Genomic DNA, 72,089 nt, shown 5'->3' with positions numbered 1-72,089 from the left:
ATTTCAAATCTTTATAATTTATCTTATTATGTCTTTGTCTCCCCATGAACCGTGGACCTTGTCATTGGTGGGGAGGCTTGCATGCCTCAGCGATACAGATAGCTGTATCGTAGGTACAACCACAACGGAGGGGTATCTGTTGAGAGGCCAGACAAACATGTGGTTCCTGAAGAGGGGCAGCAGCCTTTTCAGTAGTTGCAAGGGCAAAAGTCTGGATGATTGACTGATCTGGCCTTGTAACAATAACTAAAACGGCCTTACTGTACTGGTACTGTGAATGGATGAAATCAAGGGGAAACTACAGCCGTAATTTTTCCCGAGGGCATGCAGCTTTACTGTATGATTAAATGATGATGGCATCCTCTTGGGTAAAATATTCCAGAGGTAAAATAGTCCCCCATTCGGATCTCCAGGTGGGGACTACTCAAGAGGATGCCATTATCAGGAGAAAGAAAACTGGCGTTCTACGGGTTGGAGCGTGGAATGTTAGATCCCTTAATCGGGCAGGTAGGTTAGAAAATTTAAAAAGGGAAATGGATAGGTTAAAGTTAGATATAGTGGGAATTAGTGAAGTTCAGTGGCAGGAGGAACAAGACTTCTGCTAAGGTGACTACAGGGTTATAAACACAAAATCAAATAGGGGTAATGCAGGAGTAGGTATAATAATGAATAGGAAAATAGGAATGCAGGTAAGCTACCACAAACAGCATAGTGAACGCATTATTGTGGCCAAGATAGATATGAAGCCCACACCTAGTACAGTAGTACAAGTTTATATGCCAACTAGCTCTGAAGATGATGAAGAAATTGAAGAAATGTATGATGAAATAAAAGAAATTATTCAGATAGTGAAGGGAGATGAAAATTTAATTGTCATGGGTGACTGGAATTCGAGTGTAGGAAAAGGGAGAGAAGGAAATGTAGTAGGTGAATATCGATTGGGGCTAAGAAATGAAAGAGGAAGCCGCCTGGTAGAATTTTGCACAGAGCACAACTTAATCATAGCTAACACTTGGTTTCAGACTCATGAAAGGAGGTTGTATACATGGAAGAACCCTGGAGATACTAAAAGGTATCGGATAGATTATATAATGGTAAGACAGAGATTTAGGAACCAGGTTTTAATTTGTAAGACATTTCCAGGGGCAGATGTGGACTCTGACCACAATCTATTGGTTATGACCTGTAGATTAAAACTGAAGACACTCCAAAAATGTGGGAAATTAAGGAGATGGGACCTGGATAAACTGAAAGAACCAGAGGTTGTACAGAGTTTCAGGGAGAGCATAAGGGGACAATTGACAGGAATAGGGGAAAGAAATACCGTAGAAGAAGAATGGGTAGCTCTGAGGAATGAAGTAGTGAAGGCAGCAGAGGATAAAGTAGGTAAAAAGACGAGGACTGCTAGAAATCCTTGGGTAACAGAAGAAATATTGAATTTAATTGATGAAAGGAGAAAATATAAAAATTCAGTAAATGAAGCAGGCAAAAAGGAATACAAACGTCTCAAAAATAAGATCGACAGGAAGTGCAAAATGGCTAAGCAGGCATGGGTAGAGGACAAATGTAAGGATGTAGAGGCTTATCTCACTAGGACAGATACTGCCTACAGGAAAATTAAAGAGACCTTTGGAGATAAGAGAACCACTTCTATGAATATCAAGAGCTCAGATGGAAACCCAGTTCTAAGCAAAGAAGGGAAAACAGAAAGGTGGAAGGAGTATATAGAGGGTCTATACAAGGGCGATGTACTTGAGGACAATATTATGGAAATGGAAGAGGATGTAGATGAAGATGAAATGGGACATACGTTAATGCGTGATAAGTTTGGCAGAGCACTGAAAGACCTGAGTCGAAACAAGGCCCCTGGAGTAGACAACATTCCATTGGAACTACTGACGGCCTTGGGAGAACCAGTCCTGATGAAACTGTACCATCTGGTGAGCAAGATGTATGAAACAGGCAAAATACCCTCAGACTTCAAGAAGAATATAATAATTCCAATCCCAAAGAAATCAGGTGTTGACAAATGTGAAAATTACTGAACAATGAGTTTAATAAGCCACAGCTGCAAAATACTAACACGAATTCTTTACAGACAAATGGAAAAACTAGTAGAAGCCAACCTCAGGGAAGATCAGTTTGGATTCCGTAGAAATACTGGAACATGTGAGGCAATACTGACCTTACGACCTATCTTAGAAGAAAGGTTAAGGAAAGGCAAACCTACGTTTCTAGCATTTGTAGACTTAGAGAAAGCTTTTGACATTGTTGACTGGAATACTCTCTTTCAAATTCTAAAGGTGGCAGGGGTAAAATACACGGAGCCAAAGGCTATTTACAATTTGTACAGAAACCAGATGGCAGTTATAAGAGTCGAGGGACATGAAAGGGAAGCAGTAGTTGGGAAGGGAGTAAGACAGGGTTGTAGTCTCTTTCCGATGTTATTCAGTCTGTATATTGAGCAAGCAGTAAAGGAAACAAGAGAATAGTTTGGAGTAGGTATTAAAATCCATGGAGAAGAAATAAAAACTTTGAGGATCGCCGATGACATTGTAATTGTGTCAGAGACAGCAAAGGACTTTGAAGAACAGTCGAACGGAATGGACAGTGTCTCGAAAGGAGGATATAAGATGATCATCAACAAAAGCAAAATGAGAATAATGGAATGTAGTCGAATTAAGTTGGGTGATGCTGAGGGAATTAGATTAGGAAATGAGACACTTAAGTAGTAAAGAAGTTTTGCTATTTGGGGAGCAAAATAACTAATGATGGTCGAAGTAGAGAGGATATAAAAGTAGACTGGCAATAGCAAGCGTTTCTGAAGAAGAGGAATTTTTTAACATCAAGTATAGATTTAAGAGTCAGGAAGTCATTTCTGAAAGTATTTGTATGAAGTGTAGCCATGTATGGAAGTGAAACATGGACGTTAAATATTTTGGACAAGAAGAGAATAGAAGCTTTCAAAATGTGGTGCTACAGAAGAATGTTGAATATTAGGTGGGTAGATCTCGTAACTAATGAGGAAGTACTGAATAGCATTGGGGAGAAGAGAAGTTTGTGGCACAACTTGACCAGAAGAAGGGATCGGTTGGTAGGACATGTTCTGAGGCATCAAGGGATCACCAGTTTAGTATTGGAGGGCAGCGTGGAGGGTAAAAATCGTAGAGGGAGACCAAGAGATGAATACACTAAACAGATTCAGAAGGATGTAGGTTGCAGTAGGTACTGGGAGATGAAGAAGCTTGCACAGGATAGAGTAGCATGGAGAGCTGCATCAAACCAGTCTCAGGACTGAAGACAACAACAACACGTGTTTGTATCTGAAGTCCAGCTGTTTCCCCACAGAAAACATTTCTAATTTATGAATGTTGTGTATGATCTTCCATAGATTCATGCAATATCACCAATATAATGCTTCTTCAACTTTTGTGATTATTGCTGAATTAATTTTCAGTGTTGGAAATGTCATCATTTGATGTGGAGCTTCCAACTTTTTCTTCATTACTGATTCGTAGTCTATCCCATTTACTGTACTTGTAACATGCAATCTCAGAGGGTACTATCAGAGCAATTGAATTTAAATTAAGATTAAATACAAATAATTAATACTTCTTAGTGTTAATAATTATTATGGCTACCACAATATTATTTAAATTGTAGACTATGAAAATTATTTGCAACAAAATTATTAAGACAGTATTTCATGAATTTTTTGATATATGATTAGACTGTTATACTTAAATCTTTAAATTTCATTTGATATAAAGGACTGAAATCATTTACTTTATACATGTGTAACAGTGTAATCAAATACCATGAAGTTTTTGAAGTGTTTGAAAGCTCTCAAATGCCACCTACACAAAATTTTATTAATATAATGTGCAGTAAGTTAAAAAAATACAAACCAATAGACATTGTAACTTTAATTTAAATTACTTTATTCATTTGGAAAAGATTTGAAACAATACTTTTACAAACTCTATCAGTGCACAGTAAAACTTCAGTTTGCCAATTGTACTGCCTACAGGAGAGACTTAGTGACCAACTAAAGTTAATGTTATCTGGATTACTCATTCAGTAGAAAGTGAGGCACCTGCTAAACAACTCATGTTCAGATCATATTACTTTTTTAAAAATGCTGGACATTTCTTATCAAATAGTGAGCCTTCACAACAATGTCCAGAATTCCAAAATTATATTGTTTTGATGTGTAGAGAAATTCTTGAGAACATACAAACCAAATACAGAGACATGTTATTACAGCCTTTACTGGCAAGTGGGGATGTGTGCCCTTTAGAAAACTGAGAAATAGGTAAATTCTGGAATTCAAATGGAAATGTAACAATTCCATGAATTCATTCTTAAAGGTGGCGATGACTTCGCAGTTTGGTCCCCTCCCACCAACCAACCAACCAACCAACATACTTACAGAGAACTACTAAGAGAAGATTAGGTTAACTTTTTAGGTCAGGTTGACTGGTCCTTGATTTGAAATTCTAGCAGAAGTTTTTCCTGTGTTCTCTGGCAAACAGCTCAAGAAACTTCTCAAATTAATCAACTTAAGTTATCAGAAGCAGTTGAAAAGCAACATGTTACTGCTTTGAGTAAAATTGTTTTACTTCCTGAGGCCATAAGATTTTTCTTCTCATATTTTTTTTATTGTTCATTTATTATTTAAAGTAGTCTTGGAGAAGCTGCTGTTGTGCACCCTCCATAAAGCACTGACAACCTACCATCTGTGAGCCGCAGAAATTACCGCCTGTGATTCTGCACTATCAGCAGCCAACCTTCAGACCTTAATAAGAAGTCAGCTGCTGGGCTGTCAGAGGGTGATACTAGTGGCCGCCAGAGACTACCAATCAACACATACAACTGCAGCAATATGCACTACTACACTACATTAAGTGTCCATAAAAAAAATACTATGGGATTTAACATCTGAGGTCATCCGTCCCCTAAAACTTAGAACTATTTAAACCTAAGGACATCACACACATCCATGCCCAAGCAGGATTCGAACCTGCAACCATAGCAGTAGTGCGGTTCCGGACTGAAGCACCTAGAACTGCTCAGCCACTGCGGCCGGCAAGTGTCCATCAACAAGGGAACTAGCCAATAAGGAAGCTGTAGCCATCCCTGTGGCCATGATTAAAGACTGTGAAATGGCCACAACTAGTAGTTCATCCTCTACTGAAGACTTGTTTGTCTCTAAAGTTGCTGCCATACCTGCTGCTCTGGCCAGTGCTTGCCATTGTCATATGCCTCTGATGTTGCACTTCTGGGGATGGGTCCTACAAAGCATGACATTTTCAGACATGGAGATGTTTTCAGTGGTGACTATTGAACCTAGACACATTTTCATAATCCATGCTGAACACTAACATTAGCTCAGAAACAAGGCAGGGTAGAGACTTTACCCATTTCTTTGTTCTAAGTGTTGTTAGAGTTTCCTGCTAGGAACTGAGCAACTTTGTTCTTTGGACCTGCACACTTCAAGAAGAGGTTAACCTTTTTTTAATATTCAGGAAAATTTTGTCTCCTTTTTTTCATTCATAAGTTTTTTTAAGTCTTTCCAAATTGTGTATTAATTAAAATGTTAAATGGCAGTGCTTCCTGTTCTCAATTTTTTGAAGACTTAACTGGTGACAAGGTAAGACTGTGACACATGTGTCTTGTCTCAGTGAGTGCTCATTTGGTGCTGTTTTCCTTAGCAACTGCAACACGAACTGTGGACTTCATGCACACAGTGATCTTTCTACAGCAGATACAGTAAACCAATGAGACATTGGTGGTGCAGCTGGAGGCCCCTCTGATCTTGGGCCAGATAACACAGAGTGACTGGTTGGTGTACAATATCTGGCATTTGCTACTGCCCTTCAACTGGAAGGAGAAGCCCTGGATCTGGTACAGCACCCAGCTTGAATAACATTTCTGCATCTGTAAGACAACAGATGATATGCAGCACCATGCCTTTCTGTTAGATAATGCTGGCCCATCAGTGTTTCAACTCATCAAGCAGCTTCATCCCAATGCTGACCACAGGTCCTCTCATACAGCACCACTAAGGCTAACCTCGACAAATATTTCCGATCCCAGATCCACATCACTGCAGCCCATAATAAGTTCTTTACTTGGCAGAAGCTATCCTGAGAGACCCACTGTGAATGTGTTGCCCATCTTCAAGGCCTCTCCATAGAGTGCAGCATCTCCTGTTCCAGTAGTTAGTGTCATCAGTTGTATGCCTTCTCTCTGGTACTGGACATCATGGTAGTGCATTCGTCCAATGAAGCTCTCTGCCAAGACCTTCTCAAACTTAAGGACTCTTTGCTGGATGCATGCCTTTCCATTATCAGAGCCTATGAACTATCTTTCTGTTCCTCAGTGGCTATGCAAGATCCAGCTTTGTTGCTCATCTTTCTCACAAATAGTATAAGGAACCCCCCCTCCCTGGTTGTCCCTCCAGTGCAAGGTGCTTTGTTCACCATTCCTGCCAGCAGTGTCTCTCCCATGTCTGGCATGTGTATAGTCCACTGACAGTCAGTGTGAACAGGAGCTACACCAGGTCAATCTTGACAATATGGATGCTGTGTATATTCACTCCGTCTTCCCATATTCCACCATGAAATATGGCTGAATATAGAGCTCAGCAGGGGTCATGTCACTTTTGCAGATTCGCACAGGTTCAGCAAACACCATTATCCACTGGGAGAAATATGAGTGGGCAGGGGTGCTCCCTCCCCCCTGGTGCTCCCCCTCCCTCCCTGCCACTCCCACATCATTTCCCCTAAGAGTTTTAACAATGTTGTGATATCCATACTTGGGGTCTTTCATGAATTTCTACAGTGTTGTGTTGCATTGTATAACAGCAACTGTTATACTATCACTGTTAATGACAAGTGAGTAGAAGGTGGCCAGTGGATCTGTCCCTATAGGAACCTGGACACGCATGCAAAAGGTTAGTTGACACAAATTCAGTTTGAATAAATATAATGGTACCCAACTTATTCTGAAGAACTTCTATATTGTTAACAATTTGTTACAGCCATGGCTAGCAATAAGCAGAGACCTGACACAGGCATATATCTGTGGACACTTAATGTTTGCTGGTAGAGCTATCAACAACTTGGAGTAATGTTTGGCACCAACTGGCAACACAGAATTCCCAGTAGCAGCACAGAAGTAGAAGTAAAAGTAAAAGACTTGTTTCCAACTGGCCACTAGTTATAGCACCATCCTGGTGGGCTTCAGTGGTTAGCAGCCTGGAGGTTCCTAATTGACAGTGATGTTCAAAGTGCCATTGTGGTGCCTGCAGTTACCTTGAAGGCACCGCCTCTGGCAATATCAATAATCTATGTAACTACACTTCCCCCACCAAACCACCTCACCATCATGCCCTGGAATACATCTTGTGTCCATCTTGGAACATCAGCCAAGAAACAAGACAGAGGATGCGCATCTGCATCTAGAGATGGTGTAATGTCGTCTGGTGGTGGAATTGCAATGGTATCTTGAAGTGCTGTGGCTGCCATCTGGCCAGCCATGGAATGGAGAGAAGCACTGCCTGGGATGTCTGCTGTTCAGTAGGAGATGGATGAGGTGTACGGTCCAGTTCCCTTGGTCCAGGGCCAGGTGCTGGCAATGTAGATCCCCAAGTAGCCAGAGGGGATGCAGGCTGCATCATCTGGGCAGGCCATCACTCTAGGAAGAAAGAGTCAGCAGTAGAGGCACACAATTTACAGATGACACCACTGCAATCTTCCTGGACCATGTATCAAAAACACGCAATTTCCAAGCAACTTCATGACAATGGTCCATTCTCAGCTCTTCTTATCACTTTATTACCTGAAAGATAAAAAATCTGAGTCATTAGGTTTGTTCATTGCCTGAGGGGTGGAGTAGGTGCTAGCCACTACATTAGGTGTAGCAACTGGAGTAAGGTATGGTGGTGTCAACTCCATGAGTGATGGGCCATTGCTAAGCTGGGAGTATTAGAATGATAAGAGAAGCAAAGCTTGGTCCCTGTTGTGATGGGTGCATAATTTACTCATCTGCTGCTTAAAAGTGTGAACAAAGCAATCTGCTTCTCTGTTGGAATATGGATGAAACAGTGTGCTTCTGATCTAACAAATTCTGTTGTTTGGACAATGTCAGCAAGCTAATTGTTTGGTGTGGACCATGTCCCAGTGACCCTGATGAAGCAAAGTAAGAACATGCCTCAGGAGTTACTACATGCAACTGTTCAGATGCAGTACAAGCAGTAAGACACCCTGTAGCACTGACAACTCATGCCAACATGCAAAGTATTGCTGAACCACCAGGCTAACAGTATGTTTAACAATGCAAGGCCAACCAGTGTGGATGTAGTGCAACAGAATATGCAAATCCAGCCATTGCCTGGGTGATCTTCTGGTGATCTAATGGAAACTGGTCCAGCACTTCTGAGTCCTGTGCATCATTGTGGCAACAAGATGCTTTAGATGCATCAATGTGTGCCTCTGATCCCTAGGGAAGATGTGAAACTGTGTCCACATTATCGTGCTTTGCTGTGGGTCTGTACATTATCTTGTATTGGAAGTGCGGTAAGATGAGAGTGCAGCATTGTCATTTCTGTGCAGTGTGATTCAGAAGGGGCTTTGATGGGTTGAAAAGTGACTGCAAAGGCTTGTGATCAGTGACCAAATAGAACTTGCTTCCATTCAGATACTGATGAAATTTAGTCACTCCATTGATTACGGCAAGAGCCTCCTTCTCTATCTGAACAGCTGCTCTGAGCTTCGTTAAGCAGTTTGGAGGCAAAGGCTGTTGGTCTGTCAGCAGAACCAATCATCTGCATGAGTACAGCACCAGTGCCATATGAAAAAGTATTCACTGTCAAGACTACATGTTTGGAACGTTCAGAATTAAAGAGGCAATGATCACTGACCACAGTGTCTGAGTTGTCAAAGGCAATGTGACATTCCTGGAAGCATGCAAAAGGTGCGGTCTTGTGACAAAGGCAGTGCAATGGTGATAAAATCTGAGCTGCAGTCAGTATGAAGTGAATGTAATATATCAGCCTCCCTAACACTGTCCAATTCAGTAACATTCTTTGGAAATTGGAGGTTATGAGTGACCTGCAAGTGTGACACTCTAGATGAACATCCTGAAAATTAATTACACACCTCAATTATGCAGTCTCAGTTTGAAAACATATGCACTTGTGTCTGATGCACTTAATCCTTGCCTCAGATAACACATGGAACAAGGTGCACAAATTATTAAGGTGCTCATCTGCTATGTTGATACTACTATGCACCTAAATAATTTGTACTCAGATACACAGGTGCTGCTAATTTTTCCATATATCACTGCAATATTGCTGGTGCAGACACACTACTGAAAGGCGTGTGAAGAAGTTTGAAGAGACCTCTGTGTATGTTAATAATATACACTTTCTGTGACTGTTCATCTAAAGGGATCTGGTGGCAGGCATCATGTAAATCAGTCTTAGAGAAGTAGTGACCAGTTCCCAAACAGTCATTAAATTCATCAGGCTGAGGCAAAGGAAATGGACCAGTCCCTATTTGCTATTTTAGGGTTCAGCATTGCCAAAAGTTCTCCACAAATAAGCAGTCTGCCTGGAGGCTTCTTGATGAGTACTAATGGAGATGTCCACTGACTGGCTGTGATGGGTGCAGTAACATTGCTGTCCTGCCACTGTGAAAATTCCTGGGCAGCCTGTTCACAGAGTGCATGTGTACAGTGCGAGCCCTGAAAGAGTGAGGCTGTGCATTGACTTTCATTGACACAATCATAAAAAAAATTACAAGCTTTGCCCAGCCAACAGCAAACAAGTCTTTGAATTCAGCTCACAAATGACCAATACCATCATTTGAATTAAAAGTAGTAACTGACAACACACTGTCTACCTCATGCAACCCAAACATGTCAAGGCCAAAAATGTCAAATATCAGTCTTCTGCAAATTCTGGTATATGACAGGAAGGCTGTATGAACCTAGCACTGGCATGTATTGTCTGTTATATGCTGTAAGCTTAGTGTGTGATGTCTGCAGCTTGGGCTTGCCAAGAAATTCGTAAGTATTGTGGGAGTGCAAAGAAACCAAGGTACACATATCTAATTGTAACTGAATAGTTTGACTAGTTATCGCAGGGTCGACAAAAAATTCTTTCCAGAGGCACTGCACCAAAGAAGATCTAGTGATTGTTGAATTGTCAACTACTGCACATCTGATCAACACTAGAAGCTGTGTTTAGGTCAGAGTGCACCATATGTACAGTGAAGTTTGATTTCTGTGTGTGCATATTAGGAGAGGGAACCTTCTTCTCCTGTAAGCATACCACTAGTACATCTCTGGTCTTTTCACATGAAGAACAAGTTGTGTTTCATAATGGGCGTAAGTGACACTTTTACACTGAGAAACAGGACTTCACACTAGTGCCTTGATGGCCTGGCTGTTTACATGGCTAGCTACAATGAGCTGGAGTGGATCACTAACAACTCAAATTGTAAGTGGCTTGTTTATGCCCTCACTCAGTGTTATTGCTAGGCACTGCAGCACAAATGTTGATGACTAAAAACTGTCTACAGCACTGTCATAGGCATATTGATAGTCAATAATCTGCAGAACTTGCTGCAAGGAAGGGTCGGGATATTTGAGAATCTGTTCCCATATTCTATTATCAGCCATGTCCTGCACAATGGTGTCACATATCATGAGATCACTATAAGACTTGCCACACGCACATTTGAGCTTACACTGCCTAGTAAGTGCTTGCAAATCTGTCACCCACCATCTATAAATTTTTCCTGACTGTTTCCTTAGTCTGAAAAATATAAACCTGGTGTCTACCATGTGAAAGTTCTTGTGATGATATCTATTCACAGCCTGGACTAATTTGTTATAGGTAACAAGTTCGGGAATAGTTCAGAGCGTAGACTGACACATTGGCCATTGATAAGAAAAACATTGTTTTACTGTAGCTGGTGCTTTGTGTGCAGATAAATGAACTTCAAACTGAGTCAAGTACTCAACCCAGTCATCTCTGTCATCTTCCAGTCGGTGAAACAGGGGCACTAATGAGACTGCATAAATTGTGGCACGGTCATATTTCATGCATATGATGGCAAGTGTCACTGGCTACCATCTGCATTTGAATGAACTGCTCATCTCAGTAAGCTGTGTCATTCATTGCATCTATAATGGAAGAGACTGTGTAACATCAAATGTTGGTGCCAAAGGTAATTGCAATTTTGATGATGATAATAGCAATGCAGGCATGTGTGTGGAGTTGGGGAGGTGTTCAGCCACAGTGAAGCAAAAAATATTAACCCTAAATCAATATGTGGCAGCACAAACAAGTAAAGTGGAAAGCATGGGTCTAAAACAGAAACTTCCACAATCACAAGTGGTGCATACACAAACAAAAATGTCTGGAAAGCTATAAAAAGTAGGTGGCAAAGGAAGAAAATTATGTGACATCTTAGGTTCAACAGGGTTTGTCGCTAAATGTGTTGCACAATGGCAACTTTTATTCCCTCAATGCTAATGACAAATGAGTGGAAGGTGGACAAATGATCTGTCACCATAGGCTTCTGGATTTGCAACCATAAGATTACTCAACACAAATGCTGTTTGAATCAATATAATGGTACTCAACGTAGTCTGAAGGACTGATACACTGTTGACAACTTGTTACAGCCCTGCAAGCAATAAACAGAGGCCTGACAAAGGCATGCATCAATATACATTGAATGTTTGCCACTGGAGCTAACTGTAAAAGACTTTGAGAAACGTTTCGCACCAATTAGCAACACAGAAATCTCATTAGAAACATGTAACTACAAGTAGAAGTAACGTTACAAGACTGGTACCCAAGTGGCTGCCATTTCTAACTCCTTCATGGTGGTCCTCGTTCATCAGCAAGCTGGGGATTCTTCATTGGTGGTGATGTTTCAAGCACCACCTGTGATGTCCCATGTCACCATGCTCCCTCACACAGTTTGTAAGTTCTGCAAAATCCAGTCTACACTTTTTGCCCTCTGGGACAGGCCCCTGAGGAACTCCAATGCTGGCATCTGTTCTGAACAGTAGATGAACAACACTCCTTGTCCAGGTGAAAAAACTAAAATGAGTGCACTGCATTTTTGGCAATTTTGAGGCTACCATCAATTCTGTGATGGTTGTGGACTTGTACCCCCTACAAAAGTCAGAGGATATTATGGCACACCTTGCAGGAGGGCAAGGTGTTTGTGAAGGCTGACCTTAAAGATGATCTGTCTAAGGAACTGTTGATGATTAACATCCCATTCAGCTTTTTTAATTAAAATTGATCACCATGTGGCATTGCAAGTGCACCAGATATTTTTCCGCAATAACTAGACTAGCCCAATACCCAGCATGTTTAATTATGGCAATGACATCTTGTTCACAGAGAAAATTGCTATGGATCTGCCGAAATTTAGAGGCCTTGTTTTCAATGTTCAAGAAGGTAAACTTCCACTGCAACCATGATAAATGTGAATTCTATGTCAAGGAAGTTGAATACTTAGTCCATGTCTTTAACACTTTGGGCATCTGTCCCATGTCCACCAATGTCAAAGCAGTACAGAAGTTGCCAGTTCCCTGGCATTTCATGGAACTGATGTCAGTTTTATGGTAGATCAGTTACCATCGCAATTTTATGCCTCACGCAGTAGTAGTGGCAGAACCCATACACTGACTAGTCAGGAAGAATGTCCCATGAAAGTGGTCAGATAAGTGCAATAGGGCTTTCCAGACCTGGAAGCAGGGCCTCCTGAAGGTAATGTGTCTTTTTGCCTATGATCCTCCCAAGCCAGGGTGGGGGTAGTGCTGTCACATATCATTAACACCATAGAACACCCTATTGATTCGTATTAGGTTGCTCAACCATGCCCAGAAAAACTGTAACCAAACTGAGAAAGAAGCCCTGGTGATAATTTTTTGCACCCAGCAGTTTCACAACTATGTGTATGCCTGTCAGTTTTCTCTACCCAAATACCTCTTCCCTCTTTTTCAGATTTCAATGGCAGTGCCTATGGCAACAGCTTTTCACCTGCAGCAATGGGCCCTCTTCTTTTCCAGTTATTCCTATTACATGATTCAGACTGTTAGCTCAACATGCTAATGTGGTTTATTTCCCTGTCACCTCCTAGTTGCAGATACTGCATTGGAAATTGATCCTGACTTCACTTTTCACCTGAATGCAGTAGTAGAAAAGGCTCTCAATACCTTACCCTTTGATTCCACCCATGCTGCACATGGCTGAGGATGCAGTCTTCAATAAAGTCTTGAAGTGCGTTATTTACAGGTGGCCAGTAAATCAGAAGCAGATGGAGATGGTTGACCACCAAAGCTTCTGGAGTAGATGCCTTGAGCTCTTCGGTCTCCAAGGGGTCCTGCTGCTCTAAAAGGATAATGGTTGCATGTGGGTGGTCATCCCTGGCTATCTCCAGCAGAGAGCCATCAACCTTCTACACCAGAACCATTGCGGGCTGTCCTTACCAAGTAGCTGCCCCCATCATCATCTGTATTCAAGGGGGATGCAAGCAGCCATATCTACCATGGGCTTGGTGTGCTCAACCTGACAAAGTCTCCCCAGCACACAGATATTTCCCTTGGCCTATCCCCTCCACCTCATGGTCCAGGATACACCTCAATTTTGGTGGGCCCTTCATGGAGTCGTCCTAATTTATAGTGGTCAACATCTGGTCTGGTTTCCCTTTGGTTTCCCACATATCACCTCCACTATCCAAGTATTGGCACACATTTCTTCATTAGAAGGGCTCCCCAAAACCCTGATAACAGCCCACAGCTTACCTCTGTATAGTTCAAAGAGTTTTGTATAGCTAAAAGAATCTCCTTGGTACAAACAGCTCCTTAAATCAGGCATTTAATGGCCTTGGCAAAGGATCGTTCAGCCTTTTTAAATCGAGATGGCTTATCACCCTACCAGTGCCAACCCCATGAAACGTTGTATCCCACAAAATGCCAACATGCTCTCCCTTTCAATCCCAGTTGTCTGTATACATCCCACACTTCCAACAACTCCCTGCTCTCACACTTGGTGCCACTGTTACACTATCCTGTCTGGGCGAATGTGATCCCTGGTACTATTCAATGTATCAATGGGTCCAGGCACTGGTAACACACTAACCTGCTTCATTAGAGAAGAAGTGCTGCACCCTCAAATAATATTCTATGTCCATAATGTGTTTCAGAGTTCCTCACCACCTGTGTCTAGTGACCCTGCACCATCCTGAAAGGTGACACACCAGTGCATCCTGGAGCATCAACAAGCTTGTTGGATGATGATTGTCAAACCACAGCTGACATCTGCCTTCATGGGTTTGGATTATATGGATGCTGTCAAGGACTGGCATCTGCCTCTTCCCTGACACACTGTCCTGGGGGGGGGGGGGGGGGGGGGTAGCTTCTGGGGCATGCCCTCCATAAAAGTGCGGTAAAGTGCCGACAGCAGACCATCTGAGAGCTGCACCATTTAAAAGACCATGACCAATCACTGCACACTACTAGCTGTGAAACTACAGACCACAACAAGAAATTAACCAGCAGGCTGTCAGGAAGCAATTCTAGCAGCCACATCAAGCCAGCAACTGATGAAAGCACGTCAACAGCACATACCATTTAGACAACATTATCCATGCACCAACAAGGCAATCAGCCAGTAAGAAAGTTAGAGTCATCCATGTGACCAGTTTTTAAGAGTGTGCTGTGGCCACAACCAGCAGTTAATCCACTTGCTGAAGTCTGATGGTCATCTACAAAGTTATTGCCACTGCTGCTGCCCTGTTCACCACTTACACTGTCTCTGTCTGCATTTGGCATTGCCCTTCTACAAGTAGGTACAGCATGGCACTTTTGGACATGGAGACATTTTCAGTGATGAGTATTAAACTTGGACAGTTTCTCATATTCCATGCCAGGCATGGACTTTAGCTCTGAACAGAGACAGTATGCATTACCCACCAGGGTGGTGGCATTGCCTTTTGAGTTTGCAGCTAGGAACTGATAAACTTTGTTCTTTGGACCTGCACACTCCAAGGAGGAGTTAACCTTTTGTTTAATATTCAGAATTTTGTTGCTCTTTTCAGTTCAAGCATGAGGATAATTTTGTTCAAAATACTTTCAACATGTGTGTTAATAAACATGTTAAATGACTGTGCTTCCTGTTAATTATTGAGAGACTTTTCAGAAGCCAAATAATCCATGACATTTGTAAGTATTTACTCTGTAAAGCAGTTTGTTTTGTTTTTTATTAATCCTAGTTTAGCAATTGTTTTAGTGACCCAGAAAGAAAAAAAGGTTTGTTTAGGTTTAATTAAACTAATGCAGTTCAATTATGTCATCTAGTCCAATAAAACACTTTAGAATTACTCCTGTAATGCAGATCTTTCCAACAGCAGAACTGTTTTACTACATACTAAGGCAAAAAAATGAAACATTTGGTGAAGAATATTTGCTGTGACTGAGCCATCTGAGAATGAAAGACTTGTTTCAGAAAATAATGTTCCTTGTGAAGTTTCAGGTAACATTCATAAATTTTGTCCTGTGCCCTCTACTGATTCTGTCGCTTTAACTAGTGTCTAGTATGTCTGCATTCCTTCATGTCCTCATGAGCTATATCTCCAGATTGAGCTATTTGTGCCTCTGAAGCCTTGCTTCCATTCTCTTCGTGTGGTAAATAAAAAAGAATTACTCACGACCAAAGAAAGGAGAATCTCTTATTCCTACAGTTTCACTTGTGAATGCTTTCCTGTAAAACTTCTGCCAGGAAATAAAACAAACAAATAAAAAGAAGAAACCTGCTCAACATGAACTGGATTCATCATCACATAAAAGTGCTAACTTGGTATTAGAAGAATCTGACAGTTTTTGGAATAAATCACTTGAAGATGAGGAGTTTTCAGAAATTCAGTTCAGTGACTTCATAATTGTTGAAGTGTATGGTATTGAGAAGGAATCAAGAAGCAGTTTTATAGCTGTTGTGAAGGAGTCATTTTATAGTGGCATTCAGGAGACGTTCTGGAAATGGCATATACACTTCAATAGACTCTCCATGGCAAATGGAAGAAACTGTGTTGCTGCTGTTAAAATTAATAAAAAAAATTTTCATGCCCATAAAGATGTACATCAAAGATTTGAAGAAAGGGTTTATATCAATAATGATTTTTTTGAATACAGCCTTCCCTAAAACAGATTTTAGTTAGAATTTAATTCATATTTAGCTTATTAACAACTAACAAATAAATGATATTGCAATCCACTTTTACGATGTTTTGAAGATAAAACCAGATTTCCAGAATGAGATTTTCACTCTGCAGTGGAGTGTGCACTGATATGAAACTTCCAGGCAGATTAAAACTGTGTGCCCGACTGAGACTCGAACTTGGGACCTTTGCCCTTCATGGGCAAGGAGGAGATGAGATACAGGCAGAAATAAAGCTGTGAGGACCGAGCGTGAGACGTGCTTCGATAGCTCAGATAATAGAGCACTTGCCCGTGAAAGTCAAAGGTCCAGAGTTCGAGTCTCAGTCGGGCACACAGTTTTAATCTGCCAGGAAGTTTCAAAACCAGATTTATTTAGTGCATTTCCACTGATCTCAATAGATGGTCCAGTTAACCTCCTGATTAGGTTAACTGCTTCCTTTCCAAATGAGTTAATTAGTTCGGATTTCACAATAACTAAAAGTAATATGGATCCCTTGAACACCTCATTATAAAAAAATGTGAATCCAGACTTCTCGATCATTTAATGCAGGAAAGTTATATATATATTGGTTCTGACCATTTTCAAGAAATGAGGCCCAGTATCCTAACTATCCAGTAAATAAAAGAAGACTAAGTAAATATTCCTGAACCCCAGTCAAAAACAACTGTGGTGATGAGAAACACAGAAGTAGATATCCATGGTGTAGCAAGGCAGCTTAAATCACTTAATGAGGGCAAGGCCTGTGGTCCAGATTTTATACCAGTCAGGTTCCTTTCAGAGTCTGTTGATACAATAGCTCCATATTTAACGATTATATACAAACACTCTAACTGCTCAAGTCACACCAATACCCAAAAAGGGAAGTAGGAGTAATCCACTAATTACATCTACATCTATGTCTACGTTTACACTCCACAAGCCACCAAACGGTGTGTGGCAGAGGGCACTTTACGTGCCACTGTCATTACCTCCCTTTCCTATTCCATTCGCGTATGGTTCGTGGGAAGAACTACTGTCTGAAAGCCTCCGTGCACGCTCTAATCTCTCTAATTTTACATTCATGATCTCCATGGGAGGTATAAGTAGGGGGAAGCAATATATTCGATACCTCATCCAGAAACACACCCTTTCGAAACCTGGCGAGCAAGTTACACCGCGATGCAGAGCGCCTCTCTTGCAGAGTCTGCCACTTGAGTTTGTTAAACATCTCTGTAACGCTATCATGGTTACCAAATAACTCTGTGATGAAACGTGCCACTCTTCCTTGGGTCTTCTCTATCTCCTCAGTCAACCCGATCTGGTACGGATCCCACACTGTTGAGCAATACTCAAGTATAGGTCGAACGAGTGTTTTGTAAGCCACCTCCTTTGCTGATGAACTACATTTTCTAAGGACTCTCCCAATGAATCTCAACCTGGTAGCCGCCTTACCAACAATTAATTTTATATGATCATTCCACTTCAAATCGTTCCGCACGCATACTCCCAGATATTTTACAGAAGTAACTGCTACCAGTGTTTGTTCCACTATCAAATAATCATACAATAAAGGATCCTTCTTTCTATGTATTCACAATATATTACATTTGTCTATGTTAAGGGTCAGTTGCCACTCCCTGCATCAAGTGCCTATCCGCTGCAGATCTTCCTGAATTCGCTACAATTTTCAAATGCTGCAACTTCTCTGTATCATACAGCATCATCCGCGAAAATCTGTATGGAACTTCTGACACTATCTACTAGGTCATTTATATATATTGTGAATAGCAATGGTCCCGTAACACTCCCCTGTGGCACACAGAGGTTACTTTAACGTCTGTAGACGTTGACAACAACATGGTGTGTTCTGTTTGCTAAAAACTCTTCAATCCAGCCACACAGCTGGTCTGATATTCTGTAGGCTCTTACTTTGTTTATCAGGCAACAGTGTGGAACTGTATCGAACGCCTTCTGGAAGTCAAGAAAAATAGCATCTACCTGGGAGCCTGTATCTAATATTTTCTGTGTCTCATGAACAAATAAAGGGAGTTGGGTCTCACACGATCACTGTTTCCAGAATCCACATTGATTCCTACAGAGTAGATTCTGGGTTTTCAAAAACAACATGATACTTGAGCAAAAAACATCATCTAAAATTGTACAACAGATCGACATCAGAGATATAGGTCTATAGTTTTGCACATCTGCTTGATGACCCTTCTTGAAGACTGGGACTACCTGTGATCTTTTCCAATCATTTGGAACCTTCCATACCTCTAGAGACTTGCAGTACACTGCTGCTAGAAGGGGGGCAAGTTCTTTCAGCCATATCACTAACATCGAATTGCAGTTGGGTTTTGGAACATATACTGTGTTACAACATTATGAATTTCCTAAAAGAAAATGATTTATTGACACACAGTCAGCACTGATTAAGAAAATATCATTCTTGTGAAACACAGCTAGCTCTTTATACTCAAGAAGTAATGAGGTCCATTGACAAGGGATGTCAAAATGATTCCATACTTTTAGAATTCGCAAGGCTCTCAACACCATTCCTCACAAGTGTCTTCTATCCAACTTGGATGCCTATGAAATATCGACTGGATTCGTGGTTTCCTACCAGAAAGGTCACAGTTCATAGTAATAGATGGAAAGACATTGTGTAAAACAGAAGTAATATCCAGCGTTCCTCAAGGAAGTGTTACCAGCTCTCGTTTGTTCCTGATGACATAGGAGACAATCTGAGTAGCTGTCTTAGATTGTTTACAGATGATGCTGTCATTTACCATCTTGTAAAGTCATCAGATGACAAAAAAATGCAACATTATTTACATAAGATACCTGTATGGTGCAAAAAGGGGCAATTCACCCTGAATAAAGAAAAGTTTGAAGTTATTCACATGAGTACTAAAAGAAATCCACTAAATTTTGATGATGCAATAAGTCACACAAATCTGAAGATTGTAAATTCAACTAAATAATTAGGGATTACAATTACAAATAACCTAAATTGAAATGATCACATACATAATGTGGCGGGTAGAGCAAACCAAAGACTGCAATTCATTGGCAGAACACCTAGAAGGTGCTACAGGTCTACTAAAGAGACTGCATACACAACGCCCTTCTGCCTTATTCTGGAGTACAGCTGTGTGGCGTGGGATCCACAACAGGTGGGGCTGATGGATGACATTGAGAAAGTACAGAGAAGGGGAACTCATTTTGTATTATAATGAAACAGGGGAGATAGTGCCACAGACATGATACGTGGAATGGAAGAGCCATCATTAAAACAAAGGCAATGGGATCATCTCATGAAATTTCAGTCACCAGTTACCTCCTCTGATTGTGAAAACATTCTGTTAGAACCCACAAACATTTGGAGACATGATCATCATGATAAAATAAGAGAAATCAGGGTTCAGCAGAAAAATTTATTTGCTCGTTTTACCCACATGCGGTTCAAGAGTGGAAGGGTGGAGAGACAGTTTGAAGGTGGTTCATTGAACCCTCTGCCAGCCACTTTATTGTGAATTGGAGAGTAACCATATAGATTTAGATGTAGAAGCTTTCATGAAGATAAATGTTCATCTACAATAATGTGCTGAGTTGTTGTTGTTGTGGTCTTCAGTCCTGAGACTGGTTTGATGCAGTTCTCCATGCTACTCTATCCTGTGCAAGCTTCTTCATCTCCCAGTACCTACTGCAGCCTACATCCTTCTGAATCTGCTTATGTATCCATCTCTTGGTCTCCTATGATTTTTATCCTCCACACTGCCTTCCAGTACTAAATTGGTGATCCCCTGATGCCTCAGAACATGTCGTACCAACCAATCCCTTCTTCTAGTCAAGTTGTGCCACAAACTCCTCTTCTCCCCAATTCTGTTCAATACCTCCTCATTAGTTATATGATCTACCTATCTAAGATTCAGCATTCTTCTGTAGCACCACATTTTGAAAGCTTCTATTCTCTTCTTGTCCAAACTGTTTATCGTCCATGTTTCACTTCCATACATGTGTACACTGTATACGAAAACTTTCAGAAATGGCTTCCTGACTCTTAAATCGATACTTGATGTTAAAAAATTCCTCTTCTTCAGAAACGCTAGCCATTGCCAGTCTATATTTTATATCCTCTCTACTTCGACCATCATCAGTTATTTTGCTCCCCAAATACCAAAACTCCTTTACTACTTTAAGTGTCTCATTTCCTAATCTAATTCCCTCAGCATCACCCAACTTAATTCGACTACATTCCATTATCCTCATTTTGCTTTTGTTGATGTTCATCTTATACCCTCCTTCCAAGACACTGTACATTCCGTTCAACTGCTCTTCAAAGTCCTTTGCTGTCTCTGACAGAATTACAATGTCATCAGTGAACCTCAATGTTTTTATTTCTTCTCCATGGATTTTAATACCTACTCCGAACTTTTCTTTTGTTTCCTTTACTGCTTGCTCAATATACAGATTTAATAGCATCAGGGAGAGGCTACAACCCTGTCGTACTCCCTTCCCAACCACTGCTTCTCTTTCATGTCCCTCGACTCTTGTAACTGCCATCTGGTTTCTGTACAAATTGTATATAGCCTTTCGCTCCCTGTATTTTACCCCGACCACCTTTAGAATTTGAAAGAGAGCATTCCAGTCAACATTGTCAAAAGCTTTTTCCAAGTCTACAAATGTTAGTAACATAGGTTTGTCTTTTCTTAGTCTAGCTTCTAAGGTAAGTTGTAGGGTCAGTATTGCCCCACGTGTCCCCATATTTCTACGGAATCCAAAGTAATCTTCCCTGAGGTCAGCTTCTACCAGTTTTTCCATTTGTCTGTAAAGAATTCACATTAGTATTTTGCAGCCATGAGTTATTAAACTGATAGTTTGGTAATTTTCACATCTGTCAACACCTGCTTTCTTTGGGATTGGAATTTTTATATTCTTCTTGAAGTCTGAGGGTATTTCGCCTGTTTCATACATCTTGCTCACCAGATGGTACAGTTTTGTCAGGACTTCTTCTCCCAAGGCCGTCAGTAGTTCCAATGGAATGTTGTCTACTCCAGGGGCCTTGTTTCGAATCAGGTCTTTCAGTGCTCTGCCAAACTTATCACACAGTATCGTATCTCCCATTTCATCTTCATCTACATCCTCTTCCATTTCCATAATATTGTCCTCAAGTACATCGCTCTTGTATAGACCCTCTATATACTCCTTCCACCTTTCTGCTTTCCATTCTTTGCTTAGAACTGGGTTTCCATCTGAGTTCTTGATGTTCATCTATGTGGTTCTCTCATCTCCAAAGGTCTCTTTAATTTTCCTGTAGGCAGTATCTGTCTTGCCCCTAGTGAGATAAGCCTCTACATCCTTACCTTTGTCCTCTACCCATGCCTGCTTAGCCATTTTGCACTTCCTGTCGCTCTCATTTTCGAGACGTTTGTATTCCTTTTTGCCTGCTTCATTCACTGCATTTTTATTTTTTCTCCTTTCATCAATTAAATTCAATATTTCATCTGTCACCCAAAGATTTCTACCAGTCCTCGTGATTTTACCTATTTAATCCTCTGCTGCCTTCACCATTTCATCTCTCAAAGCTACCCATTCTTCTTCTCCAGTATTTCTTTCCCCCCATTCTTGTCAATCATTCCCCAATGCTCCCCTGAAACTCTCTACAACCTCTGGTTCTTCCAGTTTATCCAGGTCCCATCTCCTTAAATTCCCACCTTTTTGCAGTTTCTTCAGTTTTAATCTACATTTCATAACCAATAGAATGTGGTCAGAGTCCACATCTGCCACTGGAAATGTCCAATTTAAAACCTGGTTCCTAAATCTCTATCTTATCATCAGATAATCTATCTGAAACCTGTCGGTATCTCCAGGCTTCTTCCATGTATACAACCTTCTTTCATGATTCTTGAACCAAGTGTTAGCTATGATTAAGTTATGCTTTGTGCAAAATTCTTCCTTTTTCATTTCTTCCCCCCAATCCATATTCACCTACTACGTTTCCTTCTCTCCCTTTTCCTACACTCGAATTCCAGACACCCATGACTATTAAATTTTTGTCTCCCTTCACTACCTGAATAATTTCTTTTATCTCATCATACATTTCTTCAATTTCTTCATCATCTGCACAGCTAGTTGGCATATAGACTTGCACTACTGTGATAGGCATGGGCTTCGTGTCTATCTTGGCCACAATAATGTGTTCACTATGTTGTTTGTAGTAGCTTACCCGAACTCCTATTTTTTTATTCATTATTAAACCTACTCCCGCATTACCCCTATTTGATTTTGTATTTATAAACCTGTATTCACCTGATCAAAGTCTTGTTCCTCCTGCCACTGAACTTCACTAATTCCCACTATATCTAACTTTAACCTATCCATTTCCCTATTTAAATTTTCTAATCTACCTGCCTGATTAAGGGATCTGACATTCCACACTCCGATCCATAGGATGCCAGTTTTCTTTCTTTCTCCTGATAATGTGCTGAGTATGGATTACTTTTCTTTTTAATTTTTCTCTTTAACTATATACACATCTAAACAAATCTTTGAATGCTTTTAGAATTTTCTCTTGGTTTAGTGTGCCATCAGTTAGATCATACTCATGATCAGGGGGGGGGGGGGGGGGGTAACTTATATTAGTTTTATAGACTGGAGGAATCTAAGAATTTCTTGCAAAATAGTAATGAAAATTCTTGATCGAATATATTAGGTATCTATTCCTTACAATGTTCTTAACTAAGAAAGTATGGTCTTTGAAAAATTTGTACATATATTATTGTAACTTTTTATATTAAAATAATTGTATCATTATGGAAACAGTGTGTCTACTTCCTAAACCAAAAATGTGACTTAACAATTTAATAGTTCATACCAGCTATTGTTCATTTCTTTCATATAAACCAGCTACAGCTTTTTATCTCCTGAAGCTGTCATCTTTTTTATTTTATTACATAATCAGTACATTTAATTCATACAGAAACAGCAGTCTAATGAAAGTCATATGCTTGTTTACAAATGAGTACACATACATTGCTGTTTTTTTAATGTGTGAATTATATACTTGGCACTGTAGAAAATAAATACTTGATCACACTAAATGTATGACTCCCACAAATATAACAGAACCTTCCTACTTGCATAAAGGAAGGAAGTAAAGGAGGCACAAGGTAATGAGGCTTAATCCTGATAAAGTCATCTTAGTACAATGTATATTGCAAATTAGCTTTGATACACTATATATCCACTCAATATCTGACAGTGCTTCAATATGCTAGTGTGTGTCACTCATCACAACTCTAAGTAGATTTTATAATGCAACAACTGACACCAGTGTGTACATTATGAACATCTCTTTAAAGAGAGCATTTGTCACTCTAACTCATTCTCAACAATATGTTCTGTAACATTTCTGACAGTTATCTTTTTAAACATGACAAAATATAGCAATTCAAACGCTTCCAGTGAGATAAACTGAAAGAAGTATAGAAAAGGACAACTGAGTTCTCTGAATGCAGTGGTCATTTTGGAAGCAGCAACGTTTTTTTTAATTGTACCACTTTAAATCCAAGGTTCATGAATGATTGTACATAGAAAATATAGTAGTAAAAATTTAATTTTATTATAATTTGAAATAACACAAAATTTATGTCATCAAAAAAGTGAAAGAAATTTATTTTAAAATTTATGTAGCACAAAGGATAAGTCTTCAAAAGAAACACTTCACCAGAAACTTCTTGTCAGATTAACATCGTGAACAGGATGAAAGATTCATTCTGCAAAGTAGTTCACAAACAGTATCAATAGCTTTCCAAAATCAGAACAGTTTGGTGCTGGTATAGAACTATGTTTCTTAAAGATTTATAGAAACAGTGGTTACTTACTGGGTCAAGACATGGCACAAGTATTTGAGGGAATGGCTGACATCTTTCACTGACTGGTTGATTTGGGAGAGGGGTCCAAACAGTGAGGTCATAGGTCCCATCAGATTAGGGACCAATGGGGAAGGAAATCACCCATGCCATTTCAAAGGAACCATCCTGGCATTTGCCTGTAGCGATTTAGAAAACTCACAGAAAAACTAAATCAAGATGGCAGGACATGGGTCTGAACCATTGTCCTCCCGAATGCAAGTCCAGTCTTTTGCTGATGACACACAATCTGCAACACCACATTGCATTTACCCAGTAAATGCCCTTGTTATACAACGCTGACAGCGATTGTTGCAGAAGAGTTCATGCTATCATTAAGGACAGACTAAAAATTTGCAAAGTGTACATCCAGTTGTTGCCTTACCATCTTTGATGAACAGAGGAAGCATGTGACATGGGACTCTCATGAACACATGCAGCTCTAGGTCAAGGAAGGGAGCAAACTCTTGTCATGAATACTGTCTAAAGACAATATATGTTGTCACTGTGCATCTGAGTCAAAATGGAAATCTCCAGTGGAAGCACCCAGCTTTGCTGCAACCCAAAAAATCCCTTGCCATCCACACAAGGGTGGGAAAGTTGTGTTTATCTTCATCTTTGGCCAATAGTGTCTTCTCCTTATTGATTTCTTACAGCATCGGACAATGTTAAATGTGCAGTGATACAAACCTTTACCACTTTTCCAAAGGGATCACAACAAAAGACCACAGCAGCTCACCCATGGGATCATTCTGGTCTGTGATAATGCAACACACCATGCAGCAAATGCAGTCAAAGAGCTCTTGCAGACATTCGAATGGAACTCCCTCAGTCACCCTCAATAAAATCCAGAACTTCCTTCCTGTTAGTATGCCACTTTTGGTGAGTTGAATTATGCCCTGAGGGGCATAATATTTACCTCAGATGAAGATATCAAGAGGAATTTTATGTAATTCCTTTTGTTAGGGTATGACAAGAACCACAACAGTGAAGGGCGATAAATTTGAAATAAACGAATAAGTTTCTGTTCACTGACCTCTGGATCATTTTTCTTTAAGCAGCTCTGGAAAGCCCTAGATTTCCAGTGTTAAAATAGAGGTTATGAATTACATGTTTTCTTAGAAAGTATTTGACAAAGCTGAAAGCTTTACAGGTTATTTGTTGAAATTGAAATTAAAATGGGCACTTTAAAAAAATATATATATTTCAGTTGGTAGAGATTAATTTTTCTATTGTGATGAAAATTCACTAGTTTTTGCACCATTTTTTGTTTATAAATTCACTAGTATTCAAATTTATGGTAAAAGGCTGTTAAGTTATGCAGAAGGGACTATGTAACTTTTCATGAAAGCTTGAAGCAAAGTGGTTTGGTAGATCCCGAGAAAATATTTAATTTGTATGAAAAAATAAAACTTTTGGGAACTGAGTGACCAAGTCTGGATGACCCCTTAAGTGCGTTCCATGTGATTGGATGGATTATCTTCATCTTCTGTCAACTTCTCCTGTCAGAAACCTGAAGATATTCCTTGCCTAAAGCAAGCATTGTTCATACCATGTTGCAACCTATCTTCATTCCCATGTTTCGAAATACTTTGCATCTTACAACATTGGCATCACTGAAAGTAACAACAGCATCATGTGCACCAAAGGAAGTGTTCCTATTCAAAGAAACACAATCTTGGTGATTCTTGACCATATGACACTATTTACATTTTCATTGGGGTTTTGAGTTATTCCATGAACACACTTTTTCCAGAGTTCAGGTGCTGCTAAGTGTCTGAAAGTAGGTTTTACCATCTCCATTACCACATCAGACAGTCTGTATTTATGAGTGTACACTTCACCAGTTAGCAATCTCCTGTTGTATTTACACCAACTGTTCTCTTCTTTGGAACACAAGCAATGGTGAGACCTTCATCCGATGAAAAATTATGAAGAAAAAAAAATGCCCAAACACCCTTCTTCTTTTTATGGACACTGTATGTTTTGCCTGATAGCCATTCCATAATAATTCTGTATTTTGTCAATTATCCTTCCCTTCCCATCCAACCCTTTACTATCATTGAATTTTTTGTATGAAGCTTTCAGTAGCTAAATTCTTAATCCCATTCATTTCTGTACATATCAAATACACCCAGATTTATGCATTACAATGTCATTACCTTAGGGCTTCAGTTCTTGAAGATGTTTGAAAGTAGTAGAAATGAATTAAAATTTGTGCTGCGGCCAGGACTCAAACCCGGGTCTTCTTGCTTGCTAGGCAGAAATGCTAACCGTTACACCACCACAGTACTGTGATGAATATTCCTGTATGAGTTACCGAAGCTGAGTGCCCTTCCCAACACAAACTTCAGTTCACATCTTCTGTTTATTTTCCTTTACATTGTTACTACTGCCAGGGCTCTTTGGCATTGGAATAGCATCCCAGCATTGGATATAATGAGAAAACCCTACACCACAGGTGATCTTATAGATCTTATAATTATATTTTTCCCTGAGACATTGAAGCAAAAGACACGGATTAAAATTTGTTCTGTGGGTCGGACTTAAATCATTATCACAGATAAGGAAGAGACTTGAATGTCTCAGGGAAAAATATAATTATAAGATCTATAAGATCACCTACAGTACAGGACTTCCCCATTACATCCAATACTTGGGTACTATTTAAATGCTGGAGAGCCCTGGCAGTAGTAACAATGTAAGGGAAAATAAACAGAAGATGTGATCTGAAGTTTGTGTTGGGAAGGGCACTCAGCTTGGGTAATTCATGCAGGAATGTTAACCACAGTGTTGGGGTGGTGTAATGGTTAGCATTTCTGCCTATCAAGCAAGAAGACCTGATTTCAAGTACAGTCCCCCTTCAGCACTGTAGCGGCTTGGATGTCCCAAGCACACAGGCCGGGCCCCGTTTTAAGAGTGAGCTTTGTTAACATCCGTTAGGCTTCACATAGTGGTGTACTGAGTACTGCAGATCATGATGGCTCTTTCTTACTGGAAGGTGACTATCAAGTTCACGCTCGATGCACAATACACAAGACCAAAAGCACACAAATCTGAATGTTTCATGTGCAAAATGGTGAAACTAGATCCCTGGGAGCTGATAGTAAATGACCTATGAATAGTAGCCAGTGTTTTATATGTAAAACTCATAGACAAAGCATTGTGCAATAGACTTATTTGTCAATCCACTGACAGTTACCACTTTTACCATGCCAACGGGAACTTGGGAGTGATCATGCTGCTCTTGGAGTGAGAACGGTATGTGTATTCGAACTTTCATTTGAAGTTCCTGCAGACATGGTTATCACAGCACTTCGCCCATATGGTATGGTCCTTAATCATGCGACAGAGAAATGGACAAGCTTGGAGATGTATCTCACTCTCAGCAGAGTGTGCCAAATAAGAATTGAAATCCAAAAGCACATACCATCTTATGAGACAATAGATGGCTGTCGAGCCATTTTTATATACGATGGTCAACAGAAAACCTGCTCTGGCTGGGGGCAGGAAGGCTATGTGTGAACTGACTGTCTTCAGTGATGTCTAGTACAGCTACTTTGGGACACCCAGCACCTGCCATAGCAGTTGACATCACTGACTATTGTCATTACAGAATGATGTGGACGACACTCATGACAAGCTGTTTCCCACAGAATTTGAGAGTATCACCCCTCATCCCACGTCACTGACAGTGCAAATGGCCCTGGTCCTACCATGCTCCAGTGGAACCAATCTTCAGATGTGGAATTGGATCCACAAGAGGATCACACTGAAGAGCATCTCTCAGCAGATGTGGAAGCTGCACCATGAAAACAGAAGAAATGAAAGAAGAGATCGCTGTCCACAGAAGACAAGCACCACAACCGAGGCGACGAAGAAGACACCGCGATTGATCAAAATTCGTTTTCACTTCCAGGCCAGGATGACGTCACATCCACAGTTTCAGTGCCACAAACTGTGGAGAAGCCAACACATCAAAGAGACACGATGGACACAGATACGCAAGAGTACAAGGTCCCATCTGCAGATGAAATTCCATTACCAGCGGGAGTCCTCATCAATGCATTAGTTGATTGGTCACAAGAAATGGAACAAACTGATGAGATGCAGGAGGCTGACGTTTAATCATTGGCTCCCACCAACAATGGGTCGGGAGGGTACCTTGCCCATGGTGGCCAATGAGGCCATGTTGTGTGGTCCTGGTCCAGGAAGAACGCTCCTCTGACAGCCGATTAGTAGATGCGTGACTTCGCAGCAGTGCACAACCAATAAGATGTCACATGTCTACTGTATTGGTAGAGTTAACATCAGTGGTATTTGCACCTCAGTAAAGATACAAATGCTGTAGGACATACTATTTCTGCAGGAGCTATGAAACAGTGCCCAGTTGAGTTTTACAGTTATGACTTATATTGTTCAACAGGTTATGATGACAGCCATACTGTTATGAGAAGGAATAGTGGCTTAAGATGTGGAATACTTACCATCAACCCTTGATGTTACCCTGACTGTAGGGGATGTACCCTTTGTGAATGTTTACACACTATCTGGCTTGACCAAGAGACATGAATGCATGAATTTTTACACAGAGGAAGTGTCACCACACTTTCAAGGATGTCAAGAGAATTATACTGTCAGCGGTGGCTTCAACTGCATTCTACAGCCCTAGGACCAAAGACCAATTTTTGTTCCTCTCCCAGCGTTACAGATGCTGGTTCGTGATCTTGCACTGCATGACACCTGGGAAATGACGCTCAGTGACAGCTGCGGTTGTACGTACTTTACAAGCCACTCAGCTAGTCAAGTAGACAGGGTGTATGTGTCACATGGGCTATGCCAGGCGATGGTTGATGCCGAGGTGTGGCCTACACCCTTTACAGACCACCAGGCTTACATCTGCATCATTGCTCTGTCAAAACGGAAGACATGGTGCAGTAGGGGCCCATGGAAGCTTAGTGTTTCCAATCTGCAGGATGAGAACTGTTTATGTGAAGTTGAAGTCACATGGCGACAATGTCAATGACATCAACGTTCGAATGATTCAATGCTTAAATGGTGGCTCTGCTGCATCAAACTTGCTTTACGCAAAACATTCACATGATATGGCCAAGATAAGTCACATTGGCAATGGGTGACTTCCGAATTTTATTTCACAGGCCTACGTGAGTTAGCGAAACAACCACTGTCTCCCGGCCATCAGCAAGCTGACCAACGTATCAATGCAAAACTGCAGCATCTTACGGGAGTGAAGATGGAATGAGAAAGTGCATGTCAGGATGCTCAACAAATTACATAATGAATGGCCATCATTCCGCTGTATACTGAGAGAAAGAAGGCCATATTACAGAAGGATATTGCACATGCTTTTGCTCACCACTACCGCAGTTTCTATGTGTATGACCAGCTGGACAGAGCAGGACTGGCAGATGCGCTTCGTGAAATGCCAGTGGATGAGCATCCCACTGAAGTAGATGGCCTTATGGCTGAAATCACCATAGATGATCTGGATGCTGCCCTACAGTGTGGTGTATTAAACAAATCCCCTGGACCAGATGGGCTCCCCCTTGAGTTCTACTGCACATTTGTTCCTCTGATGAGACGGACATGGGTACAGATGTACAACAGACTCTTAACAGCTATCTTGTGTCCCTACCGAGTTCACAGTGGGTATCCTGATACCTGTTCAAAACCAAGTGGTGGTCATAGACATTATTGAGTGGAGACCACAAAATCTTTGCACATATCTTCCATGCTCGCCTTCAAGCAGTGATAAAGGACAAAATAGATTTAGATCAAACATGTCTAGGTGGGAAGATCGATATACACACACTACTAGGGGCATACAGGGATGTCATAGCATTGACGTCGGCATGTTGATTATGAGGAGCCCTTGTAGCAGTCAATTTCGATCACGCTTTTGACCAAGTGGACCGTGTATTCCTCCGAGTGGCCATGGATCCGATGGGAATCCCCCTCCAGTTTGAGGACACGATCATGATGTTGATTAATGGCGCAAACTCAAGAGTCTTGGTGAAAAGTATTAGCTCAGAACCTTTCATGATCCGTCGCTCAGTGTGGCAGGGTTGCCCCCTTTTGCCATCTTATTTGAAGTTGCTCTTGAACCTGCAATATACAACCTCTGACACTGACTTGAAGGTGTCCAACTTTGGACCACATCTTTACAATACTGCGCATGTGCTGACAATGTCATTCTTCTGGTCAAGTCAGGAGATGAAATCCAGGTGGCACTGAAATGGCTCCAGCAGTATGGAACAGTGACGGGTAATGTCATCAACCTACAAAAGACCCAATGTATGGAAGTGGGCAGAGGGCTGTTACTAGGGACAGCAGTGTCCATCACCAAGTCCCCCTCTCTCAAGTGTTTGGGACTGGTATTCCACAGGAACACATGATGTACAGTGGCTGGTGCAACAGATTCACACATTGGTACGACAACATGCCATAGATATGCTCCAGTGTGCACATTATGTCAATGTCTATTTGGCACCAAAAATAAGTCACTTGGCAAACATACTGCCATTACCCATCATGATCGCGTCAAGACTACAGTAGTCAGCCTTCAGACATTTCATAAGTGCTGCCACCTCTTCAAAATCAGCTATGACACCTTGACACTGCTGCTGAGAGGAAGAGGCATCAGACTTGTAAACGTGAAGAACAGGGCACGTGTGCAATTTCTTAGTATGATGCAGTGCTGTTGGTAAACTGAGCATGTCACCTTAATGGGTGTTGTGATCAGCAAAGTGGCTTCCCATTTACTCTGTCCACCAGTCAATGTAGGCCACATCACAGCACCACTTGCACGCCTTCGAGGATTCTTCGTCGATTACAGTCATGTTCAAGCAGTTTGCAGGAGACCAGGCTGCCGACAAAGAAAGACATAAATTGAAGCTTCCTTCAGCAATTATCTCACAGTGTGGCGACATGGAAGTACCTGGCGGTACAGTGGCAGAAAACATGGAGAATGGTCCATCTTCCCTCTCTCCTTACAGAGGTATGAGCATTGTGGTACGTAGTGGTGAATGGCAAATTCCCAAACCATCAACAACTGTGCTCTATTCATCTGGTAGACATGGTAACATGCCCCCACTGTGCAATTGTCGGCTCCAGTGAGCACCATATGGTTTGTTGCGTGGTAATAGACTGTTGGCCTCTAATGAGGAAAATGCTGGCCCTTTTACTGTGTACGGCACACATGACGATCAAAGCTGATGACTGACTGTTACCGGACAAAGCATACTTTCCCACCACCAGGACAAATGCTGTAAACTGAATAAAGGGGATGGCGAAGTATTATTAGTATCACACTGATGACAATAACATCATAGACTTGTGGTACATACTGCAAGAGCAACATGATATCTTGCAGTGACATGTGAAGTATAGAACATGTTATTCTAATTCTTGGGTTCATTATTGATGGACCATCTGGCTAGCTGGGGTGTTCCATATATGGTAAGTGAAATGAGAAGATAGCTCAGCATTCAGGAAGTAACATTCAAGCCTGATGTATTCAGGACAGAATATTTAGTTTTTAAGTTAGCGAGAAGCTGTCCTGGATACATGCCAACATGGCCATTGCTGGGTCCCATTTTCTTTTCTTTCTTCTCTAGTGAACTCTAACTCTAGACAGTGTTGGTAGCAGTTTTTTTTTGTTTGTTTGTGTTGAATGGTACCTTTAGTTTCTGTTTGTTGTGTTTAGCACCTATGAAAGAGAATAAAAATCAATAGACACAAAAGCCACCTCAAAAAATTAAAAATACAGTAAATAAAAGAAATACAAAAACTCCCTTTCATACCTTGGACCACATCCCCAGAAAATGGAGGGTGGAGACATGTTGGCCAGACCACCCTGCCTATTCCAGCCTGTGACCCGACACCCTCAAAAAAACTCCCAGCTGCAGAACAAATGTTAATCCAAAAATTTCACTGTATACATACTGGTGGTAGATACTACACCATGGAGAGATGTGTGTCTCCATTTATCGCTGGTACCATCGAATGCTGCAGTCACACTGAATAGCCAAAAAACTGGTACACCTGCCTAATATCATGTAGGGTCCCTGAGTGCATGAAAACGTGCCACAGTGTTATGTGACACAGACTCAACTAATGTCTGAAGTAATGCTGGAGAGAACTGACACCATGAAGTCTGCAGGGCTGTTCATAAATCTGTAAGATTATAAGGGGTGGAGATCTCTGCTGAACAGCACTTTGCAAGACATCCCAGGTATACTCAATAATGTTCCAGTCTGGGGAGTTTGTTGGCCTAAGGAAATGTTCCTGGAGCCACTCTGTAGCAATTCTGGATGTATGAGCTATCCCATTGTCCTGCTGGCATTGCCCAAGTCCATCAGAATGCACAATGGACATGAATGGATGCAGGTGATCAGACAAGATGCTTATGTACGTGTCATCTGTCACAGTATTTCACAGTCTAACCTAGATGTATCAGGGGTCCCCTCTCACTCCAACGGCACATGCCCTACACCATTACAGAGCATCCACCATCCTGAACAGTCCTCTGCTGACATGCAGGGTCCATGGATTCATGAGATTGTCTCCATACCTATACACGTACATCTGCTTGATACAATTTGAAATGAGACTCATCCAACCAGGTGACATGTTTCAAGTCACCAACAATCCAATTTGTGAGCCACAAAGTTTTGTGTTGGACAGTTATCAAGGGTACATGAGTGAGCCTTCAGGTCTGAAACCCGAATCAATGATGTTTTGTTAAATTGTTTATGCACTAACATTTGTTGATGACCCAGCATTGAAATTTGCATCAGTTTGTGGAAGGGTTGCACTTACGTAATGTTGAACGATTCTCTTCAGTCATCATTGGTCCCATTCTTGCAGGATCTTTTTCTGGCCGCCACAAAGTTGGATATTTGATGTTTTACCAGATTTGTGATGTTCATGTTACGTTCATGAAATGGTGAGACTCTCTTAAATCTTGAGAACCTGCCATTGTAGCAGCGTTAACTGATATAACAACTGCACCAGACACTTGTTGTCTTATGTAGGCGTTGCCGACGGCAGCACCGTATTCTGTCTGTTTACATATATCTGTATTTGAACATGCATGCCTATACCAGTTTCTTTGCGGCTTCAGTGTATTACAAGCTCTTCTATATCATTCTTCATAGATTCAATATAGACATCCTTTTCTTTAGACTCCATAAATCTGATATGGTTCATAAACTTGGTTGGAGGTTTTGGAAGATTAATCGTGCTACAAAAAACTGTACCTGCAGTAGCACCCTTACCAACTGTATGCAAGGCATAGACAAATCTGATGTGTTCATAGATTTTATTATCTTTTTCTCCATTTGGAATAACTTACAAAAGGTTGTCATGTATGAGCACTTACCACACTTCAATTCCATTTCATTGGCAAGTCCTACATAATTTTTTACAGGGAGTTCCAGGCAACCTCACTACACTGAATAAATCGTACACAGTTTGCAAAAATCACATTGAGAACTGACATACCAAATATTTCATTCACATCTGAATTGCACATAAACCATTCATACTTTTCACTAACTGAACTGAGCTTCCTCTGCAAAGTTCTTTCTTTCTCGCTTTTATTACAATTATCAGGTGTACCAAGGTTAGGTTCATGCACTTGGTTATCATCTTTATTGTTTATGGCAATAACACCTACATTTGGTGTCGAACATGTCTCCTTTTCTTAAAAGCCTTGAGAGGACTTCTAGCCACTTTATTTTTATCCATGGTTATCCCTCAGTAAAATAGAAACTTCAATGAATGCAATTCACTACAAATATTTTCAGAATTACAAAGGAGCAAATAAATATGAAATACATGACAATTTGGTGGGTGATATATGTATTGAACTATCACAGGCTAGCCACAACCTTATTTTGTGACATTTATTTTCTCTCACATCACTAACATGTATATGATGTAGACTCATAAATATAACATTTGACAGCACTGTAACAGTGCCAAATGAGACACATCCATGCAGAACATATTTTTAAAAAATTAAAAATTGTTGTTGCTCTGATCGGAATAAATTATATATCAACTCAAAGGGGAAAGTCTCGACTTTTAAAATGCAAAAAAGTCAAAAATTGAACATTTCATGATTTTGAATCTTTCCACAGCCCCTCAATGCCCCTGATAACTTTGTGATTGACTTTTAAATGAGTCAAAGCTAGAAGCTATCCACCAGTCAATCACCAGATCATTCTCAAGTGCCAAGTGCTCTTATGTTGTTCTGTTCTGCAGGTACACCCAGGGCCTTTTGAAGTGTGGTTGGTTGCATGCATGCTGAATTCTCTGCTCCTTCCTTTATTCAAGCTATACTCATATCCCCAAATAAATGAAATTCACGAAAATAAAATGGATGGAATCGTTAGGGTTGCAACAGAGAAGATTTGCTGATGTGGAACAATATCAGTGACAATCATTATGGAATGCAGAACCTGCAGTGTAATGAATCTGTTGTGACAAGTGAAAATTTGTGCCTGAGCAGGATTCAAATTTAGCTCTTCTGTTGTAAGAGCAAGTCTCGATATTCAGCACAAGCTTTCTTTATTCATGGTATTTTTTCTGTTACTTTTTAACACTACTGCCTGTGTTTTCTGAAGTGAGGTGAATGAGAATAGCACCAATGGTTAACAGATTTAATGGGCAACATTGGGTTGCCATGATACAGTGATATGTACTATGTGAATTAAATAGACTGAAATGAAATGAATGACATCAGTGGGGATGATATTGAATATGCAATGATATGTAATGATGTGAGTGTAAACCATTTAGAAATGTTTAACCCATTGTGCAATGAGCCTACTCTCATAAACTACAATCAACACCCAATAAGGACTGAAACCTGGATATCCCACTTTGGTGAGCAGCCAACTTAATCATTAGGCCGTCTGAGCACATCCCCAGAACTGGGTCAGTCTTTCATTGTCACTGATGATCTCTGTAATTAGGCCTACTTCTGGTCATACCGCCTGATATTCTCTCATGGGAGTATAGCAAACAGAAATGGAATAGATTTGGCCAAGGAACTATGTATTAGCCAGATGTCTATATCAATTGATCAAATTCATTGAAATGAAGGGACTGCAAACAATATTTTACTCCTAATGATGTTATTGTTGTACATGGTGTACATGATTAGTGACACTGAAAATTTAAGGTGTGATAAGATGTGTGTTCATACAACCTATTAGTTAAAGAATCAGGTCATTAGCATTATGTGTACCTTTAAGGTTCAAACTGGCACAAGCTCATTTATTATGACATATTCACTAAATGGATGGTTCAGCTTTCTGCATAGTTTTCAGGTATCTAACTTCATATCATTCTATCTTCATTACGACTGGCACCACTGAAATTAGTGCTGTCTATATACATCCCTGTGGCAGTAAAAATGATTGTCCACCACCCAGTCACTCCAGTGGAGTTCTTCCTACATACGTCTGGAAGGACCTCTGGTTATAACGCTCAGGACTAATAGAAGGAAACATTAGCATCAATGACAGTCTGAACCAAGCACGGAAGCTTGCTCACACAGACTACTATTTTAGGTAATTGCTCAAAATAAGCAGAAATTCTGGGTTAGAGAATCGATTTGGTTCAACTTTCCATTTCTCACAACGTATTAATTCCACACTATGTTCTCCATTTCTGAACTACTGATATGATCCTATATCATATTATTGCATACTCTAATTTTATCCCTACTGACTATGTGAGTAGATTTCACCTCACTGAATTTAGTATATTATTATATATCTTTATTGCCGGGTAGATCAGAGTCCTTCATGAGTATTCCCACACACTGTCGGGGATCACAGGTAGCAGTGTTTGGAGGAAGTGAGAGGAAACATCAGCGGCAGTGGATATTTGAGTCAGGCTAGAGGTGTGCTCAGATATATCAGAATTTAGTTAAACACTGACTGATTACAACAAGCAGGGGATCTAGGTTTTTAAATAAAATCCCAGTCTGGCACAAATTTTCGTCTGTCGCAACATAGTAGCATTTCCTCTGACACTTTCCTCTCTCTGGTCCCACAACTTAACATTTGTACAATCTTCACATTTAGATCTGTGACCACTTGGTAAGTGCAAATATTTCCTATTTTTATTACATGAAAAGGAAAGGGAGTTTCATTCCATTCAAAATGATTCATCTCCCCCTCTTTCTTTCCTTTCAGAGTTTGTGGACTGAAAAAATTAATCTTTTATGCAGATTCTGTTTGTCCATGTTTAATAGTGTGACATATTTGCCCAGAATATTGTCTTTTCAGTGACTCAATTTGGCAACATGGAACAGTTAATTAGTCAAATGTATGCACTTTTATGATAAATGTAAAATTAGTTTTTGTGGTGAATGTGGTGTGGTAAGCTAGGACAATTTAAATGGCAGTAATACAAAATTTCAACAACATAATTTTCATTTATAAATAAATATAGTCTTCAAATGTATTGGGAAATCATGCAAAATATCTTGATATTTTCTGCAAATAAAAGCACAAAAAAATTCCTAGTGTCTGGAACTATTAGTTTTTCCCATGAAGTAGAAAGAAGAATAGGTTGGCAAGATTATAAAGGTGGGGCATGTAACTCAGACCCCAGAATGTCAGGGTCACACTTCTGAGGATCATGGACAGTAATCCTCATTGTAATATTTGTGAATAAGCCTGAGACAGGAGCCAAAAGGAAGGGAGAGTTGAAAGAAAGAACACATAAATAGAATAGTTACAGACAGAAATAAAACGGTTGTTATACCACTCCACCCAAAACATTGCCCTAATACTATATAACATTGCCTCTAGCATTGATAATGGCCTTAGTTCAATGAAGAAGAGCCCACTAGTTTCTTAATGTATGCCAATTTCAGCTGAAGTCACTCATCGACGATTACATCTCATAGTGCTGCCAAATTTCAGGGATGCTGAAACTTCCTGCCTGATTAAAACTGTGTAACAGATAGGTACTCTAACTTGGGACCCTTGACTTTCATGGACAAATACTCTGATTTGACTTTATCTGGTTTTGATTATGTTTTCTTTTAGTGCACAAAAACAAATAAGGTTATACTCACCCGAGTCAGAACTTTAGAACACGAATGCAAAAAAAGGCGTTAAAAGTGACTATATGTTACAGCCAATTAATGGAAGGAAAGAGAGCTAAGAACAGGGCTTTCTCTTGCATACGGGTCCAAAAAATATGATGTAGGGACGACAGTGGTCTCAAACTAAAGATTAAATGTCAATAAATAAAAAGTAAAACACAGTCAACTGCCTGTGTGTCATTCGCTACAACAGCTGATAACTCAGATAATAAACATACATTAGAATGTAAGTGGTTAAAAAAAGGGGCATTTGGGCAGGAAAAGGTGAACTGTCAGGGTTTATGATAATAAGCACAAAGTTGTGATCGATCATCACTTAAATAGTAATGGCGAAAACTACAGTGTCCAATATGCAACGTAGGTAATATGATCTCATGGCGAGAGGGCCAAGAAGAAATCAACCAAACTGCTGGGGGAATTTTAATCCCCCAGAGCTTGTTCCCATAATGGGGAGAACAGTGGTTATGCCAAAGTGACACCACTTGCTGACAGCAATACTAAAATCATTGGAAGGAATGGAAGAACAAGTGGGCTGAAGTAGGAGGGCTGCGGCTTTGGCAGCATTAACAGCAGCCTCATTTCCTGTCAGAGCAATGTGACCTGGAACCCACAAACTCACAGAGGCTCCCTCAAGAGTGAGCAAGTGGAAGCTATCTTGGACCTATTGCACTAGGGGATGGACTGTGTACAGTGCACAGACAGAGCCTCTGAAGGGCACTGAGAGAATTGGAGGAGATGAGAGAATTGGAGGAGATGACAATTAAAGCGTGTGTAGTCAGATGTACTGCACAGCCTGATACAGACTGAAGAGCTCTGCTATAAATACTGATCAGTGTTCTAGAACCTGATACCGAAAATCATTGGTACCATTGAAAAAGGCACACCTTATGCCAGCCTGAGAGCCATCAGTGTACATAAAGACATTATCACTAAGTTTCATGTTAAGGTTGACAGAATCACAGCAGCAGATTACAGCTGGAGACGTTTCCTTAGGAAGTGAATGAAGTCCAAGGTGAACACAGACTGGCAGATGAAGGTAAGATGGTCAAGGGTTCACACCCATTGGAAAAGTATCAAGTACCATGAAGTTAAGCTGCCAGAGCAACAGCTGAAAACAAATTCCAACAGGCAGCAGAAAAGAGGAACATGCCCCATACTAGTGTCGAGGGAGTGATCGGATAATGAAACATAGGACTCGTGGCTGGGCATGGCAGACAAATGGCATGTGTATATGCTGATTGGTTGGTTGGTTTAAAAACATGGGGGAAGGGACCAAATTATGGGGTCATCGGTCACCTGTTCCTAATATAACAATGCCACAATTGAGAGAATAAAACAGATGAGACATATAGCACAAAACAGATAGAATGGCTAAAGCACAAGAACGAAGGAAACGCAACACACACTAAAAGGAACAAAAGAGGACAACGAAACAACATAGAGACGCTAGAAACAGAAGAGAGTGAAACAAGAAAGCAGATTACAGTGGCTGACCGACCACGAGAATAAAAAGGAAAAGCCAGCCACTCTGCAACACATTAAAACCTCCACCCAAACAGAACTGGGGTGGAGGACAGAGGGACAAAGGACATGCACTAAAGTTTAGATCAAATTATAAAACCCACCCTCACGAATAAAACGTAAAACTAAATCAGCCAATGAGGCGTTGTCAGATAAAATGAGTGGCAACAAGTCCGGTAACCAAAGATATCGTTACAGGGCAGTCAAAATGGGACAGTGCTCTAAACTATGGACCACTGTCAACTGGGTGCCGCACCGACACTGAGGTGGGTCTTCACAGTGCAAGAGACAGCCGTGAGTCGCCCAAGCGCGGCCAATGTGCAGCCAGCAGAGAACAACTGATGCCCTGCGAGAGGCCTGCATGGAAGACTACACATTCGTAGTCTCCTTAACGACAAGCAGTTTGTTGTGCGTACTGTTATGCCATTCCATCTCCCAAAGCCGAAAAACCCATCGGCATAAGTCAGAACGCGGGTCACGGACAGAGATGCCTATCTCCAGAAGCAGATTCCGAGCAGCCTGTTTGGCTATCCTGTCGGCAAGTTCATTACCTGGAATGCTGACGTGTCCTGGGGTCCACACGAACGCCACTGAACGACAGGACCAGTCCACGGCATAGATGAATTCCTGGGTGGACGCCACCGAAGCCTGACGAGGGTACCACTGGTTGATAGCTTGTAGGCTGCTCAAGGAGTCAGTACACAGAAGAAACGGTTCCTTGGGGCATGAACGGATATACTGAAGTGCACGAGTTATGGCCATCAGCTCTGCAGTCAATACACTGCACCCATCGGCCAAGGAATGCTGTTCAGTATTTCCTCTGTGGACAACGGAAAAGCTAACAATACCATCCGACATCAGCCATCGAGCCGTCGGTGTAAATCACTGCAGAACCCCAGGACACTTCAAGAATCGAGAGTAATTGATAGTGGAGATCCGCAGGGTTTGTTGAGTCATTAGGGCTTTGCAAAAGGTCCAGGCGAAGTTTTGGCCTACAGCTACACCACGGAGATGTACGTGAATGGACCTCGAGAAGAGGTGGTGAAGGGAAGGACTCCAGTTCAGACGGAAGCGATTGTATGCAAACCGCAATCGTTAGCCCTGACCTGTGCCACCTATGTGGGAGGTGAACCTCCATGGTTGGGAAAAGACGACGGTAATTAGGATGTTCAGGAGAGCTATGAATATGTGCAATGTAACTGACTAGCCATTGTGCACGTCTGATCTTCAATGGGGGGGACTCCAGCCTCCTCCAGTACGCTTATCACTGGACTCGTCCTAAAAGCTCCTGTCACTAGTCGAAATCCGCAATGGTGCAATAGGTCGAGCAAACGTAATGCCGAGGCACCCCGAACCACAAATCACACTCCCTTAGTCAAGGTGAGATTGAACAAGGGCTCTGTACAGCCGCAGCAGCGTGGAGCGATCTGCACCCCAGTTGGTGTTGCTCAGGCAGTGGAGGGCACTGAGGTGCTGCCAACACTTCCTTTTGAGTTGAAGACCTAAGAATCGATATGTCTCCACTGCAGCGAGAGGATCATCATTAAGGTGAAGTGCTGGTTCCAGATGAACGGTATGACACCAACAGAAATGCATGACACACGTCTTCATGGCGGAAAACTGGAAGCCATGGGCTAGAACCAGTGACTGTGCCATGTGAATGGCTCCCTGTAGGAGATACTCAGCAACACCAGTACTGGAGTAGCAGTACGAAATGCAGAAGTCGTCTGCAAACAGAGAAGGTGAGACAGAGGGCCCGCCAACTGCTCCTAGACCATTAATGGCGACTAAAAATAGAGAGATACACAATACAGAGCCCTGCAGCACTCCATTATCCTGGATATGGATGGAACTATGGGAGGCACCAACTTGGACACAGAAGGTATGGAATGACAGGTAGTTTTCGATAAAAATTGGGAGCGAGCCCCGGAGACCCCTCTCATACAATGTGGCAAGGATATGATGTCGCCAGGTCGTGTCGTATGCTTTACGCAAGTCAAAATAGATGGCAACCAGATGTTGGCGTCTGGAAAAGGCTGTTAGGATGGCAGACTCGAGGGCCACAAGATTATCAGTGGCAGAGCAATCCTGGCGGAACCCATGTCACTCCAGGACCCAAGCCAACCGCTGACACACCATACATTCCAGCAGCTTACAAAGAACGTTGATAAGTTGATGAGCCGATAGCTATCCACATCAAGCGTGTTTTTACCGGTTTTAAGCACCTGAATGATGGTGCTCTCCCGCCATTGTGATGGAAAGACGCCATCGCACCAGATCTGGTTGAAGATGACGAGGAGGTGTCGATTGTAGTCAGACAAGACATGTTTTATCATCTGGCTGTGTATCCGACCTGGCCCAGGAGCTGTGTTGGGGTAATGTGCAAGGGCACCAAAGAGATCCCTCTCTGTAAATAGGGCGTTATAGTGTTCACTGTGGCATGTAGTGAATGAGAGGATTTTCCCTTCCAGGCGCCTTTTGAGAGTGCGAAAGGCTGCATACCGCTCAGCAAAGTGCTCGGCAATCGCGTTTGCGCTGGTAGATAACACGCCATTTATGGTAACACCAGGAACACCTGTTGGGGTCTCGTACCCAAAAAGACGTTTGATCTTTGCCCAGACTTGGGAAGGTGACGTATGGCACCCAGTGGTAGAAACGTTCTCTCCCAACATTCCTGTTTCCGTCTTTTGATAAGCTGGCGAACGTGGGCATGAAGCCATTTAAAGGCTATGAGGAACTCCAGTAGAGGATGCTGCTTATGGCGCTATAGAGCTCGCCGATGCTCCTTAATTGCTTCAGCGTCTTCCAGCGACCATCAGGGGACTGCCTTACCCCAGGGGCACCCTAAACAGCGAGGGATCGCGTTTTCTGCCGCAGGAATAATTGTTGCAGCCACCTGCTCAACCATCATATCGATCATTACCGTGTGGGGGAGATTCAATGGTGACAGCAGAGGTGAAAGTTCCAGAGTCTGCCTTGTTTAAAGCCCATCCGTGGGCCTGACGCTGGGGCAGCGACAGGAAGATGGGGAAGTGGTAGCTACCACACAGGTCGTCATGTGCTTTCCAGTGGATAGATGGAAGACGTCCTGGGCTGCTAATTGATAAATCAATGGACAAGTAACTACCATGAGCCACATTTAAATGTATGGTGGCCCCAGTATTTAAGAGACAGAGGTCGAACTGAGACAGTAAAGTTTCGACATCTCTGCCTCGGTCAGTAAGTGTGGTGTCACCCCACAAGGGGTTATTGGTGTTATAATCTCCAAAAAGCAGAAAAGGTTTAGGGAGTTGAGCAATCAGTGCAGCTAATACATTCAGTGGCAGTGCACCATCTGGAGGAAGATATAGATTGCAGACAATTATTTCCTGCGTCGTCCTTATCTGACAGCCACAGCTTCAAGAGGGATTTGAAGGGGCACAGTGTCACTACAGACTGAGTTTAGGACATAAAAGCAAACTCCACCTGACACTCGATTATAGTTGCTACAGTTCCTGTAATATCCCTCATAGGCGCAGAGGGCAGGGGTCCACATTGCTGGGAACCAGGTTTCCTGGGGGCAATGCAGATAGCAGTTGCCGCAGCTCAGCCAGGTAGTGGAAAAATCAGCTGCAATTCCACTGGAGGAACACCTCATCGTGAGACTGGGAATGCATGGAACATGGAATGAGGCAATTTACGCCTCGGAGTCACCTGCTGCCACCGACTTACTGCCTGAGCAGCCTATGTCCATTGTGTCTGAGGGTCTGGCAGAGCTTGTAGGCAGCGGTGGTGTGGGTACCACCGCAATTTCCTTGTCTTTCTGGCCTGGAGGACTTCACTGGCTCAGTCTTTGCGACTGAGGATGACCGTGAAGCCCTCCAACCAGTTGCTTTTGAGCTCTTCAACCACTGCCAGGTGTCATCTTTCCCAATAGCAGAAACCTGGGAAGGAAATGACCCAATGGACCCATTCCTAGCGAGAGAAGCCAAAGAAGACTTACGCTTGTCAGGCTTAGAAGTGGGGACGGACATCCCCAAAGGTTGGGGGAGGGGGAGGGGTGTTGGTCCTGAAGCAGGTGGTACAGGAGCAACAGGGAGGGAAATGCCCCCACCATCAAGGGGACAGGCGTAGTCTTCCAGCTCTGAGAGGTGACTGGGGTTGGTGGAGCTGATGGTGCCAGAACTGTTGTTGTGGTGGCATAAGATGATGTAATACACACAGGATGTAGGCGTTCAAATATTGTCTTAGCCTCAGTGTAGGTCAGTAGGTTCAGGGTCTTCTACTCCATGATTTTACTTTCTTTCTGGACAATGCAGCAGTCTGGTGAGCAAAGGCGAATGGTGCTCTCTGCAATTGACACAGAGGGGAGGCGGTGCACATAGAGTATTGGGGTGTGATGGGTATCTGCAATCTCGACATGTGATGCTGGAAGTGCAGTGGGAATACTTATGACTGAACTTCCAGCACTTAAAGTACCGGATCAGGGGAGGGATATGCGGATTTACATGACAGCAGTAGACCGTTGGGCAATGTATCGCCCTTGAAGGCCAAGTTGAAGGCACCAGTGGCAACCTAACTATCGCTCAGACCCCGGTGGACACGCTGGATGAAATGTACACCTCGCCACTCTAAATTGGCGCGCAGCTCATCATCAGACTGGAAAAGAAGGTCCCAGTGAAATATGATACCCTGGATCATATTTAAGCTCTTATGAGGAGTGATGGATACAGAACAAAAACCCAGCATGTCACAAGCGAGTAACATCCGTGACTGGGCAGAGGATGCTGCTTTGATCAAGACTCTCCCAGATCTCATTTCGGACAATCCCTCCACATCCCCAAACTTGTCCTCTAAATGCTCAACAAAAAACTGTAGCTTCATCGTCATGAAAGATTCCCAATCAGCTTTCGAACATACAAGGTACAGAGGCAAATAAGATCCGCTGCCATCCTTAGGCTGAATCTCCTCCTATGGTGTCCCAAGGGAGGGGAACGATTTTGGGTCATAGTTCTGTGTGTTCCATTGAGCTCGTGAACACTTAGACACTGCTGGTGTTTCACCATCAGAAAGTGATGATGGATTACACTTCATCACGTGTCATCTGCCCTGACACCACCCTCACCGACCAGGACACCACCCAGCCACAGCAAAGGCCACCTAGCAGGCCGGGAGTCCCGATGCCCGAGGGGCATGTGCATCTAACCCTTGGCATATGTGGGGAGTTAACTGCACTGGCATTAGCATAGTGATCCCTGTGTGGTGAAGGGGAATGGTGGCCCCTCCACAATGGACTGGCTACTGTTCTGGATATCAGGTGCAAAGAAATCCATGGTCATCGTCGACACAGAAAGTGACACTGTATAGTGCAGTGGAAAACACATCCAGGAAGGTGTCCTCACCCAAGAGATGGAGAAAGAGTGGGACTGAAGTGCGACAACGAGAAAGTGGGCTAAAGATCTCAATGTATGATGGACACAATGCACCATGTAAGGTGCCTTTCCCCAACTGGCTCGCTCTTCAGTATAATTGTGGAGAATGGAGGTTAGATCCTACAGGGAACCATTACATAAAGGCCAAAACATGTGAAACTCCTTTTAGTCGCCTCTTATGACATGCAGGAATACCTCGGGCCTACTCTTACCCATGGACCCACATGGGGAGTATCCACTGAGGAGAACATCATGCTTGTATGACAGTGATGGTCCGGAATCTTCAGCATAGAGATTCTCAACTGGGTAAGTGTAAAATGTAGAAGTAGCCACATTGGTTTCACGATGATGGATTGTATTTATACAGTGTAAGACGGACAGGCATGCAGATGCATAAACGAAACAGAGTCTAGTTTCGAACAGACAAGGGATCGTTACAAAAGGAGGAGGGTGGCCTGATCTGTTCCCTAGTAGGTACCACCTAGGTCACATACGACATTGAGAGACCGGGTGCACCAGGTGGCCAGGTAAGATACATGGGAGAACCAAGAAAGCTTTTTATGGAGCATAAGCCACAAGAATTTTGTAGTTTCAGCAAATGGGAGAGCAACAACACCAAGACGTAAAGATGGCAGAAGAAACCCATTGCGCTGCCTGAAATTCATACAAACGGTTTTGTCAGTCTAAAAGCGAAAGCCATTGTCGATGTTCCACGAGTGAAGATGATCGAGACATCGCTGAAGACGCCATTCAAGCTGTCAAGTCGGTGGAGCACTGCAATAGACAGAAAAATCATCAACGAAAAGGGACCCGGAGATGCCTGGTGGCAGACAGACTATAATAGGGTTTATGGCTAAAGTACAGAGGACGGCACTCAGGAGAGAGCCCTGAAGCACCCCGTTTTCCTGGCTAAAGGTATCTGACAAGGCAGAACATAAATGTACATGTTAAATTCTGTCTTTTAAAAATTGCTGAGGGAAACAGGGCAGGAGGTCTTGAAAACCCCACATATAGAGAGAAGAGGATACCAGTCCTCCACCAGGTTTCATAGGCATTCTCCTAGTTAAAAGACCATGACCAGTCTGGTATTACCACAGAAAACCGTTCTTGACATGGGTAGACGAAGTGACGAGATTGTCAACTGCAGAATGGTGCACTAGAAATCCTCACTGAGCAGTGGTTAGTAAACTGCGAGACTCGAGCCATTACATCATTCAGGCATGAATCATACGTTCCATTACTCTGCAAACAAAACTGGTAACAGAAATGGGGTGCTATCTAGAAGGAAAGTGTTTGTCCTTACTAGGATTAGGTGTAGGTATGACAGTGGCTTCACGCCAGCATCTAGGAAATGTGGCATTTGGCAAGATGTCACCTGAGCCTCATCCACTCGTATCCAGTGGAAGAAGGTAGTGTGATAGTGGGTGGTGCTCGAAATCTCCACAAAATACAGCCTAAGGTGTTGCAGATAGCAATGTGGGTCACAAAGACATCATCTGCTCCAGCCCAGAAATTAGGTAGTAGATCATGGTCCCAGAGAGGAGTTGGGTCATATGATGAAAGAGGGAGTCGAACTGTTACAAGAACTAGTAAATGAAATCCAACCAGCTTTTTTGTTATCCTGAAGAATTCGATGACAATACACACAAAGCTGTTTATAACAAACAATCACAGAATGACAGTTAAAACATGATGAGCACAATGCGGCATTCCTCAGTCCACCTAAGGACTGGTACATGTCGCGGTGATTATGAAGTGCGAGGTATGGAACATTCTACAGTGGTAAGGATAACATCTGTAAGGTTCTCTACATGGCCATTACAGATGGGGAAATGTTGTTCGCCGAAGGTCACTAGGGTGGAGTAAAGCCTCCAGTCGGTTTCAGAAAACTTGCAGTTGGGTTTAAACATATATAGGGTAGAAGCCAGCAATTGGATACCACACAGGAAATGGTCGCTCGAGTATGTGTGAGAGAGAATGGACCACTCGAGACAATGGGCAATAAGAGCAGTGCAGAAGGATAGGTCCAAATGGGAATTGGTGTGTGTATGTGTGTGTGCGTGTGTGTGTGTGTGTGTGTGTGTGTGTGTGTGTGTGTGTGTGTGTGTGTGGGCGCGCGCGCGCGCGCGCATGCTTCAGTGTTAAGACAAGGGAGGTTGAGTCGATTAAGACACCTCTGAGACAGGTTCTGGAAGGGCCCCAAATGCATTAAAGTCACTGAGCAGCAAAAACAGGCGATAGAGAGTTGACCAATAAGCTAGAAGAAGTCTGGCCTGGTGACACCAAATGACAGAGGAATGTAGATGTTACAAAGAAAAAAGGTGAAGCAAAGAAGCAACATGTGGCTGCAACAGCTTGCAGTTAGGTGTTCGGGAAAATGGTCTGACTATGAACGTCATCTCAAATGAGCAGCATGGCTCCTCCATGAGACGGAATGCTGTCCTTGGGGGGAGGCTCGAAGTAGACCAGGAAAGAGGTGCGAGAGATCAAAGTGCTCATGAGGACACGATTTTTTTTCCTGCAGGCAGAAAACAAGTGGACACAGATGTTTCAGAACCAGCTGTAATTCCTCCTTGTTGGATCCAATGCTGGTAACGTTCCATTGGAGTCATCACGGCGAAAGGGGAGGAGGCAAAAAATGAAGGGTTGTCACCTCGATGACTACCAAGTGCCAGCCTTCAGAGGCTCGCTGCTACAGGGTGCAGAGGCTGTAGGATCCTGTTCCACATTATCTACAGGGTACTGGCAGTCTCTCTTGGTCGGCTGCAGATTCCAGAATAGAAAAATGGTTGGCGGAGTGCACCAGCGAAACGGAGGTCAGCTGGGTGAGGATATCACATGGCGGCACTGATGAAGAGGATCTTTGAGTCATGGAAGGAGAAGACTGTTTGCCTTTGCGGTTGACAGATGAAGACTCAGATGATTGTTGGCTGGAGGGACATAAAAAGTCTTAATGGGAGTAGGCCTCCTGTCCTTTCTGACCTGCCAGTTGTGTAGCAGGTATTTTTGCTGCCGGAGGCGAAGATCTGGTAGCTTGTTGTACAGCTGGTGGGATGCTACCATGATACTGGCCGATTTGATAATTGTAGTGCTGAATTTCAGGTCAGATGTCTCCATTGCCATGTCCTTCTTGGAGCGAGCCATGGTTGTAATATTGACACTGTTAGCAGTGCATTGGATTTGGAATGTATGGTCAGACTGGCTTTGATCTTTGATGGAAGCACTACTCTATCAAACTTGAGGAAAAGAGTGCATGTAGGCACTTGAGTTGCATCAACATTTTTCACTACCCAGTGGACTGCAGTGGCACCCTGATCAGAGACTTAAGTTGGAATTTCTCCCTCCGTGAGACCATTGAACAGCCTAGTGTAAATAACACCACGCGGATTCAGCCTTAAGCCACTTAAACAAAAACAGGATAGACGTGGAGAAGCAAAGTTGCAAGCATTTGTTGGATTTTAATATATCAATTGGTCTCCAAAAGCAAAGTGCTATTACACAAACGAGATCAGGATTTCATAGGGGCTGCAACTACCTGAACACCTGTCTGGATGAAAGGGACTAACCCTAGCAAATGATTTAGAAGAAGTTTGGGTTGGTGATTGGCTCATTACGAAAAAACCTTAAATGATGCCAGTGTTTCTGATGGCGCGCTTCTCCAACTGGGTCTCCCCTCAGGGAGGAGGTGGGGAGGGGCACAACACTGTGAATGTAACACTTCAGGCAGTCATCCCTCCTTAGGCTTGGCCTGCACCAAGGGGTACCTGCACCCAACCTGTCTAACTGGGGCTGGGAATTATGTTTCACCCAGTCACCTGTTGTGTATCAGACATATGGGTAGCTTTCAGGAGGGCATGGGGAGGAAGAACAAAAAGAGGAACCTCAAACATCGAAGCGAAGGAAGGGTAGGACGTGGAGAATGAAGAAAGAGGGAAAAAAGGGTGGGGGGGACTTGTCTGATGTCGGGTACTGAAAATTCAGAACACATTTCCAAAAATATCCCAGACATTTTCCCCAGGGATGCGGAAAAAGGAAAGGAGGAGCATAGACATGCAGCACGGAAGGGAAAAAAATGCTGCAAGGACTCGGGCCCTGTGGTAGCCGAGCATGAACTCACAAAAAAGTTGTGAACGCCCTGGGGGGTACAAATGATTATATCATATCACAAGAAAAGGTGTATTCCTGGGGAAAGTTATGCATGGAAAAGGGGGAACTAACTTTTCAATTTATCTGGCTGCTTCAAGGAAATTTAGTGCAAATCGTAACATCTTGATATATCTGTGCTGTTTTATGAATTGATCCTACTTCCCCAGCATAGTAAGCTGTCTTACAACCACGTACTGTTACATGTATGGTGAGGAGTCTAAGAACAAATAGACAAATTTATGTGGTTCCAAAGAATCGAATGCATCTACAGTAGGAGGTATCCGGGAGCGGGGTTTCATCTCTAGTAGGAAGTATCTTAGAGTGGGGTTGAATGCATCCTGAACTGTAATGCTACATTATGTCATACTGCACGTCATGACAAATGCTTTGTTCGATGACGTGACTGTATGTGGCCTCAAAGCTCCATCTTGGGACTGTTGCTTTATCTTACATACATTAAAGCCCTCTTGCGTATTACATTACCAAACACTAAGTTTGTTTTGTTGCAGATATCACAAACATTGCAATAAATAGCAAGTCAAGAACAGATTCAGAAATTGCTGTTAATCAAATTTTCACTGACATTGATAAATGGTATGAAGGTAATTCACTGTCCCGTAACTGTGAAAAGACCCACTATATGCAGTTAAGAACAAGCCAGAGAATAAAAAAAAAAGGCTCTGAGCAATTCGGGACTTAACTTCTGAGGTCATCAGTCCCCCAGAACTTAAAACTACTTAAAACTAACCAACCTAAGGACATCACACACATTCATGCCTGTGCCACTGAACTCGCATTTGGGAGGCCAACGGTTCAATCCCGCGTCCGGCCATCCAGATTTAGGTTTTCCGTGATTTCCCTAAATCGCTCCAGGCAAATGCCGGAATGGTTCCTTTGAAAGGGCACGGCCGACTACCTTCTCCGTCCTTCCCTAATCCAATGAGACCGATAACACTTCGCTGTTTGGTCTCTTCCCCCAAACAACCCAACCCTCATGCCTGTGCCCGAGGCAGGATTCGAACCTGCGACTGTAGCCCCTAGAGCCACTCGGCCACTCCGGCCGGCAGAGATTTCATTCCACTGTGTGTACAACATATGAAGACAATCAGATCGAAGAGGGTGACACAGTTGAATTTCTGGGATTACAGCTCCATAATATTTTCAGTTGGGAAGGGCGCAACACAGCATTTCTAAAGCGCCTAAACAAGTTTTACGAGTATTTGCAGTGCAAACGATGTCAGACACAGTTGATATAGAAGCAACCGAAAAAAAAACCTTGCATACTTTGCTTACTTTCATTCTACTATATCGTATGGGATTATATTCTGGGGTAACTCAGCAAACGAAGCAAAAGTTCTTAGAGTACCAAAGCGTGCAATAAGACTCATTTGTGGTGTAAGTTCGAGAAACCTGTTGATGGAACTGGGTATTCTAACCACTCTTTCTTGGTATATTTAATCCTTAATGAAATTTGTTGCCGGCCTCAGTGGCCGAGTGGTTCTAGGCGCTTCATCCCAGAATCGCGCTGCTGCTACAGTCGGAGGTTCGAACCCTGCCTCGGGCAGGATTACATTATGCAAGGCAGTAAAACATGAGCTGGGAAGATGTAACATTTTGAAACACAAGCACATTTAATGGATGTCAGTGGAATATATTATATTGTGACAGGTTAATAAATGTTTTATGGAGGAATGGCGAGAAAGAGAGAGAGAGAGAGAGGGCACATCCCGATCTTTTATAGGGAAGTGCATGTTAGATGCTTTGTATTGTGACAGGTCTCGTTGTTGTACGTACGTTGCACTCGGTTTTTGTGGAGTGCGAGAGGGGTACGGTTAGTAGTCGTTTTGAATCGCAGAAAAAAACACGTGCCGAAACCCGGGATCGAACCAGGGACCTTTAGATCTTCAGTCTAACGCTCTCCCAACTGAGCTATTTCGGCCGACCAGACGTTCAAGTGTTTTCAGCCCTTATAGAGGATCGGCTCGCAGCCGCACTTGATGACGTAAGCAGTAACCACTCTTAGGTTAGGCGCAAATTGAGAAGCGTACTGCACGTGTGACGTGACACGCCACTACAGCGCGACACGCACGTGCTGCGCGGGTCGCAAGGGTGCAGCGCATATTGCGACGCGTACACCATACTTCGCACGCGCCGACTGGCGACGCTCTGCGCTGACTGAACCGAAGCGCGCGCAACCTCTTATCTTTCTCAAACAATTTTACAGAAACTATTTTCTGAAAAGATATATGATTTTTGCCATACTTGGGCACTCCGTCACGAAGCTGACATATAACGCTACATCACCTCGCAAATGAGCGTTCTTATTGTGATGTACACATTTTAGTAAGACACTACGCAAAACTCAAAAAGTTTGCAACAAAAATTAGGGGTCGCTATGATTTTGCGTTTGGTGTGTATTACACCATATGTTGCTGCGTATGAAATTTAGCTAACATGCTGAATTTTTGTTTAGACTTGGGAGGAGGTCTCTATCTGCCTCCGATCTTGAGAAAATGGATCCCATGAAGCGCGCTCACTTCCGATCTCACGCGCGCGAGAATGAAATACTCGCAACATCTCTCGTATCTCCTAAACCGCTCGACACATCGAAACGAAAGTGTGGCTAATGCGAGCACACAAGGAGGAGAGTATTTTGCCAATTATTAAACACACGGAAGTTCCTTATCTATGGCGATATATCACTACTTATACTATAATTTTGCCAATTATTAAACACACGGAACTTCCTTATCTATGGCGATATATCACTACTTATACTTTTCTCATTTATTTCACTCCAGTGACTAATTTTTTTAAGAGTTATAGACAGCTAGCGAAACAAGAGCTTCCTAGTATGAAAATAAACATGAAATTTCTTCTTTTATGTTACTGCAAACCGACACTATGAGTTTTTCGTAAGCTATTGAGCTCTGTGATTGCCAGTAACTTGTTTAATGAGGCCCTCCCTTTCGGAATTCTGTCTCAATAGCTGCTGTGAGATGAGTTTGGCAAATTACATTGTGACAAAGGAAGTACAATTAAACCAGTCACCAAGAGAAATGTGGCCTTCACTCATAAATGGTGATGCTTCTTCGAATGAGAAAAGGTTAACAACTCACACAAAAACAGATTGCCAATTCTGTTGGAATTTTGGTGGAATCCCCGTAACACATCGTATTTTTAACACTGAACGACTGGAATGGAAACTTACCAAAGGATTTTATTCCTTCTCTTGATCTGAGCAGTATTAAAATAATAACGAGCGTTCCTTCCGGCGGAATGATAGGCACATGCCAGATACTGGTTACTCACCTAGGGCTTGCCAAACTGACAATGCGTGATCGCGAATAAAATAGTAGTTATTGAGAAAAATAAACAATTGATCTGTCGCACAACACAATGGTCAGTGCACTGTCAGCAGCGATGGCTAATGCTCGCGACAGGAATGCAAAAGCTAGCCATGTGTGTATTGTGAGATGGAGTGCGAAAAACATTGTCATGAAAGTAGATCTGCCTTTGTCAGCAGCACATTTCAACAAATTAAATATATCTAATCATAACACTCTTTTAGGATATTCCTACTTTCGTAATAATACCGACCATTTACTTCATTTGTGTAGCCTGTTGTTGTATAATTAGTTTATTAATGCTGATAATGGCCACGCAACAATTGAAATGTTTTTTCTCATCACAGTGAACAAATTAAAACATTGTTATTTGTGGCTGCTTTTCGAGTGTTTCTAGTATGCAGTGGAAATATGTTGTTCGCATGCACGTAATACAGTGTGTCATATTACATTATTACATCCATGTCAGAGTAATCACAGTGAAACTCTATACTTCAGATCTTGGACGCTTTTTACAGAAGCATAAAGGGATCACACCTTTTCCCCTTTCTAAATTCTTGTAACAGACCCTACAGATACACTATCTTACTAGGCAGCGAGAAGATAACCTTGCTTTACTTTTAGGCCTTGGTTCTTAATCACACGATTTTATAATATTCCTTGCTTCCTTATTCACTATCCTCTTGCGATATGAACACATCGCGGAGGCATATGGTGCAATTCCAGCGGCCAATGCAACAACAGTTACTGAAGTATACATTTTACTTGACAGAATAAAAACAAAACAAAAGTATGCAGATATAAATAACAGAAAAGTATAACGTGCTAATGGCGAAAAACGAAACACTACCCAAAGGCAATAAAATTCAGTACACAGTAAGGCAAAATTTATCGTATGGGCAGCATTACCACTGCTCATATGCGCTGTTCCGATGTAAACATACGGCCGGGCTACTTTTCCGGTCCACGTCTCAAATTTCCGACAGTGCTAGCGAGGCAAGCGCGACGCGCGGCGCGACAAACTGTGCCTCAACCACAACGCCGCGCGACCTGGCGCAGGCGCGTGTCGCGTCCCAGTCGCGTCGCGTCGCAATTTGCGCGGTCCCATTTGAACCTGTGATGTTACAAAAACACGCGCTGCGCTGCGTCGCGCCACACGCGCTATACGCGTCTCAATTTGCGCCTAGCCTGAGGCCTACGAGAAAGGCAGGTCGCGGCGCATCCTTCACGAAGGTAGGCCTGCACTCGCTCAAATAAGCAGACAAACTACGTTTCTACACCTATGAACTGGTAACTATGTGTGTACATACAAATGAGAATTGCGTCTTCTACTGGATTCCGGTATTATGGAGTCTTTCTGTTATTAGTCACACGATGATCGGAACTCCATAGGCCTACTTATAATTCGTTACGGCTGTACCGCGCGTATATGTATAATAAAATAAAAATCTTTATTAGTTGCATAAGGCACCACTTCTTGCATGAAATGAGGACTATGAAGCAGAAGAGACTGAATGCTATAAAAAAGCCGTTACATCGAGCGTTGATCTTAAACTTTGTTGTAGTACTGTTAATCAGTAAGACTTCATAATAGCAGATTCCAGTAGAAGATGCATTTCTCGTAAGTATGTAGACGCCCACTCCCGAGTTAACAGGTTCAGAAACGCTTTTTGTCTGCTGAGCTGAGCGAGCGAGCGAATAACCACGTCGTCTTCTGTAGCGAAACGAGCACCGGTATGCAAGCAGAGCTGTGGGACACGTGGGTCAGGCGAGTATCACGGGCAGGTGTTCGGATGTAAGGTCAGTTAGGTTTAAGTAGTTCGGAGTCCAGGGGACTGATGACCTCCGATGTTAAGTCCCATAGTGCTTAGGGGCATTTTGAAATTTGTTGCAAGTAGTATGCCTGTTACCAACCAATAGCTCAATACATAGTATGAATACTAGGAATAAGCATTTACATAACGACCTAAAATCACTTGTCTTGGTCCAAAAAGGGGTCCAATATTCAAGAACGAGCATTTTTAATAAATTACCAGCAACCATTAAAAACGTGGTTTCAGGTAAAGAACAGTTTGAAGGACTTTGATAGACAACTCCTCCTCCTCTAGAGGCGAATTTTTTAAAAGAGACTGTTAGGCCAGCTTCAGTAAAAATGTCTGTTGGATTTCACTTTTGACAGCATTTGGTCACAACAGTCAAGATCAGATACTTTGTGTATGATAAATTTAATACAAGAGGATAACTGTGTTTCATTCTGCCAGTGTATTAATTCCGTAAACATTAGAAGTTACAGTTTACTGCTATGTTTATCTGTTTTGTTTTGTTTTAGTACGCAGTGTCAAAACTGTAGAATACGAAGGCAAAGAGAGGAGTGAAAAACGACTACACGTTATCCCAGTCAACGATAGAGAAGATAGTAAAAACACGGGCGTGGAGAAAGGTCTACAAAATACGCTATAGAGAAACGGAAGTCCAGAACTCAAAATTAAGCGCCCTTCGCCACATTGCTATGACGGATAAAAAGTAAAACGCGGTCGACAACCCAAGTGTCGTTCGCTAAAAAGCCGGTAACCCAGACTGCAAACACAAACTGGAACGTAAGCGGTTAAAAAAGGGCATTCCATCAGGAAATGTCGGACAGCCAAAAGTCGAGCGCTGTGTGCACAAAGTGGTGCGGGATCACTACTTAACAAATGGCGATGGCTAAAAACAGTGCCCAGTACGCAACCTAGTTAAAATAATCTCACGTCGAGAGGGGTGAGAAGAGGTCATCCAAGCCGCTGGGAGAGGCTCAATAACCTGGAGGTTTTAAGTCGAAGAGAGGACCAGTGTCGTTTCAAAGTGACACAATCTGTTGACAGAGGTCATCAGAGGGAATGTAAGAAGTAACAGGCCGAGGTACAAGGACTGCAGCTTTGGCAGAAGCGGCAGCAGCCTCGTTTACTGTCAGACCGATGTGACCAGGAACATACATAAACATCACAGTGGCTCCATGAAGAGTAAGCCAGTAACAGCTTTACTGCACCCGTTGCATTAAAGGATGGACGTTGTACAGCACACAGAGGTTTTGAAGGGTACTGAGAGGCACAATTGAAAAGCCTGTGTCGCCAGATACACTACATGGCCTGATACAGGGCAAAGAGCGTAGCTCCAGAAGCCTATAACGAAAAATGTTGGTGCCAATGACGAAGGCACACCCAACACCACAATTCGAGTCCTGACCAGGTTGGAGATTTTCTCTGCCTGGGGACAGGGTGTTTGTGTTGTCCTCATCTTATGATCATCATCATCATCGTCATCATAATCATCATCGGCCACGACAGTGGCCAAATAAGATTGGGTAAAAAAATTGGACTGTGGGAAAGTTGGCACTTTGTACAGGCACTAATGACTGTACACAGAGGTACTATCATGAAGTTCCATGTAAAGGTCGTGGAACTGAAGGTGATAGAGTGAGGCTGGAGTAGTGTTCTTAGGAAGCGAATGGAGACCAAGGTGAACATGGACCCGTGCACAAAGCCAAAGTGGTGAAGGTTTCACATCCACTGGGAAAGTTGACGGTAACGTGAAGTTAAGCTGCCAGAGAAAGAGCCGAAAGCGAACTCCAGGAGGTTACAGAGAAGAGGGACAAACCCCATGCTGGCAACCAGAGGAGTCATCGAAGATGAGCATACAATGGATGGCCATGCACGACAGACAAATGGCATGCATATCTCCTGAGGTGAAAGTCATGGCAGAAGGACAGTCGTGGTTCAGTAGCTTCTGCATACAGACTCTCAGTCAGGCTAGTATAAAAGGTGCCGGTGGCCAAACAGATGCCACAGTGGATAGTATTGAGACAGTGTAAGAGACGGACATGCACTTGCATAAACGAAACACACATAGTGTAGTTTCGAACTGACAACGCACAGGTACAAACGGAGGAAGGTGGTTCAATCGCACCCCAGAAAGTAGCACTGAGGACATGTAGGACACTGAGGGATCACATACCTTGGGCTGCCAGGTAAGACATGTGAGAGAACCAATAAAGTTTCCTATCGAGCATAAGCCCCAGGAATTTCGTAGTTTTAATGAATGAAAGTGCAACAGGTTCAAGATGTAAAGACAGTGGAAGAAACCAATTGCGCCGCCAGAAAATCATACTAATTGTTTTGTCAGTGGAAAAACGAAAGGCATTGTACATCCTCCTTGAGTAAAAACGAAGGAGACAAAACTGAAGATGCCTCTCAATGAGACAAATCCATGGAGAAATGCAATAGATGGCAAAATCGTCAACGAAAAGGGAGCCAGAGATACCCAGCAGGAGACAGGGCATTATAGGGTTAATGCTGATGGCAAAGGAGATAACGCTCAGGACTGAACCCTGAGGCACAGGTGTCTGACAATGCAGAAGTCATACATACCTTGAAAACTCGGTCCTTTAAAAATTCCTGAAGGAAATGGAGCAGGTGTCCATGGAAGCCCCGTGTGTAGAGTATACAGCGGATACCAGTCTTCCAGCAGGAAAGATAGGCTTTCTCCAAATCGAAAAACATGGCCACAGTTAAGTATTTCTGCAGAAAACCGTTAATGACATAACTGGACAAAGTGACGATATGGTCAACTGCAGAATGGCGAGCTTGAAAGCTGCACTGTTCAGTGGTTAGAAAATTGTGAGACTCGAGCCACGATACCAGCCAGACATGAATCCTACGTTCCATCACGCTGCTAACACAGGTGGTAAGAGAAATGGGGCGGTAGCTAGAGGGAAGGTGTCCGTCATCTACCCAGATGCACTTGTACGTATTAAGCAGAAAGTGGTTGCCCTCAAGAGAAAGGTGCTGTGACATCTGAATGTGAACAGCGTCTGGCCCTGGGGGCGGAGAATCTGCTTGAAGAGAGAGCATGCTCCAGCTCCCTCATAGTAAAGGTGGTATTGTAGCAGTCACGATTCTGAGAAGAAAAGCGTATCGCCCGAGCTTCCTCCGTTCGTTTCCGATGGAGGAAGGCAGAATGATAGTGGAGGAGCTCCCGATCTCTGCAAGGTTGCGACTCAAGGGAATGGAGATATCAATAGGGTCCATGATAACTTCGTGTGCTACTATCAGGCCAGCAATTGGAGAATGGATCTAGGTCCCAGAGTGCCGTCAGAGATTGGCACACACAATCGAAGAGGGAATGGAATTTTAAAAGAACCAGTGAATTAAATGAAATCCAACTACTCTTCGCTATCCTGAAGAACGGGACGACGACGTATAACGATTGCTGTTTTCCGTCATAGGATGGCAGTTAAATACGCGGAGAGTACATCTCCAAGGACGAATAGGAACACGGTACGGCACCAAGGCATCTGGGTAAGGCGTGGAACAGACAAATTGCGAGGAATGGAACGTTCTGTGGATATAAGGATAACGCCTGGAAGATACTGTATGGCTCTGAGCACTATGGGACTCAACTGCTGTGGTCATCAGTCCCCTAGAACTTAGAACTACTTAAACCTAACTAACCTAAGGACATCACACACATCCATGCCCGATGCAGGATTCGAACCTGCGACCGTAGAAGATACTGTACATAGCCATTACAGATGGGGAAATTGTGTGTGTCGAAGGTCACTATAGTGGAGTAAAGCCTCCAGTCGGTCTTAGAAAGCTTGCGGTTTGGTTTTTACATAGATAGGGTAGGAGTCAGCAATTGGATACCACACGGGAAATGGTCGCTCGAGTATGTGTCAGAGGGAACAGACCACTCGAGACGATGGGCAATCTGGGCGGTGCAGAAGGATAGGTCCAAATGGGAATAGGTGTACGTGGAGTCTGAAAGGAATAGACATCTACATCCACACTCCGCAAGCCACCTGACGGTGTGTGGCGGAGGGTACCTTGAGTACCTCTATCAGTTCTTCTTTCTATTCCAGTCTCGTATTGTTCATGGAGAGAAGGATTGTCTGTATGCCTCTGTGTGGGCTCTAATCTCTCTGATTTTATCCACATGGTCTCTTCGCGAGATATATGTAGGAGGGAGCAATATACTGAACGACTCCCCGGTGAAGGTATGTTCTCGAAACTTCAACGAAAGCCCGTACCGGGCTACTGAGCGTCGCTCCTGCAGAGTCTTCCACTGGAGTTTATCTATCATCTCCGTAACGCTTTCGCGATTACTAAATGATCCTGTAACGAAGCGCGCTGCTCTCCGTTGAATATTCTCTATCTCTTCTATCGACCCTATCTGGTACGGGTACGACACTGCTGAGCAGTATTCAAGCAGTGGGCGAACAAGCGTACTGTATCCTACTTCCTTTGTTTTCGGATTGAATTTCCTTAGGACTCTTCCAATGAATCTCAGTCTGGCACCTGCTTTACCGACGATCAACTTTATATGATCATTGCATTTTAAATCACTCCTAATGCGTACTCACAGATAATGTATGGAATTATCTGCTTCCAGTTGCTGGCCTGCTATGTTGTAGCTAAATGATAAGGGATCTTTTTTTCTATGTATTCGCAGCACATTACACTTGTCTACAGTGAGATTCCATTGTCATTCCCTGCACCATGTGCCAATTCGCTGCAGATCCTCATGCATTTCAGTACAATTTTTCATTGTTACAACCTCTCGATATATTACAGCATCATCCGAAAAAAGCCCCCGTGAAACTTCCGATGTCATCCAGAAGGTTCATTTATGTATATTGTGAATAGCAACGGTCCTACGACACTCCCTTGCGGCACACCTGATGTCACTCTTACTTCGGAAGACTTCTCTCCATTGAGAATGACATGCTGCGTTCTGTTATCTAGGAACTCTTCGATCCAATCACACAATTGGTGTGATATTTGTAAGGGATCTGTGATCCCACGAACATAGATGCTAGTATCCGACGTCTAGGTCGATAGTAGACAGGAGTCGATTGTCGAGCGCTTCAGGAGGCAGTGAGACGGGTGTTGAGTTCAGGAGCAGCACTAGAGAGTGTCGAGTGAGCGGTGTTGCTGGAGAGACGGGCAAGAATAGTGGTCGAGTGAGTTGTAAACGGTAAAATTCACCGGAGTATGACGAGTGAGCACGTCCCCCTGATCGCCGTGGGGTTGACCCTCACTAATACCGATTCGCGAGTGATATGAAACAGAAAGTGACAAGTGCCGAATTACGTGTTTCGCGTCGGCCAGCAACAACCATGGCTTGCAGTGAGGACTGTTGTGAATGTTAACCATCATTGCGTGTGACGAAGTAATTAAAATCAGCAACCAAAAAAGATGTAACTGTGATTAGATGTGTAAGGCTAAGGTAGCAACTGCCTCAGAATTTGTGTGTTATTATAGAAAATACAATACAGTTTGTACATCGCAACCTTCGTGGTCCTGAATAATAGACAAACTTTCAATCATTCCACTATTCAGTCTCAGAATAGGCGCACTCGGTTGGAATATTCCCGAAACCACAGCATGAAAATCGACAGCCTTTCATCCATTATGCACACAGTTATATAATTATAATAATTAACTGTTTGGCGGCTTCGATAAATTACACAAAATCCAATAAAGGAATATAATCGGGGGTGTTTCATAGTCCATATGCTCTTACTTTGTTCATTAAATGACTGTGGGTAACTGTATCGAACGCCTTGCGGAAGTCAAGAAACACGGCATCTACCTGGGAACCCGTGTCTATGCCCCTCCGAATCTCGTGGACGAAAAGCGTGAGCTGGGTTTCACACGATCGTCTTTTTCGAAACCCATGCTGATTCCTCCAGAGTAGATTTCTAGTCTCCAGAAAAGTCATTATACTCGAACATAATACGCGTTTTTGCTCCTGTGTTAAGGCAGAAGAGGTTAAGTTGATTAAGAAGGTCGGCCAATAAGGCAACTTTCAGACAGGTTCTGGGAGAACCCTAAAGGAGATGGTAGGAATTAAAGTCACCAAACAGCAGAAAGCTGCCCAATAAGATGGAGAAAGTCTACGCTGGTGATATCGAATGATGGAGGGATGTAAATGGTGCAAGGGAAAAGGTTAAGTGAGGGAGGTAAAGGCGAGCTGCAGCAGCTTGAAAGCAGTAGGCAGGGAAATGGATTAACTAAAAGTCGTCAGATATGAGCAGCATGACTCCCACATGAGATGGAATGCTATCCTCTAGGAGAAGGTCAGAATGGACTGGAAAGAAATGCTATAGCTCAAAAGGGTCGTGAGTACGAAACTTTGTTTCCTGAAGACAGAGAGCAAATGTATGCTGTAATTTAAAGGCCATCCATAAATACTCTTTGTAGGATCAAAGGCCGCGAATGTTCTATTGGAGGAGAGTAATGATAGGGAAAGCGGAGGAGGGGAAAAATTAAGGGATGTCACCTCGGAGTCTGCCAAGTGCCAGCCTTCAGAGACTTGGTGCTACAGGGCACAGAGGCGGGAGGATCCTGCTCCTTGAGGTCTACAGAAGCGTCGGCGTTCTCCAGCTGTCAGCCTGCAGAGTTCACAGCAGTAAAACGGTAGGTTGTGCGCACCAGTGACATGTACGTTAGCCCAGTCAGAGTATCACAAGGCGACACTGTCGAAAAGGATCTTCAAGTCGATGCAGGAAAAGACCATTTCCATCTGTTTGACTTCTTGGAGCCTTTCTGGTTGGCAGAGGAAGACTCAGATGGTTGGCTGGAGGGATACCTGAAGTACTCATGGGAGTATTCCTTCTGTCCTTTCCAGCCTGCCGTATGTGTAGCTAATCACTTCTCCCCTTGAGACGATAGTTTGGTGGCTAGTTGCACAACTGGAGGGGGAGACGGAGACCTTACCTTGTTGCTGGTCAATTTCACAACTGCATTGCTAAATTTGAAGTTGCATGAATGCGTGGCCATCTCTTTCGTGGAGCGATATGTAGCGAGAATGGAATTGTAGGTGCCAGATGGTAGAACGCATGATTTCCGACTAGCCAACAACTTGCGAGCGACTGGGCAAGGTACTTCTTCCTTAACCCAAATCTCCTGGACAGCCCTTTCATTGAGATATACGAGGCAATGACGGGAGGAGGCGGCATGGTCGCCATTGCAGTTTCTGCAGTGGATAGGAGGAGGCGGACAATCACCCTCATGAGCATCCCTACCCCAGGTTACACATTTGGCTGCATGTTGACGATCGAGTGTGGTTGTAGTGATGACACTGGTGGTAGCACATCAGGTTTGGAATATGAGGTCTGACTGATAACTTCATAACCTGCTTTGATCTTTCACAGTGGAACCACTGTATCAAAAGTAAGAAAGAGAGTGCGTGTGAGAACTAAGGAGGTATCTACTTTTTTCACCACCTGATGGACTGCAATGACACCCTGATCAGAAAGGTACGCTTGGATTTCTGCCTCGGTCAGACGATTGAGGAGCCTTGTGTAAATAACACTATGGGAAGTTTTCAGCATACGATTGGCTTCGACACGAATAGGATATCCACGGAGGAGCGAAGCTGCAAGCAGTTGTTGTGTTTGAGAATCAGAAGTAGTTTCCAAAAACAAAATACTATTGCGTAAACGAGAGCAGGATTCCACAGGGCCAACAACTGCATCAACGCCTTTCAGAATAATAATACGATTTACCATAGTTTAAGGAATGAGCATTTTCAGTACGTGAAACCATGAGGAACCATGGTGCAGCTGGGAGGGTCTTTGAATCAGGAGCCTCATTCCATTCACGTTTCGTAGCCAATGACTTTGAAGATGATAGGCTCATTACGAGAAAATCCCCATGACAGCCAGTGCCTCCGAGACGCACTCTTTCGTGCTGAGGGCTCCCTTCAGAAGGGGGCGCACCCGCCTTAGGGGGTTGTTACACCTCAGGTCACACCTCCTGAACTCCTAACAGGGAGAACAATAGACAATTTGGGAAGGTAGTAGCTCAGGCAATCACCCCTACCTGGGCCAGACCTTTACCAGGGTGTTCATGCGAAACCTGTTGACCCGTGGCTGGGAATTATGCGTTACCTAACTCCTTCAGGAGTTGACAGGGAGGAAGAAGAAAAAGAGGAACCTGAAACGGAGGAAGGACAGAAGAAGGTGAACTAAGAAAGGAAAAAAGCAGCAGTGGATAGTTTCTGATATTGACTAATGAAAATGCAGAAAATATTTCCAAAAACAATCCAAACATGTTCCACAAGAAAGGGGAAAAAGAACAGCAAGAGCATAGACACTTATCATGGAAGGGAAAAGATGCTGCAAATGCTGGGACCCCGTGGTAGCCAAGCACGAACCAGCTAAAGTGTGGTGAGCCCCTGGGGGGTGGGGATTACTGTTATGCATTCAGATATTTTGACTATCTCCTTACAAATGATCGGGGAAGTGAACATCATATTCAAGTGCTTCATGTTATACTTTCTGACTTTTTCCACACCCAAAACAATCATCTCATTTTTGGGTCTATGGAACGAAAACTGAATCAAATCTAATCTGATCTTATACGAAATGCATGTCTCATGTTACCTAACTTGACACAATGTGAAGCATTACATGGACAGACTCACGAATTTTTATGTAAATGTAACTTCGGAAAAACGACGGGAAGCGAAAAATGTTCACTAATCGATTCTTTTACTGTAAATTACTTCAAGTATAAATAACGTAAGTACGTTAATTTTAAGAAATATTATTTCATAAATAACACATCAAAGCCTGTGGCTTATTGCAATCGATTAGAGGACTTTTTTGTTTTAGAATCTAAGTGAAGAGAGTTCCTGCTCTGATCTTTCTCTCTTTTCATTTAGCTTTTTTTACTGCTAGGACGCACTATACCTGCGTTCCTTGTGTACCAGTAACTAATATTTCTTTTCTGTAGATGAATCTGATGTAACTGTACCTTCAGAAGTACTCGTAATTAAATTAAAGTACATTAGTTAAGTTTCAGGAGTTCTCATCTTAACAGTTTTAATAGATGTAAGATACAAGGTAGGTTTTATTGTTGCAGCCAACGACCAATACGATCTTAACGGATCGTTTCATGGAGACCCAATGGCCGAATGTAATTAGTATTCTGCCAGTTATTCATTTGCAACTTGCTACAGCGTCCCTGAGATTAACTGCCGATCATCGCAAAGGGTTTTTGCAAACCTGAATGCAAGCACATGACCTTAAATGATCTAGTCATAGTCTCCAAGTTACTATTCCTTTTCGCCCGTAGGTAACAGATACCGGGCCCGCAAAACTGGTGGTGATGTTGTAAGATGTAATCTTCTCCATACTTTACAGCGTTTCCCTGCAACTCAATTTCGCCACTAATAAAAATGCATCCACTGTCAATAATGGACATGTGCTCCAGTTAATTCTAACAGTTTTATTTTCAGTGTTTAATTTCAATTTCTACGTAAAACCAAATTTTAGTAATCTTGCGTGAGTATATGCGTCAAATGCATCATACACTGAAGAAACAAAGAAGTTGGTACACCTGCCTAATATCGTGTAGGATAGCCCCGAGCACGCAGAAGTGCAGGAACACGACGTGGCATGGACTCGACTAACGTCTCAAGTAGTGCTGGAGGGAACTGACACCATGAACCCTGCAGGGCTGTCCATAAATCAGTAAGAGCACCAGGGGTGGAAATGTCTTCTGAACAGCACGTAGCAACGCATCCCAGATGTGCTCAATAATGTTGATTTCTGGGGAGTTTTGTGGCCAGCTAAAATGTTTCAACCCAGAAGAGTGTTCCTGCGACCACTCTGTAGCAATTCTGAACGTGTGGACTGTAGCATTGTCCTGTTGGAATTCCCCAAGTCCGTCGGAATGCACAAGGGACAGGAATGGATGCAGGTGATCAGACAGGATGCTTCCGTACGAGTCACCTGTGAGTGTCGTATCTATAAGTATCAGGCGTCACATTCCACTCTACCTACACATGCCCCACACCTTTACAGAGCCTCCACCAGCTTCAACAGTCCCCTGCTGACATGCTGGGCCCATGGATTCATGAGGTTGTCTCCATACCCGTACACGTCCATCTGCTCGATACAATTTGAAACGAGACCCGTCCGACCAGGCAAATGTTTCCAGTCATAAACAGTCCAATGTCGGTGTTGACGATCCCATGCGAGGTGTAACGTTTTGTGTCATGCTGTCATCAAGGGTACACGTGTGGGCCTTCTGCTCGACATCCCATATCGATGAAGTTTCGTTGAAGGGTTCGCACGCTGGCAGTTTTTGATGGTGCAGCATTGAACTCTGCAGCAATTTGCGGAAGGGTTGCCCGTCTGTCACGTTGAACGATTCTCTTCGGTCGTCGTTGGTCCAAACTCACTTAAATCTTGAAAACTTGCATTTTTAGCAGCAGTAACCAATCTAACAACTGCGTCAGACACTTGTTATCTTATATAGCCGGTACCAACCGCAGAGCCGTATTCTGCCTCTCTACATGTCTCTGAATTTCAATACGCATGCCTATACCAGTTTCTTTGGCGCATATTTATTGCGTAATATGGGTACTAACATTAACAAGTGAGAAGGCGCGAATATGTCCATATATTTTTATTTGAACATCTTCGAAGCCGTCAAATAAGTCGAAAAGCTAGTTCCCCTTTTTTACATTCCTAACTCTTCCCAGGATAAATTCGCCTTTATTCTGCTGCAAAAGAAGGATTTTCGTTCACAAGGCCACGACGTTGAGATCACAGACTTACTGCGAACTTTGTACACTTTTAGAAGGCCATTAAAACAACATAATGTGCAAGCAGTAGGGTGCACTACTATGGTAATTCGGAGAAAATGGCAAGAGAAGTTTTACGCGTCTGTTGTGTAACCGATGTGTTTGTGAGTAGGTTCCGCTTGTTAAGAGTTCATCGTGATGACGTGGTTATCCCGGTACGGTAGCTCAGCGTGTTCGGTCAGAGGGATAGTTGTCCTCTGTAATAAAAAGACTGAGTAAACGAGGAACGTGGACGGGTGTCATGGGATGTTCGCCCCGAGCAAATGCGAAGAACAATGACGAACAAAATGATATTTAAAAAAGAAGAAAACGTGGTTAGCATTCGAGCCTCAGAAGACGAACGTGAATGAGGCGACGGTTCGGCTATGGCTCCAGCTCCAGCTGAGTTTTTAATCTATACTATCGGCACAAAAAGACATTTTTCAACATATCAACGAGATATGTTTTACCTTAGTAACTTTGGACATTCCGGGTAAAGGCGGGAAAGCTTCATTCACTCGACATGGTAGATGCCGTTTTAATTTATGTTTTCCATGCCTGTATGACAAAAGCCATCGTGCAATGTGTGACGTCGAGAGCACATCCGACGAATAATAGTACAGTACTCTTGTGGTCTGGTTCATTGTGACTTACTACACTACTGAACAACGTCAATCGCTTCATTACATATCGAGGTTTGACTTGGGCCTTCTAATGAAATTACAATGAAATGAATACCCCTATACGATATATATACATATATACGGTTCTGTGATAGTGACGAAAGGACCCAAAACCGGTCTTAATGCATGTTTCCCACTCGTTTGTGGATTTAAAAAAGTGCGCAAACCGCTTAGAAATTCGCCGTATTCCGCTGAGCATATGAAATGACGTAAAACGTTGTTGGGAGTGGGCAAACGTAAGGAAATTATTTTACGGGCTGTATACGTAACGTGCATCATTCAGGGTGACAGTTATTGAACTATACGAAAAAAAATGTAAATTAGTTATCTACGGCGTGCACACACTTTATTCAACATGTAAATTTCACTAAAGTTACTCGGATTTAGGTTATGACATATTCGATACGCCTGCCGTCACTGGCGATGATGCGGCGCAGACGAATAGCGAAATTCTGCATGACCCGCTGAAGTGCCGAAACGTCGATGCTGTCGATGACCTCCTGAATGGCTGTTTTAAGCTCAGCAGTGGTTTTGGGATTATTGCTGTACATCTTGCCTTTAATATAGTCCCACAAAAAGGAGTCGCATGTGTTCAGATCCGGAAAATATAGCGGCCAATCGACGCCTATGTCAGTGGCCTGTGGGCACCTCAGAGCCAGAACGCGGTCCACAAAGTGCTCCTCCAGTACATCGTACACTTTCCTGCTTCGATGGCCTTTGAGGGAGAAGAGACTTCTCGGTCAAGAAATGCGAATTCTCAGTCCCCCAAATGTGCCGATTTTGCTTATTGTGTTCAAACGTGTGTGTAATCTCATGGGACTTAACTGCCAAGGTCATCAGTCCCTAAGCTTACACACTACTGAACCTAAATTTTCCTAAGGACAAACTCACACACACCCATGCCCAAGGGTGGATTTGAACCTCCGCCGGGACCAGCCGCACAGTCCATGACTGCAGCGCCCTAGGCCGCTCGGCTAATCAAAAATGGGTCTGAGCACTAAGGGACTTAAGATCTATGGTCATCAGTCCCCTAGAACTTAGAACTACTTAAACCTAAGTAACCTAAGGACATCACACAACACCCACTCATCACGAGGCAGAGAAAATCCCGGACCCCGCTTTGCTTATTGACGAACCTATTCAAATGAAAGGGGGCTTCGTCGCTAAATCAAACCATACAGCGTATACTAATTCCAATCATGCCCCGCGGCCAACCGTGCACTTTGAACCTCGTAAGGCAATTCGTTCAGAAATTATGACGATTTTATTTCATATAGTTCAATAATTCTCACCCTGCATCTGCATCCAGTATCTACAAAAGTAGATAATTTGTGCCACTCAAGCTGCAAAGACGCTATTTATGCCGTTCACAGGGAATGTCCGTTTATCGAGACATAACCTCAGTTCTTGTACTATGCTCTTGTATGTCAAAGATAGCTGACTTGCTTTGTGTAACATCTTACAATACAGCTGTTGATACATGCCATGTTTAACCTTGAAAACAGCAGTGGCCAACACCCCCCTTCCTAGGCTGTTGCGATAAGAAGTAGCTTCTACATTCTCCTGTCGATTCATTGTCTCAGCAGACTTCGAGCAAAAGTGTATATTTTTATGATAAATGCCCCCCCCCCCCCCCCCAAACCCAGTCTTCAATACTTAGTGCATGAAACACCTTGCAGATCACATGTTTAAATTCACTTACGTTACTGGAAATTCGACGCAAATATTTTAACACGCTGTTTCTAAATCTAATCCAGTCGAGAACCTGACATTTTGTTACCAAATAATTCATTAGCTGATTGGTGAACATATTCCAAGACACTCTATCCTCCTTCTCATGACGGCCTATGGGGTGAAAAATAGCCAGAACTGCTTTTGAAACAATCATTTCAGGAAGAACAGCATGACAGCCTTGAAAGGAATGCATACGTGAATAATTAGATGTGTCTAATAATTATACGATGCCAGGGTTTATCTGGCAGTGCTTTGGGTAGAACAATTCGATGCCATGACAGCCTACAGCCCGCATCTCGTGGTCGTGCGGTAGCGTTCTCGCTTCCCACGCCCGGGTTCCCCGGGTTCGATTCCCGGCGGGGTCGGCTTTTTCTCAGCCTCGTGATGGCTGGCTGTTTTGTGATGTCCTTAGGTTAGTTAGGTTTAAGTAGTTCTAAGTTCTAGGGGACTGGTGACCTAAGATGTTAAGTCCCATAGTGCTCAGAGCCATTTTTGAACAGCCTACATCTTGTAAGAAATTCCCTAAGCACACGATAACGGCATTTGCAAATAATCTAACATTGTGCGAATGGGGCAGATGGTATCAAAGCCAACAGCTGCACTTACCGGATGCAACGTGCGAGGCCTGGTGGAGCACACTAGAACAGTCATGGCGCCACGAATGTTGTTAGCTGGCACTGCCCGTCACTGCATTCCGAGGGGCTCAGGAAGCGATGTCACAGTACATCGTGTTTCGCGCCGCCCGTGTCTGCGTTTCTCGTGGCAAGAAGACTTGTATCATTCGCATTGCCTCTGAGCGATTTAATAGCTGGTGTTTATGTTGGCATTTTCGAAGTCCACAACAACGTAGGAGTTACCAGACAAAGTCAAAAGCAGCCACATGCAACTCTCAAGTGGTCCGTCACTCATCGTGACGTTCGTCGTTTTTGCGTTTCCTCAAACGCCGGAACAAGCACACGCACGCACCTATGTAACTATTCCACGTTCTCTCACTGCATCAGCGCGCAGGATCCGGAAAACGTACGCACTGTTCACCAGGAGGCCTCCAGTTTCCGGTTTCGTGCGTTCAGTTTCAGTTTGTAGTGCAGGGCTCTGTTTGCTGCGCTACCCAAAGCAGCACAGAGAACAAAGCCGCATTTTTTTATTATAAACCGTCATTGAACAAAAAACAGTTTTTAATGAAGCACAGCATACCAGCTGCAGAGTGGTCACTTTCGGCACGCTGGGTGCCCCAGCACAGTGTGTAGCGTCCTCTCACTGCGACGCCTGCCAGGCACCTGCGCAGTCGCTGAACGACGGCACTGCGGCCGAAGTAGGGGCCCAGAAGTATAGTTACAAGCGTCGACGTTATGTGTATTTGGTACTAACACTGAAGACTAACGTACCACTTGGTACAGTACAAGATAACAGTCTCTTCTCTAAATTTATAATTGATTATAAACTTTGCTGCACAGAGCTGTGTAATACAACTCTCGCACTGCTGACTCTGTAGTGGGACAAGGATGTACCCGAAGGGGCGTCCAAGCGGTCCGGACAACACATTGCATGTTGTACCACCATACAGCTAGACCTTCATAGGTGGTGGTCCAGATTGTTGTACACACCGGTACCTATAATACCCACTGACACGTCTTATTGCATTGATGCATGCCTGTATTCGTCGTTGTATACTATCCACAAGTTCATCAATGCACTGTCGGTCCAGATTATCCCATTCCTCAACTGTGACTCGGCCTAGACCCCTCGGAGTGGTTGATGAGTCACGTCGTCAATAAACAGCTCTTTTCAATCCATCCCGTGCATGTTAGATAGGGTTCATGACTGGAGAGCATGATTGTCACTCTAGTCGAGCGATGTCTTTATCCTGAAGGAAGTCATTCACAAGATGTGTATCATGGAGGCGCGGATTAACGTGCATGAAGACGAATGCCTCGCAAATATGCTGCCGATTTGGTTGCAACCATATGCTTCCCGATATGGCCGCACTACACCCATGAAACATGGACCTTACCGTTGGTTGGAAGGCTTGCGCGTCGCAGCGATAAATATACCCATACCGTAGGTGCAACCACAACGAAGGGGTATCTATTGAGAGGCCAGACAAATGTGTGGTTTCTGAAGAGGAGCAGCAGCATTTTGTGTAGTTGCAGGGCAACAGTTTGGATGTTTGACTGATCTGGCCTTGTAACACTAACCAAAACGGCCTTGCCGTGCTGGTACTGTGAACGGCTGAAAGCAAGAGGAAACTACAGCTGTAATATTTCCCGAGGGTCTGAAGCTTTTCTGTATGGTTAAATGATGTTAGTGGCTCCGTTGGTAAAATACTCCGGATGTAAAATAGTCCCCCATTCGGATTTCCAGACGGGAGCAACACTTCTGGTCATGTGAATACAGAGTTATAAATACAAAACCAAAGAGGAGTATTGCAGGAATAGGCTTAATAATGAATAAAAAATAGGAGCGCGGCTAAGCTACTAAGAACAGCATAGTGAACGCATCATTGTAGCCAAGATAGACACGAAGCCCACGCTTACCACAATAGTACAATTATAAATGCAAACTAGCTCCACAGATGAAGAGATTGAACAAATGTATGATGAGAGAAAAGAAATTATTCATATAGTGAAGGTAGACGAAAATTTAATAGTCATGGAGGACTGGAATTCGATAGTAGGAAAAGGGAGAGAAGGAAAAGTAGTAGGTGAATATGGAATGGGGGTAAGGAATGAAAGAGGAAGCCGCCTGGTAGAATTTAGCACAGAGCATAGCTTTATGATGAAAGAAGATTGTTTACGCGGAAGAGGCCTGGAGATACTTGAAGGTTTCAGATAGATTATATAATTATAAGACGGAGATTTAGGAACTAGGTTTTAAACTGTAAGACATTTGCAGGTGCAGATGTAGACTCCAACCACAATCTATTGGTCATCAGATTAAAACTGAAGAAACTGCTAAAAAGTAGGAATTTAAGATGATGAGAACTGGACAATCTGAAAGAAACAGAGGTTGTAGAGATTTTCAGAGAGAGCATTAGGGAACGATTGACAAGAACTGGGGAAAGAAATACAGTAGAAAGAGAATGGCTAGCTTTGAGAGATTAAATAGTGAAGGCAGTAGAGGATCAAGTAGGTAAAAAGACGAAGGCTAGTAGAAAGCCTTGGGTAACGGAAGAGATACTGAATATAATTGTTGAAAGGAGAAAATATAAAACTGCAGTAAATGAAGTAGACAAAAAGGAATACAGATGTCTCAAAAATGAGATCACAAGACCCTCAAAATGGTTAAGCAGGGTTGGCTAGAAGATGAATATAAGGATGTAGAGTCGTATATCAGTAGGGGTAAGATAGATACTGAATACAGGAAAAATAAAGAGACCTTTGGAGAAAAGATAACCACTTGTGTGAATATCAAGATCTCAGATGGAAAACAAGTGTTAAGCAAAGAACGGTAAGCAGAAAGATGGAAGGAGTATATAGAGGGTCTATACAAGGGCAATGTACTTGAGGGCAATATTGTGGAGATGGAAGAGGACGTAAATGAAGATGAAATGGGAGATATGATGCTGCGTTAAGAGTCTGACAGAGCACTGAAAGACCTAAGTCGAAACAAGGCTCCGGGAGTAGACTAGATTCCATTAGAACTACGGATAGCTTTGGGAGAGCCAGTCCTGACTGTTATAACCAGGAATAACACAATAACCTCTTCAGTCTGGTTTATTAAATCACAAATCACTTTTTAACAATTATGTTAGCCACGCGTCTACCCAGGCTCACACTCAGAAGTAATGCATAATTAAAGTTTGGTTATACCAATGTCCAAATGTCCATGGTGGGGTGCACGTCCCGTAATTATTCCCAAGTCCAGTGAAGTTCAGTCTCTCCAAGTGAAGTCGCAAGATTTAAGCCGAGCAGCCAGGTAACCTCGAGTGATGCAGCGAGTCATCCACAAGCAGCTGGAACAAGGCGTACTGCACTTCCCGACGATAACTACCGTTTGCGGCGGCGGCAGGGTTTATATAAGGCTTCATAGTTAATGGAGCCGTCGGCTGGGGTCGCTGTTTTCCAGAGAAAACCAATCGCAATGTTTTCTGGCGTAGCCAATTGCTGTGTGCTGACAAACGCGCGCGCACCAAGGCGACCAGCGATGGTAGCCGCGAGCCGCCAGGGAAGTGCGGCAGGCGATGTATTTCTCGGCCACGTAAGGGAGCGTGCGTGTGAACACTGCCAGCGATGGAAGCAGCGGGCCGCCCAGAGAAGTGTGGCCAGCGATGTATTTGGCGGCCGCGTACTGGAGCGCGTTGTTCGGAGTTTGTTAGAAGTGGTGTATACCACACTGACAAAACTCTCCCATCTGGTGAGCAAGATGTATAAGACATGAGAAGTACCCTCAGGCTTCAAGAAGCATATAATAATTCCAATCCCAAAGAAAGCAGGTGTTGACAGGCGTGAAAATTACCGAGTTATCAGTTTAATAAGTCACGGCTGCAAAACACTAACACGAATCTCAAATACAGGGGGCGGAAGCTATTTACAATTTGTACAGAAACCAGATGGTGGTTATAAGGGCCGAGGGGCATGAAAGGGAAGCAGTGGTTGGGAAGTCACTGAGACAGCCTATCCCCGATGTTATTCAATCTTTATATTTAGCAAGCAGTATAAGAAACAAAAGGAAAATATGGAGTAGGAATTAAAATCCACGGAGAAAAAACAAAAACTATGAGGTTTGTCGTCGACATAAGTAATTCTGTCAGAAACAGCAAAGGACCTGGAAGAGCAGTTAAACGGAATGGACAGTGTCTTGAAAGGAGGATGTAAGATGAACATCAACAAAAGCCAAACGACGATAATGGAATGTGTGATGCTGAGGGAATTAGATTAGGAAATGAGGCACTTAGAGCAGTAAATTAGTTTTGCTATTTGGGGAGCGAAATAAACGATGGTGGTCGACGTAGAGAGGATATGAAATGTAGACTGCCTGTGGCAAGGAAAGCGTTTCTGAAGAAGAGAAACTTATTAACATCGGGTATAGATTTAAGTGTCAGGAAGTCCATTCTGAAAGTATTTGTATGGAGTGTAGCCACGTATGGAAGTCAAACACGGGCGATAAATAGTTTAGACAAGGAAAGAATAGAAGCTTTTGAAATGTGGTGCTTCAGAAGAAAGCTGCAGATTAGATGAGTAGATCACGTAAATAATGAGGAGGTAGTGAATAGAATTGGGGAGAAGAGGAATTTGTGGCACAACTTGAGTAGAAGAAGGGATCGGTTAGTAGGAAATGTTCTGAGGCATCAAGTGATCACCAATTTAGAATATGAGGGCAGCGTAGAGAGTAA

At 42.9% G+C, this 72,089-nt stretch overlaps 1 non-coding gene across 1 annotated transcript; it reads right to left on the bottom strand.

The window, feature by feature from the left end:
• Positions 1 to 50,244: 50,244 nt before the first annotated feature.
• Positions 50,245 to 50,317, bottom strand: Trnaf-gaa (transfer RNA phenylalanine (anticodon GAA)). The gene has a single exon. It is a non-coding gene; the product is annotated as a tRNA-Phe (tRNA).
• Positions 50,318 to 72,089: the final 21,772 nt, after the last annotated feature.

Source organism: Schistocerca gregaria, chromosome 6 (assembly GCF_023897955.1).
Source record: "Schistocerca gregaria isolate iqSchGreg1 chromosome 6, iqSchGreg1.2, whole genome shotgun sequence".
Lineage (NCBI taxonomy): Eukaryota > Metazoa > Arthropoda > Insecta > Orthoptera > Acrididae > Schistocerca > Schistocerca gregaria.
This window is presented reverse-complemented; position numbering and strand designations above follow the sequence as displayed.